General features: G+C 55.2%; 3 protein-coding genes across 8 annotated transcripts; 1 reads left to right on the top strand and 2 right to left on the bottom strand.

Annotated features, from left to right (window-relative positions):
* Positions 1-20,009: 20,009 nt before the first annotated feature.
* Positions 20,010-24,062, bottom strand: LOC105469117 (G protein-coupled receptor 142). The gene is made up of 3 exons (XM_024788905.2): positions 23,095-24,062; positions 22,047-22,205; positions 20,010-20,961 (listed from the first exon to the last, which is right to left on the bottom strand). The coding sequence occupies exons 1-3, from the start codon at positions 23,186-23,188 to the stop codon at positions 20,090-20,092; spliced, it is 1,125 nt and encodes a 374-aa protein (XP_024644673.2). The 5' UTR covers positions 23,189-24,062; the 3' UTR covers positions 20,010-20,089.
* Positions 20,802-37,173, top strand: LOC105469118 (BTB domain containing 17). Of its 4 annotated transcripts, none has more exons than XM_071083538.1 (5): positions 20,802-21,198; positions 30,243-30,393; positions 30,830-31,013; positions 32,869-33,145; positions 35,361-37,173. In XM_071083538.1, the coding sequence occupies exons 3-5, from the start codon at positions 30,926-30,928 to the stop codon at positions 36,433-36,435; spliced, it is 1,440 nt and encodes a 479-aa protein (XP_070939639.1). In that variant the 5' UTR covers positions 20,802-21,198; positions 30,243-30,393; positions 30,830-30,925; the 3' UTR covers positions 36,436-37,173. The 4 variants fall into 4 exon arrangements, with proteins under 4 accessions (XP_070939639.1, XP_070939640.1, XP_024644672.2 ...); XM_071083539.1 differs by lacking the exon at positions 20,802-21,198 and adding an exon at positions 29,870-30,113; XM_024788904.2 differs by lacking the exons at positions 20,802-21,198; positions 30,243-30,393 and having other exon boundaries at positions 30,679-31,013.
* A 162-nt stretch (positions 37,174-37,335) lies between these two features.
* LOC105469116 (kinesin family member 19) lies at positions 37,336-67,509 on the bottom strand. Of its 3 annotated transcripts, XM_011719713.2 has the most exons (20): positions 67,125-67,509; positions 65,040-65,120; positions 51,262-51,372; positions 50,530-50,617; positions 50,086-50,222; positions 48,908-49,033; positions 48,309-48,503; positions 46,742-46,888; positions 45,363-45,485; positions 43,894-44,059; positions 42,628-42,802; positions 42,298-42,496; positions 41,055-41,325; positions 40,852-40,973; positions 40,238-40,371; positions 39,890-39,995; positions 39,611-39,698; positions 38,601-38,998; positions 38,217-38,376; positions 37,336-37,976 (listed from the first exon to the last, which is right to left on the bottom strand). In XM_011719713.2, exons 1-20 carry the CDS (start codon positions 67,161-67,163, stop codon positions 37,846-37,848), a joined length of 2,997 nt encoding a protein of 998 aa, XP_011718015.2. In that variant the 5' UTR covers positions 67,164-67,509; the 3' UTR covers positions 37,336-37,845. The 3 variants fall into 3 exon arrangements, with proteins under 3 accessions (XP_011718015.2, XP_070939637.1, XP_070939638.1); XM_071083536.1 differs by lacking the exon at positions 67,125-67,509 and having other exon boundaries at positions 37,348-37,976; positions 64,976-65,084; XM_071083537.1 differs by lacking the exons at positions 65,040-65,120; positions 67,125-67,509 and adding an exon at positions 64,814-64,928 and having other exon boundaries at positions 37,348-37,976.
* Between the last annotated feature and the right edge of the window lie 608 nt (positions 67,510-68,117).

Here is a 68,117-nt window from a genome sequence, read left to right as displayed (position 1 = left end):
GTCAGGAAGCCAAAATCAAGGTGTTGGTCAGCCTGGGCTCTCATCCAGAGGCTCTAGGGAGGAATCGACTTCCAGGTTCACTTAAGTTGTTGACAGAACCTACTTCCTTGTGGTTGCAGGACTGAGGTTCCTGTTTTCTTGCTGGCTGTTGGCTGGGGGTACCTCTGAGCTCCTAGGGACTTTCACAAGTCCTTTCCATGTAATGCTTCCTGCATCTTTAAAACCAGTAAACGTGCATCCAATTCTTCTTGTGCTTAGAATCTCTCTGACTTCCCTTCTGCTATTGGAGAAACTCTCTGCTTTTAATAAGCTCGTGGGATTAGATCCAGCCCACTCAGATAACTGACCTACTTGGAGATCAACTGATTGGTAATGTTAATTACACTGCAGATCCCTTATGCCATATAATATATCATCAAGGGAGTAACACACCCAGGGACAGAGATCATGAAGCCGTCTAAGAATTCTGATTCCCATAGTGCCTGAAGCTATGGGTCTGGGACCCAGAATGGCCTACATTGAAGCTAAAAAGACTTTTGCTTTCTGGCCAAAGAGTTGCCCCACTTGGTTGCACCCAACTGTGGTGGGGTGATCGCTGGGCGTGGTCCCAGCTCTTCCCATACACACAGGAGATCTAGAGACAGAGAGGAAATGGCCCCTCCCCCTGCAGGCTCCTTTCTCTTGTCAAAAGACAAAATTACAAAAATTTAAAGATCTTAATTGGCTGTTACTTGGATTCTAGAATTGGGCAACACCTCACCTTATACAATAGAATGAGTGTTTGGATTGAGCTGAGCAGTAGAGGTTGGCTTTGAAAGCAGAAACAGAACAAACATCAGATTTCAAAGTTATTTTCCTTGTAAGATTAAAGCAGAGGGGACTTCCTTACCATGCCAGCTAAAACTGGCCTGTTTGGGGATCTGGTTATTATCCCTCGCTCTCCTGATCACTTGGAATGTCAGATAAACAACGTAGTGTCAACTGGGCGACGCGGAACTTCAGCATGAGTGACTCCATTTCGGTTTGGTCTGCTGGGCCTCGTGTAGGAGCTCAGCCCAAGCCAGTGGCTTCCTGTACATTTCACTGAACACCCTCAGAGCCTCACGGAGACCGCACATCCTGACGAGAGGCTCAAGACTGTGCGGAGCACTCTGAACCCAAAAGAAATACAGCCTGGTGGCCAGTGCGGCGGCTCATGCCTGGAATCCCAGCACTTTGGGAGCCCAGGAGTTCGAGGCCAGCCTGGGCAACATAGTGAGACCCGCAGTTGCTACCAAAATTTAAAAACTAGCCAGGTGTGGTGGCGTGTACCTGGAGTCCCAGCTATTCAGGAGGCTGAGGTGGGAGGTTGAGGCTGCAGTGAGCTGCGGTTGTGTCACTGCACTCCATCCAGCCTGGGTGACAGAGTGAGACCCTAGCTCAAAAAATAAAAATAAAAATAAAAACAAGAAAGAAAGGAAGAGAAAGAAAGGAAGGAAGAAAGGAAGGAAGGAAGGAAGGAAGGAAGGAAGGAAGGAAGGAAGGAAGGAAGGAAGAAAGGAAGGAAGGAAGAAAGGGAAGGAAGAAAGGGAAGGAAAGAAGAAAAGAAGGAGGGAAGAGAGAGAGAAAGGAAGGAAGGAAGGAGAGAAAGAAAAAGAAAGAAAGAGTAAGGAAGGAAGAGAGAAGGAAAAAAAGAGAAAAATAGAAAGAAAGAGAGAAAGAAAGAAAGGGAGAAGGAAAGAAGGAGAAAAAAGAAAGAGAGAAAGAAAGGAAGAGAGAAGAAAGAAAGAAAAGGAAAAAAGAAAGGGAAGAAGAAAAAGAAAAAGAAGGGAAGGAAGGAAAGAAAGAAGGAAGGAAGAAAGAGAGACAGAAAGGGAGGAAGGAGGTAAGGAAGGGGGAGGGAGAGAGAAAGAGAAAGGAAGGAAGGAAGGAAGGAGGGAGGGAGGGAGGGAAGGAAGGAAGGAGGGAGGGAGGGAAGGAAGGAAGGAAGGAAGGAAGGAAGGAAGGAAGGAAGGAAGGAAGGAAGGAAGGAAGGGAGGAGGACAGCCTGCTTCGTCCCACTACCAGGGATCTCACCCACTAATGGCCCCAACCTGCCTCCCTGATACTCCCCCACTCTCAAACTCTGGTCTCATGCCCTGAAGAGAACCTCAGTTTTCCAATCTCCCGCCTGCTTGCCTCCCCACTCCCTCTACACCCCCTTTTAGGGAACGGCAGGCCTGGGCACAGTGACTTCAGGACTTGGCTCTTCCTGGACATTCCCTGGCCCACCTCCTGGCCACCCAGATGGTGTTCAACCCAGAGAGGCAGCTCCTGGCCTGTGCCCTGCAGATAGCCTGATATTGGGCAGGGTAGGGCAGGGGAAAGAGGAGGGGGAGGACCCTGCTCACGGAGCATCCCACAACCATTTCTCAACCCGGCCGCTTGCCTGGCTGTGGGCACCCAGATTCCTTGAGAGTCTGCCCTTAACGCACTTCCAGGGCTTTGCTTAACGTGCTTCTAGCTCCCTTCAATGCTATTATTAGCAAGGCCATGTGGGAGCCTCCTCTCCCCTCACCCAGGCCCCTCTCCCCTACAGTTACACAAGAATGTAGGCACCTGCAGCGAAAACCACCAAAAGCGTTTTCTTAGGTGCAGGACCTCGTGCTGGGGCCCCACTGAGCAGAACAACCCTTTGAGCAGCTACCTTATTCCAGCTCATGAGCTGATGTCTGAGACTCAACCTTGGCCTTCCCCTTCCTTGTCAAGTTTCAGGTCCTGGAAGATTTGAAAAGGGGCCTCCTCTCTGCAGTTAAACAATTCGAAACTTAATTGTTTACTTAATTGTTAACTTAAAAGTTAACTTAATTCGAAACTCCCATGCACAGTCATCTGCCTGGTCTTGTGGCCTTTCCTTCCCTCTGGGATAGCAAGAGGCATGGCAGGATTGTCTGCAGAACAAGTGGTGTGGTTGGTCAGAGAGCGCGGGGAGCCAAGATTCCGTGGGGCCCAGAAACTGCAGTGGCAGCTGGACAGGATTTAGCACAGCAAGGGCAGTGAGACTGGTGTGGCTGGATGTGTCTGCCCTTTCGAGACCAAAAGGAAGGTATCCGATTGACCAGAGGAGATAAGCCTGGAGGAGAGAGGCTGGGAACTGCTGCTGGAACCTCAGAGAGGCAACAGAGGGTTCTGAACCAGGCTCCCTCTCCTCCCAGTAAGGACCATAAGCCACTGTAGATTCTAGGATGAAACCAAGAGTGCCTTTTGCCAAATTTGAGTTGTTACCAACCAAGCAGCTCTGTCAGGGAAGCATTTTGTCTTGCAACTCCTTTGTTTTTGCATTTTTTCATCCTGTCTCCTCTAAACCTCTGGTTTCTAAACCACTAAGGCTCTCCTTTCTCCCAGGGACTCCATCTTCACATCTTCAAACTTCTACTGTTGACAGGGTGCGGTGGCTCACCCCTGTAATCCCAGCACTTTGGGAGGCCGAGGCGGGTGGATCACGAGGTCAGGTGTTTGAAACCAGCCTGGTCAACATAGTGAAACCCCATCTCTACTAAAAATACAAAAAAATTAGCCAGGGGTGGTGGCGGGTGCCTGTAATTCCAGCTACTTGGGAGGCTGAGGCAGTAGAATCGCTTGAACCTGGGAAGAGGAGGTTGCAGTGAGCCGAGATCGCGCCATTGCACTCCAGCCCGGCTGACAATTCAAGATTCAGTTTCAAAAACAAAACAAAACAAAACAGAAAAACCCTACTGTTTTCCTCTCTCCTTCTGCTCCTGCCCAGCCCCTGTTGCATTCCCTTCTCTTTAGCTTTCAGGGTCCAAGCCTTCTGCTAGACCACTTTCTGGAGAAAAGAAGGATGAGAGGAGGCTGAGGACATGAAGCTGAGACGCTTGCAGGCTGTATGCGGAGACCCTTGTGTTACCATCTCCCGCAGCAGCAGCATAGTCGGAAGGGCCACCTACTGAGGTGGGGGCAGTGAGGGGCCACCTCCCCTCCCTGACTCATGCTCCTCCTGTGTAATATTTTGTGGTTGGTGGGATGGTCCCGGGCTTATTGGGTTGTGACCACACCCCTTGTGGATGGCCTGGGGATTTTCAGCCCGAAACTGCCAAGCCCTTGGAAAAATCAACAGCCACACCTGTTTCTCACAGATAGTCTTTTTTTCCTTGTAGGTGTGGCTTTTCCATCTTGAGGTCACAGAGGAACTGAGGCACAGGGAGAGGGACCCGGATGCCGCAGGGATCACCCAGCCAGCCCGCTCATATGGCGGCCACTTTTCAGAAGTGATTTCTTTGGCTTTTTTCCTTCCATAGGCCCAAGAAACCACTCACACTGACCTGACCAGCAGGAACCCAGGGGAGCTGGCCTTAATCCTGGCTTCCCTGGGGCTCAAAAGAATCTGAATCACAATAGGTAGGGTTCGATTACTTGGGCCAGCGCCTCACTTCACAGATGTAGAAACTGGGGCTTAGGGAGGGGCCTAGGGCCATGAGGCCAGTCCAGGACATGGTGGCACAGGCAGCCTGGACACCTGGCCCCCCAGGTCCACAGGACCTCCCAGTCACTGCTGTTTCCTTGGGGTACCGTTTTTCTTTTCTTTTCTTTTTTTTTTTTTTTGAGATGGAGTCTCGCTCTGTCACCCAGGCTGGAGTGCAGTGGCCGGATCTCAGCTCACTGCGAGCTCCGCCTCCCGGGTTTACGCCATTCTCCGGCCTCAGCCTCCCGAGTAGCTGGGACTACAGGCGCCCGCCACCACACCCGGCTAGTTTTTATTTTGTATTTTAGTAGAGATGGGGTTTCACCATGTTAGCCAGGATGGTCTCGATCTCCTGACCTCGTGATCCACCCGTCTCGGCCTCCCAAAGTGCTGGGATTACAGGCGTGAGCCACCGCCCCCGGCCAGGGTACCGTTTTTCTTCCACCACAAATCCCTTTCACTGTGTAGCCCTACAATATGATCAAGGGAGTAACTCTGGGGACAGGATGGAGTCCATGGGGCTGGCTTAGAATTCTGCCTTTCGTAGTGCCTGAGGCTCCTAACCCTCCCCACTTGGTTGGATCCCCAGGCAGCTCCTGGGAGGAAGTGCCCTCCCCCACCATTGACTGCCCCTCCTCTCAGTGAGACCTGACAGCTGTCCCCAATATATTAATTACAACAATGTAACACCGTGGGGCGCACACTCTCTTGACTCTCACCCTTCCGAACTCCAGGTCCCTCCTGGCCAAGCTGACCCAGACCCTGACCCTGGCCTCTGAACTCCAGCCTGGGTGAGAATGGGACCCCCAAAAAAAAAAAGGAGAAGAAAGAAAAAAGAAAGAGAGAGGGAAGGAAGGAAGGAAGGAAGGAAGGAAGGAAGGAAGGAAGGAGGGAAGGAGGGAAGGAGGGAAGGAGGGAAGGAGGGAAGGAGGGAAGGAGGGAAGGAGGGAAGGAGGGAAGGAGGGAAGGAGGAAAGGAGAGGAAGGAGAGGCTAGGGGAGGGGAGGGGAGGGGAGAGGAGGGGGAAAGGAAAGGGAAGCTTCAGGTTTGCCTTGATGGAAGCTGTGGGCCTAGGAAACTGGAAGCAGCTCACTAGAAGAGGACAGGGCATCCTATGGGATTGGTTAGAGGGGCATATTTGGTTTTACTTTTTTTGTGTGTGTGAGACAGTGTCTCACTCTGTTGCTCAGGCTGGAGTACAGTGGTGCCATCTGGGCTCACTGCAGCCTCGACTTCATGGGCTTAAGCAATTCTCCCACCTCAGCCTCCCAGGTAGCTGGGACTACAGGTGTGTATCATCACGCCTGAATAATTTTTATATTTTTTGTAGAGATGGGGTCTCACTGTGTTGCCCAGGCTGGTCTCAAATTCCTGGGCTCAAGAGATCTACCCACATTAGCCTCCCAAAGTGCTGGGATCATAGGTGTGAGCCCCTGCATCCAGCCTATATTTGACTTTTTCTTGGAAATGGGGACAAATTGGAAGTGGGAATGAGAATTTGGGAAACTGTCAATTACAAATCAAGTCCTGGCCAAGTGGAGTCAATTGGAGTTCAAGGATCACAGCTCACTGCATCCTTGAACTCCTGGCTCAGGTGATCCTCCCACCTCAAGCCTCCCAAGTAGGTAGGACTACAGGTCCATGCCACCACACTCGGCTAATATTTTGTATTTTTTGTAGGGATGGGGTTTTGCCATGTTGCCCAGGCTAGTCTTGAACTCTTAGGCTCAAGTGAGCCCCCTGCCTCGGCCTCCCAAAGTGCTGGGATAACAGGTGGGAGCCCCCATGCCTGGCTGAGTTACACAAAAACAAACAAAAAAAACCTACCTTCCTTTTGTTCCCAAACAGACAGCTGTCATTTCACATGTTTACTTTATCTTATGTAAAACACAGATTTATTAAACACACCTCTTTTCATGTGTAAAATGTGGATTCACTGAGTACTAATCAAAGCCTCACAAGAATGTAACCACTTCCCTCATTGCCTGCTCGTCCTCCCTTTTCCTTTCTTCCTTCCCCTCCTGCCTGCTCGCCCTCCTTTTTTCCTTTCTTCCTTCCCCTCTGGCCTGCTCTTCCCTCTTTAAATTTATTTATTTATTTTATTTACTTATTATTTTTTTTTGAGACAGAGTCTTGCTCTTGTCGCCGAGGCTGGAGTGCAGTAGCATGATCTCAGCTCACTGCAACCTCTGCCTACTGGGTTCAGGCGATTCTCCTGCCTCAGCCTTCCAGGTAGCTGGAATTACAGGTACCCGCCACCACACCCAGCTAGTTTTTGTATTTTTAGTAGAGATGGGGTTTCACCATGTTGGCCAGGCTGGTCTCCGACTTCAGGTGATCCTCCCGCTTCAGCCTCCCAAAGTGCTGGGATTGTAGGTGTGAGCCATCACGCCCGGTCCCCTCTTTAAATGTTGAAGTCCTCAAAACTCTTTGGAAAAAGCACAGGCCACAGATCCTACTGCAACTTGTGTTTCTCTTTCTCTGCTGCGTCCTCAACCTTGGCAAATAATCCTCTAAATCAATCGAGTTCTGTCACGGACACTTTTTGGCTTATGCCACCCAAAAGCTTCCCTACCCCGCCCGCCTTTGAGTCCCTCTCAAACACAGGTGGCGGTGGCTGCCCCCTTGTTATACAGCAAGCCCTGAATCACGGCCTTTGCACCTTCTCATTCATGTTCTCTGCTTATTTCTATGTCGGAGTAGAGGAGTGAGGGAGTGTGGAAGAGCTGGTGAGTCTAGAACTCCAGAAATGTGAGGTGGGAGGCCCGTGGGCAGCAGAGCAGCTGGAGCCTCCACATCAACGTGGGAGCTTCCTCCAGGCCACTGACCTGAGCTCTGGCGTGGACACTGGTTTGGGGCAGCCTCCTCACATGCAGCCATGCGAGCCCTGTAAGGACAGGCCCCTGCGCCCCTTGGCATCAGAAGTGGGGCAAACGGAGTCTAGGCGCAGTGGCTCATGCTTATAATTCTAGCACTTTGAGAGGCTGAGATGGATCACTTGAGGTCAGGAGTTCGAGACCAGTCTGGCCAACATGGCAAAACCCTGTCTGTACTAAAAATAGAAAAAATTAGCCAGGCGTGGTGGTGGGCACCTGTAGTTCCAGCTACACAGGAGGTTGAGGCAGGAGAATCACTTGAACCCAGGAGATGGAGTTTGCAGGGAGGCGAGATTGCGCCACAGCACTCCAGCTTGTGCCATAGAGTGAGACTCAGTCTCAAATAAATAATAAATAAATAAATAGGCCGGGTGCAGTGGCTCATGCCTGTAATCCCAGCACTTTGGGAGGCCAAGGTGTGAGGATCACGAGAGGTCAGGAGTTCGAGATGAGCCTGGCCACCATGGTGAAACCCTGTCTCTACTAAAAATACAAAAATTAGTTGGGCGTGGTGGTGGGCACTTGTAGTCCCAGCTACACAGGAGGCTGAGGCAGGAGAATCGTTTGAACCCAGGAAGCAGAGGCTGTAATGAGATGAGATTGTGCCACTGCACTCCAGCCTGAGAGACAGAACAAGACTCTGTCAAAAAAAAAAAAAAGAAAGGAAGGAAGGAAGGAAAGAAAGGGAGAGAAAGAAAGAAAGAAAGAAAGAAAGAAAGAAAGAAAGAAAGAAAGAAAGAAAGAAAGAAAGAAAGAAAGAGAGAGAAAGAGAGAAAGAGAAAGAGAAAGAAAGAAAGGGAAAGAAAGAAGTGGGGCAAAGGGGGCCAAGCAAGAAGAGCCTGAGAGGTGGGGCCAGGCCACCAGGCCGGCCAGGGCGGTGCCTCTCCATCCATCTCAACCACCCTTCCCTTCAGACCACCTCTGGGTACATGTCCAGAGCCCAGAGGGATACCTCTGAAAGCCTGGACCCAGGGCTAAGCCCCCATGGGCACAGGATGCTCATGGGGAGGGGGAGCTGAAGCCCCTATTCTCAAATCTCCTAGGGGATTACGTCATGACCGAGTGGAACGCTGCTGCTTCTCTCTCCAAGCCTCTTGCACCATTCTCCTTCTCCCTAGAAGTGCTCCCGGGACCACAGAGGGTGTGAGTATTCCCTCCCTTTGCCCCCAGGTCTCCTCCAAACCCAGTGTACCCTGCAGAGTCATCTGGCGCCCCTCCAGCTCCTCCCTGGCTTCCCTGTCTCTTTCCTGGGCTATCCCTCTGGCCTCCTAAGGGGTCTCTGGCCTCCTGACACATCAGTTCATCCTCCCTAATACCACCAGCAGGATCTTTCTAGAACATGCCCCTAAGAACCATCAGGAGCTCAGTGTGCTGTATGAAGACCTTCAGTGTCAGCACCAGCCCACCACTCCAACGTTATCTTCCATCACCCCCTTTCTACCCACTGGGTCCCGGCCACACCAAACTACTCACCGTTTTATCTAACTCCCGGCATTAGAGTTAAGGGGTATGTGCTCCTGTGTGCTCAGACGCACAAAAGACTGACTGACTTCACCTTGAAGCTGCCTTCTAGATCCAGGCTCTGCTAACACTAGCATCTCCCTGTGCCTTGCACACAATGGCTAGACGTACAGAAGCCAGAGAGCAACAGGCCGATTCAAATCCTGCTTCCCCGACTAACTAGTGTTCTTTGGGCGTATTGCTTAAACTCTCTGGCCCTCAGTATGTCCACATATAAAATGGACATGACAAGAATTCCTGCCTCGTAGGGTTACTGTGCGAATGGAATGAGACAGTGCATATAAGAAACTAGGCCTGGCGGCCGGGCGCGGTGGCTCACGCCTGTAATCCCAGCACTTTGGGAGGCCAAGACGGGCGGATCATGAGGTCAGGAGATCGAGACCATCCTGGCTAACACGGTGAAACCCCGTCTCTACTAAAAAATACAAAAAACTAGCCGGGCGAGGTGGCAGGCGCCTATAGTCCCAGCTACTCGGGAGGCTGAGGCAGGAGAATGGCGTGAACCTGGGGGGCGGAGCTTGCAGTGAGCTGAGATCCGGCCACTGCACTCCAGCCTGGGCGACAGAGCGAGACTCCGTCTCAAAAAAAAAAAAAAAAAAAAAAAAAAAGAAACTAGGCCTGGCAGGGCGCACTGGCTCGTGGCTGTAATCCCAGCACTTTGGGAGGCCAAGGTGGGCAGATCACCTGAGATCAGGAGTTCGAGACCAGCCTGGCCAACGTGGTGAAACCTCGTCTCTACTAAAAATACAAATATTAGCTGGTTGTGGTGGCGGGCACCCGTAATTCCAGCTACTTGAGAGGCTGAGGCAGGAGAATCACATGAACCCGGGAGGCGGAGGTTGCAGTGAGCCCAGATGGTGCCATTGCCCTCCAGCTTGGGTGACAAGAGTGAAACTCCATCTCAAAAAACAAAAAGAAAGAAAGAAACTGAGCCCGGGGGGTGGGTGTGGTGGCCTATGCCTATAATCTCGGCACTTTTGGGGGCAGAAGCCGAAGGATTGCTTGAGGCCAGGAGTTCAAGACTAGCCTGGGCAATATAGCGAGACCCTGCCTCTAAATAAAGAAAAACAGACAAAAAACACAGAACCCAGTGCCTGGCACATGGAGATGCTCACAGGCTGTCTGTATTCTGCTAGGTGCCTCCAACGGCGAACTCTTGTTTCTCCTACTTCTACTCTGAACTAAGGCTTAGGTGCTTCACGGAGAATTGAAGTTTGGCAACATTTAACTAATTAATTAAATTATTTCTTAAAGACAGAGTCTCCCTCTGTCACCCAGACTGCAGTGCAGTGGCAAGATCTGGGCTCACTGCAACCTCTGCCTCACAGGTTCAAGCGATTCTCCCATCTCAGCACCACACACCCGGTTCCCCGACCAGCATCTGGGATTACAGGCACCCGCCACCACGCCCAGCTAATTTTTGTATTTTTAGTAGAGATGGCGTTTCACCATGTTGACCTGGCTGGTCTTGAACTGCTCACCTCCCAAAGTGCTGGGATTACTGGCCTAGGCCTCCCAAAGTGCTGGGATTACAGGCATGAACCACCGTGCCTTCATGAAGTTGGGTAATAAAAGTGGCCACAGATTTCATCTAGCTCAACTTGCATTTTGCAAGTCAGATAACTGAGACTCTGAGATTAGAAAGGACTCTCTCAAGATCACATGGTGAGTGGGTGTGGCGGAAGGGCCTGGAATCCTGGGCTTTTGTACGTGCTTTGCTTCAAATCACAGAGCAGCTTACGTGCCTTTATTAACTTACTTTTATTTTCCTCTGGAAATAATATCAAGTCAAATAGTGTCCTTATAATTTGCAGGTACTAGGAGAGGGCCCTTTGGGAAAGGGTTGCATTAGCTGCCTCCCTGAGGGTTCATGACCCAGAAAGTTCTAGAAAAGTGATGCCCCCTGGTTAGGGGATCAGCTGGCATGGCTGGGTGGCAAGCGGACCCTGGGTTGCTTCCCGAGTGGGCTGCTGCTGACTGTGGCAAATGAAGTCTTTCTCTGCCGGCTGGAGGAGCTGCTACTCTGTTGTGCAGGTACCCAAGGCCTTAGCAGGTGTGGCTGGAATGCCACTGGGTCGGGAAAATGAGGTCTAGGACAAGTAGGAGGCTCTCTTGGGTCTAACTGAGCTGATCCATTCACCTGGGAAGAAGAAGAAAGGAGGGGCCGTGGAGATAAGCCAATAGGGCCAAGCCCTTTGTCCTGGCCCCTGGGGACAATCCTGGGGCTGGAAAGTCAAGATCTGCAGAGTTATCCTTCGGTCCTAGGCAAGGGTACAGGCACTCCTGTTGAAAAAACAAGCAAGCAAACCAAACATCTTCCCTGTGAACTGAACCTCCAGAGGTCCCAGGTACTTGGAGGAACTGGAATAAGGTGATTCACAGGTTTCCCTACTTAAAGTCAAAATACAGCCCTTAGCAACCAGTCCCGCCTAGTGGTTTTCTACTGAATACATTGCTCTCCCCGAGGGCAGAGTCCTTGAAAATACTCTCCAAGGAGGATGTAGAAAACCTGTCTGCCCCTGTCTCCACTGGCCACACCAGAGCCGCTGTCCCAGAATGAAAGCGCAGCTCTGAGAGGGTGGTCGCCTGGACTGGCCAGGGCTGTGCTCCTACGGTGCCCCCTGGTCAGGGGTCCAGCCATTTCAATAGGTGGTAGGAGCTCTTCCAGCCGGCCCTGCCCCATCACCTTCCCCGTTAAGCTGTTTCCAGCCCTTTTTCACAATCCTTCTACCTCCCTAGGAGACAGAGTCATTGGGCCCTTCTTTCATGGATACAGAGCAACCTCCTCCCCCAACCCCACACGCAGGGCCTCAAAGTCCTCTCTGAGACCACAGCCTTCCCTAGGCTGTGGTTAAAGCCACTTAAAGCCAACTCACATACCTGCCCCTTCCCTCCATTTAGATAGGTCCCCTCCTCCATCCTACCCGGCTCCCGTGGCACTGCCTGCGCACCCCTCCCTCTGAAGAGCAGTGTGGTAAGGCAGGGGCTGCGGTGCCAGGGTATTTTGGCATGCCCTTCCCGCCCTACCCCGCCCCGCCTGCTAAATATATATCTTGGAGGAGTCCAGGAAGGAGCCACCACAGATGTGATTAACTCTTTCACCTCCAGCACCGTGGAGAGAGGGCAGGCTGGAAGGAGCAGTGGGAAGTGGGGGTACCCAAGTCCAGACTAGAGGAGCCCCCGTCCAGGATCAGCTGGGGGATGTCGAGAACTCGGCCCCTCACACCAGGCTGGGAGGAAGGGGTCCTGGGATTCTGGGAGGGGGCTGGTCTGTGAGAAAGAGACCCCGAGTGCCCTTACTGTCCCCACCCACCCAGGCCACCTCCACTGTTCAGAAGGAGGAAACTGAGTCAGGAAAGCTCAAATCTCATGGCAATCATCTGGCAAAGTCAGGCCCTGACCCACTTTCTCTAGAAAGAACTGAAAGAAGACCTCAATGCTCTTTTCAAGAGAAGGTGAGGGAGGCCAGGCAGGGAACGCACCTTCCCCCAGGTGGGCCTCTTCCCAGGCCCCTGAAGTGAGGTGTGCAGGCCTCAGATGGAGAAGGTGGGTGACTCAAGGCAGGGCTCTGGGTTACCCCTCACCTTGCCCTCTTTCCCGAGTGGCAGCACCCAGCATGGCCCCTCACTGAGAGCTGCCTGTGCGCCCCCTGAAAGGCACCCCAGGGGTTCACCAGGCCCTACTGTCTAGGTTTGGGGGGTGGCGGACTGGAGAGGGCTGGGGTGGGGGGAAGCAGGGAGGGGAAAAGACTCTCCCGCTTCTGCCTGGTGACAGGGAGGGTGTCAGCTCTAGGCCATCTCCAGGAACAGCCCCCCAGGGTTCCCTGTCCGCCACTGCTCATGACCCACCCCGGGCTTTGGCCATCTCCCTCTCCTCACCTTCCTGACCCTTTCCCTACCCTGTTGGGTGGGACTCCTGCCAAGGCCCAAACACTCTTGGAGGGCAGGATGCCTAAAGCTGCCGTGCACAGGAACCACTGACCTGGGTGGATCCAGGTGGAACTACTGGGTGGTGGGGCCAGCCAGACCCCAGAAACTCTGACTGAAGCCCTGGGGCTCTGCAGCCTGGCAGGCCAAGCTCCCCAGAGTGGGGAGGGCAGGGGAGCAGAACCTGAGGCCAGCAGGAGGGGCTGGCGGGACCCTGCCGAGGAGAGTGGAGAGAGGAGGAGGATGAATGATGAGAGAGGCCCTTCACACCACTGTGCACAGGAAACCACCAAAGTCATCTGAGAAAATTGCAGGGCCCTGTAGCCCCGGGGCTGGCCAACCCCAGCTTGGCAGACGTGGCTTTAGGGTGGAGGAGACTGACAGAGGGGACAAAGCCTTCTCACCCAACTAGTTGGTGCTGGCTGCTGGCCCAGGGCAGGCTGTTTCTTTGCAGTAACTCGGATCTTCCTTTGAACCTGGCTTCAAGGCCTGCCCTCCCACTCCATGGCCTGATCGTCCAGCCAGTCCTGCAGCACCCCCTGCTGTCTGAGCTGACAGGGACATGCAAAAAGGGAAGATGGGCAGAAAACCAGCCAGGGAGCTCAGGCCACCCTCACCGACAAGAAGGCCAGGGAGGAACGATTTCCAAGACACCCCCATGCCAAAGGCTGTCCCTTGGTCCCTGCCAGCCAGCACCTCTGTCATCTGGCCAACCAAAGGGCTCAATGTTTTCTTCTTTTTTTGAGACGGTCTGGCTCTGTCGTTCAGGCTGGAGTGCAGTGGTGTGATCTCAGCTTGCTGCAGCCTCAGACTCCTGGGCTCAAGTGATCCTCCGACCTCAGCCTCCCGAGCAGCTGGGATTACAGGTGCCCACCACCATGCCTGGCTAATTTTTGTTTTCTTTTTTGTATTTTTGGTGGAGACAGGGTTTCACCACGTTGCCCAGGCTGGTCTCAAACACCTGGTCTCAAGTCATTCTCCTGCCTTGCCTCCAAAGTGCTAGGGTTATAGGCCTGAACCACTGTGCCCAGCTGGCTAAATGCTTAATTTGGAAAATATGATCTTGCTCTCTGGGCCAGGGTGCTGAACGGATTCTGCATGATCCCTCTGGAAGCTTGTCTCCCTGTCCCCATCATGTCACCCACCCCACCACTGGTAAGCCATCTCCTAGGCCCGGGCATGGCGAGAGGAAGGGAGCCTTGTCGCCTTGTCAGAATCAAGGGACACTCATGTCTGTGGACTTGAGCTCCTATGAAAGATCCCAGAGCAGAAGCGACAGATGTGGCTCCCTTTTATCCAGCCAGCATGCCTCCTCTTTCAGACTGAAAAAAAGAGGGGAAGGGGTAGAGGAGCAGAGCACTCATCAGGGAGGACTAAAGTGAGCATGGGAGTCAGAGAGATGGGCGGAGGCTGTGCGTGCAGTGGGGCCTGAGACCATGCCCTGGAAGCAACCTGGGTGTGTTGATATCCATTCCAGAGACAAAAAGAAACATGCTGCTAAGGCCAGGCATGGTGGCTCACGCCTATAATCCCAGCACTTTGGGAGGCCGAGGTGGGCAGATCACCTGAGGTGGGCAGATCACCTGAGGTCGGGAGTTCGATACCAGCCTGGCCAACATGGTGAAATCCCATCTCTACTAAAAATACAAAAATTTGTGTGTGTGAGTGAGTGTGCTGGCACACACCTATAATCCCAGCTACTTGGGAGGCTGAGGCAGGACAATAGCTTGAACCCAGGAGGCGGAGGTTGCAGTGAGCCAAGATCGAGATCACGCCACTGCACTCCAGCCTTGGCGACTGAGCAAGACTCCATCTCATTAAAAAAAAAAGAAGAAGAAAAAAAAAGAAAGAAACATGCTGCTAAGGGGGAGTGTGCAGTGATAGCATTGCAAACCGGAGCAACTGGGAAACCCAACAGAGGGAAACAGCTGCTTGAGGTCTGAGCAATGAGGAACACAGAAAAGGTGCCAGCAGCAGCAGGACACCCCACCAGAGATCCTGCTGGTGGCCGAGGGAAAAGGGGGCCCGAAACCCAATTGTGACTGAGAAAATCAAGAAGGCCAGTGCCGTGGCTCATGCCTGTAATCCCAGCACTTTGGGAGGCTGATGCAGGAGGATTGCTTGAGCTGACGAGTTGGAGACCAGCATGGATAACATAGGGAGACCTCGTCTCTACAAAAAAAAAAAAAAAAAAAAAAAAAATTAGCCAGGCATGGTGGGTGATGCATGCCTGTGGTCCCAGCTACTTGGGAGGCTGAGGCCAGAGAATTGCTTGAGCCTGGGAGGTTGAGTCTGCAGGGAGCTGTGGTCGTGCCACTGCACTCTAGCCTGGGTGGCAGAGGAGACCCTGTCTCAAAAAAGGAAAAGAGGCCTGTAATTTCAGCACTTTGGGAGGCAGAGGCAGACACATCACTTGAGCCCAGGAGTTCAGGAGCAGCCTGGGCAACATGGTGCAACCCCCATTCAGAAAGAAAGAGAGAGAGAGAGAGAGAGAGAGAGAGAGAGAGAGAGAGAGAGAAAGGAAGGGAGGGAGAGCGGGAGGGAGGGAGGGAGGAAGGAAGAGAACGAGAAAAGAAAGAAAAGAACCTTTTCTGAATGAAAAGATACTCTCCGTGTGGAAATTAACAGACCCGCCTCCAGGTACCTGTTCAACAAGGTTGAATCTTCAAAAACTTCAAGATCTTCCAGGAAGAAAGGAGAGATCATGTTTAAAGATACGAGACTGGCTTTGAGTCCTGTTACGCCAGCCAAGGAGAAGAGAAAGGTGGGGACAGTTCGTATACAGCCAAGAGAAAAGTGACTTTTATTAAAGCCTGGTTCCACAGCCAAGGAACATTTGTCTTTAAAATACCCATAGTTTCCCCCAAACCAAATTCATATGTTGAAGACCTAATCCCCAGTACCTCAAAATGGGACTGCATTTGGAGATAGGGCCTTGAAAGGTGATGAAGTTCAAATGAGGCTGTTAGAGTGTGCTCTCATCCAACCTGACTGGCGTCTTTATAGGAAAAGATTAGGACATACAGGAACACTGGAGGTGTGCATGGAGGGAAGGCCATGTGGGGACACAGGGAGAAGAAGGTGGCCTTCTGCAGGGCAAGGAGAGAGGCCTCAGAAGCAACCCAAGCTGCTAACACCTTCTTCTTTTTCTTTTTAGACAAGGTCACCCTTTACTCTGTCGCCCAGGTTGGGTGCAGTGGCGTGGTCTTGGCTCACTGCAGCCTCGACCTCCTAGGCTCAGGTGATCCTCCACTACATCCAGCTATTTTTGTATTTGTTGTAGAGACAGGGTCTTGCTATGCTGTTTAGCCTGGTATTGAACTCCTGGGCTCCAGTGATCCCCCTGCCTCAGCCTTCAAAATTGCTGAGATGATAGGTGTGAGTCACATTTGGTCGATACATTGTTTTGAACTTCCAGCCTCCAGAATTGTAAGAAAACACATTTCTCGCCAGGCATGGTGGCTCACGCCTGTAATCCCAGCACTTTGGGAGGCTGAGGCAGGTGGATCACTTGAGGTCAGGAGTTCGAGACCAGCCTGGCCAACATGTGAAAGTCTTGTCTCTACTAAACATACAAAAATTAACCGGGCGTGGTAATGTGCGCCTGTAGTCCTCGCTACTTGGGAAACTGAGGCAGCAGGATCACTTGAACAAAGGAGGTGGAGGTTGCAGTGAGCCGAGATTGTGCCACTGCACTCCAGCCTGGGCGACAGAGCGAGACTCCATCCCCAAAACAAACAAACAAACGAACAAAAACTTGGGTGTTGTTTAAGCCACCCAGTCTGTGGTATTTTGTTATGGCAACGCTTGAAAACTAATAGAGTCCAGGAAACAATTTGTCAACCAACTTCCAAACAGCAAAAATCATACATAGGCTTAGGAAGAAATGAAAGACACGTGAGCAATAACTATCCTCAGATATTAACAAAGGATGATTGATAGACAGTAAGATCAACCAGCACATCAAACGTGTGGAGGGAATTGTTAGGAAAGAAACTCAGAATCTCAAAAAGGATTTTCTTTAGCTAAGATATTTCAGCAGATGGGGGGGTAGGGTATGGAGGGAGAAGGGAAGAACAATAAACTGAAACCATTTAAGTCTTTCTCTCCTCTAGAAGCCAGTTGAGAGAGTGGCAGATTTAATAATACTTTTCATTTACATTTCAGTGACATGCTTACCAAGGCGATTATCACTTCATTTTATTAAAGGTTACACAAATGCTAAAAAGAAACTGTTACCGTGTGTGTGTGTGTGTGTGTGTGTGTGTGTGTGTTTTGAGTTGAAGTTTCACTCTTGTTGCCCAGATTGGAGTTCCATGGTGCTTCCATGGTGCAATCTTGGCTCACTGCAACCTCCGTCTCCTGGATTCAAGTGATTCTCCTGCCTCAGCCTCCGAGTACTTGGAATTACAGGTACCCACCACCACGCCCAGTTAGTTTTTGGACTTTTTAGTAGAGATGGGGTTTCACTATGTTGGCCAGGCTAGTCTCGAATTCCTGACCTCGAGTGATCCTCCCACCTCTGCCTCCCAAAGTGCTGAGATTACAGGCGTGAGCCACTGTGCCTGATCACCTAATGCATTTTATTAGGAAAATGTGATACTGATTCTCAACTCTGATAAGCCCAGCACTAGAAAGTTCTAAGCAATGCAAAAGATCCCCGAGAGTGATTTGCCTCTTTGCCTCTAATCTTCTACATCTGAGAGCACCTGCAAGGTGTGGGGTGGAACAGACAATGGACCAGGAACCAGCAGACTTGGGTTTGAGTCTCAGCGTTGCTCTTGAGCAGCTCTGGGCTAGGGGCATACCGTTTAATCTCTCTCTGTCTCAATTTCCTAAGTTTGTAAAACAGTTCCAATACTCCGGATGCAGGGGTGTTTGAAAACACGGATATTGCCCTAGCCTGTTGGTATAAGTGAAGTTATAGGAATATTAACACCAGGGTTATGGTGGCTCAATGCAAAATTGTCTCAACCAGCCTGGCCAACGTGGTGGAACCCCGTCTCTACTAAAAATACAAAAATTAGCTGGATGTGGTGGTGGGCGCCTGTAGTCCCAGCTACTCGGGAGGCTGAGGCAGGAGAATCACTTGAACCCGGGAGGCGGAGGTTGCAGTGAGCTGAGATCACGCCACTGCACTCCAGCCTGAGCGACTGGGTGACAGAGTGAGACTTCATGTCAACAAAACAAAACAAAACTGTGTCTTGAAAGAGCCTCCCCAACAGTTTCTGGAAGTTCCTGGTTTCACTGGTGCTCAGAGACAGGTGAGCCAATCTTACAGGTGGCCTCCTGGAAGACAGCCCCCCAAGACAGCTGAGGAAGGCATCCTGTCTCTGGCCTAGACCCAGCTGCTGTTGCCACCCATGGAGACACAGATGCTCTTCCCTGATACTGGGTTCTCTCCTGCAGGGTCCCTGCAGGTTGTTCTATTTAGTTCTTCATCCATGGAACTTTGTGCTTTCTTCTCGTGTCCGCTTCTGTAGGGCAGGCTCAGGCTGGGCTGGGGCCGACATTGTCCCCTGCCTGGGGACACATCTGTGTGTGCACATGGAGGTGCGGTCAGCGGGGTTTCCTCAATCCTCAACAACTGCTCAGGGTCAGTGTAGACCATCCTGGAGCAGAAATGTTGGGTTTACAGGTCCTCAATCCTTTCTCTGAACTCGGCACCACATGTGTCTTGGAATTCAGAATATGTCAGAGCAGAGGAAGGTGCTGTGTGGATCTAGTGGTGTGTGTTCGATCACAATCTGTGGGGTGTGGACAGCCGTGCATGATCACTCCACTAGCAGTCCCGGGTGCGGCTGGCAGGATTCACAATCACAGGACAACATCAGGACCAAAAATCACCTCACATCAGTTCAGGTCACATTGTGCCACTAAATGTGTTTGTGGCAAAGTTTGGAAACATGTTTTGGTTTTCAGAGCTTTTTGGAGTTGAGAATCATGGCTAACACATTGGAGACCCACATTATCCTCTTTCTGGGTTAGCTGAACCTCCCCATCTGGACATCCCTGCTCTGGGGAGAAGCAGAGAGGCAAAGTGGAAAGCCAAGCATTGATTCTGCATTGACTGTGTGCTGGGAGCATTGATTCTGCATTGACTGTGTGCTGGGAGCACAAACAGCTCTTTCACTGATGTCATCCCACTAAAAGGGTGGGGGCAGGTCTGAACCTCCCATTCAGGACAAAGGTCAGCTCAGCCTGACCAGGAAGCAGAAAGTGGTACTGGCTGAGCGCTAATGTGTTTACCCACAGCCTGAGCAGGTGGGAGTTCCATCTGCTAATGCCTCCCAGCTGTCTCTCTGGGATGGTGGTGCTGAGATGAGAGAGGGGCCCTGGAGAGGTTCCCTGGAGAGGCTGGAGGTGCTGAGCAGAGCTCCTCATGGCCCTGATCGGCTCTGCCAACTCCCGCTTCCCATTGGTGGAGGAAAAGACCTTTCCCCAAGGGGTGTGGACTCGGGTCGCTCAGCAGAATCTCAGGGTCATCTCCAGCTAGGTCCTCCTTTCCTGTTCTCCTAGGACCCTGGGTTAAGAGACCATTTTCTTTCTCCTCATTGGCAACAACAAAAACTACAGCCCCAGTGCTGGTTCTGGGCCCATGAACCTGTTCTGGCTTAGGGCAGGGAGTAATGTGGAATCGAACCAGCGTGTTTGAGACCTATGGGGCTGTGTCTCCTGTGGCTGGACAGACATGGGCCTGGGCTCCTCACATCTGATTTAAGATCACCCCTTTCTGGCTGGCCCTGGGGGCTTTTGTCCCCCAAGCAGTCCCCTCCCATTGCTCAGCTCAACCTCTTTGATTCCCCCAGCCTAAGAAATGCTTTAAGTCCTGAAGATATCTTCCTTTTCAAACTCTTGGCATTGCCACTGGGAGCTGGAGAGGTGATCCATTCAGGGAATGAGAGACAGGCACCAGGAAAGGGGGGTGGGCTGGAGACAATTCACATCCATCCATCCATCCATCCATCCATCCATCCATCCATCCATCCTTCTGTCCATTTTTCCATCCGTTCAACCAACATGTATCTGCATTCATGATGAGCCAGGCAAAATGCCCCCCTCAAAGGAATGCCCACAGCACTGATGTTATTAGCCTGTTCCTGGCAGTGCCCTTTCATCTTCCCAGGAAATAGGGATTGCTGGTGAAGCAAATGTGAGCGTTGGTTAAGTTGTCCTCCTCTCTACCTGGGAGCCACACCCAAACGAGTAGCCTCACCCCCACCCAAGGAAAGCAAGGTGTTGATAAATGTTTTTTGAGCACAACCTCAAAGGCCCCAGTACATGTGGCCATGAGCCACCCTGAGCTCCCCAGCTGGGCCCCTTTCTCTACACTTCTGCCCCTCTGGGGAGTCCCGGAGGCTCTATCACAGGCTTTGCCACCATGCCCTCTGGCTGTGATGCCAAAGTGCAGGGCAGGTAGGCATCGTGGATGACCTGTCGGACAGTGGCCCGGAAAGTCTTGCTGACAAAGCAGTAGAGGCCAAAGTTGACTGCCGTGTTGAGCATGGCCATCATGTTGGCCACATCCAAGGCCAGGTGGACCCTCCAGTCCCGGTGGACAGGGGCCACATACATGTGGTAGAGCATGACAAAGACCCGGGGTGCCCACAGGAGGGTGAACAGTGTGGTGATGCCCAAGAGGATGGCTGTGCTCTTGCCCACCCGGGGCTGCAGCCCACTCTGGCCCCTCCTCCGTAGACGGTGGATGATGGCCGAGTTGGTGACCAGGAACACACCACAAGGGATGAAATAGACAGTGAGACAGTGAGCCCACTTGAGGACCTCGTCCAGAGTGCTGGGTGAGTCGGCGTCTCTCCACACGTCCAGCCACCAGTAGAAGGGGATGCCGGTCAACAGGGCAGCACTCAGGACAGCAGCAATGGCCCGGCAGGTCCGGCCTGGGGACGAGGCGGCCCGATGGTGCAGGGGGTGGCACAGGGCAGTGTAGCGGTCAACTGTGAGCAGGATGGCGATCCAGACTGAGGCGTGGTTGGCAGCAAACTCCAGGATATTGGCCATGCGCACCACAACCTGGGGCACCTGGCGGGCCAGCAAGGCTCCCTGCAGGAGGAAGCCCGCGAACACGATGACTACCTGGATGATGATATCCGAGGCCGTGAGTGCCAGAAGGTAGTAGTAGGAGGGCTTCCTGGTCCTGGTGGCAAGGCGGCCCAGGGCCACTGCGGTCAGGAGGCTGACTGGTGGCAGCCAAGGTCAGGGAGGGGAGAGGCAGAGGCATCAGAAGAGAGTTCAGACTCTGCTTTCCAAGGTGTCGCCATCGCCCCTCCCCATCTGCGTGTGCAGAGGCTGTGCTGGCTTCTGTTTTTTCTCCTTCCAGATCCTTCTGAAACCCCACTTTGCCCAGAAGGCAACCCAGGCCACCTCTGCCCTGTCCATCCACTGCAAGCCACTGGCTGTACCCCAGTTATACACAGGTAAGTGTACATGGCAGGGTGTCCTCAGAAGCCACCTGTCCTGGCTGGGCGTGCTGGCTCACGCCTGTAATCCCAGCACTTTGGGAGGCCAAGGTGAGCAGATCACCTGAGGTCAGGAGTTCCAGACCAGCCTGACCAACATGGAGAAACCCCATCTCTATTAAAAATTAGCCAGGCATGGTGGTGCATGCCTATGATCCCAGCTACTTGGGAGGCTGAGGCAGGAGAATCACTTGAACCTGGGAAGCGGAGGCTGCAGTGAGCTGAGATCACACCACTGCACTCCAGCCTGGGTGACAGAGCGAGACTCCATCTCAAATAAATAAATAAATAAATAAATAAATAAATAAATAAATAAATAAAAGAGAAGCCACCTGTCCTATGGCATTATCCTTCAAGTCCTTTTTAGGTTTTCTGTATCCTCCAGAGTGGAGGCGTCCCTGGACACAGACATGGGTTTAGCTATCAGACTTGGAGAAAGCCCCAGGGCCGAGACAACCACCCATTCTTCCCATATCCGTGCACCTACCTCTGCCCCCAGCTCTGCTCTCTGAAGGCATGGGCAGCACAGGGAGCTTGGTACTGAGCTCAGCCAGTTCCTATGTGAATTTTGCTATCCTAAGAGGGTGCTCACTGCTGGGGAAAACTTGGGTTTAGCCGTGAGCACCCCCAATCCTAGCCCCTTACTTTTACTCCCCAGTGACCCAGAACACCCTGACAATGGCAAGGAAAGACCAGGGGTCTATGATCCAGGGCCTCAGGGGTCAACACAGAGGACTGGCACCCATTGAAGAAGGATCCCCATTTCTGGCCAAGCCCAAGTCCCCAGACCCCAGCTCTCCACTCACCAGGCAGCCCCAGGCCCAGCAGGACACTGTAGTAGATGACAGGGATGACGCCAGCTACACACGGGGACCTCTCTGGGATCTCTGGCCAGTGGCTTTCAAACTCCTGGCTCAGCCCGCTGCCGTTGGGTGTGGGCAGCAGGGTCACTCGTGGCTGGCCAGCTAGAAGGGGAGGGCGGGCAGAGTCAGAGCCTCTGGTCTATTTCTAACCTGGCTGGGCAGCAGCCCCGCCCTGACCTGGGGTCTTTCTAGTCACCCTGCTCTGTGCAGACCCTCTAGTCAGACCCAGCTGAGTGCACTGTCTGTTGCTGTGAGAATTCTTGCCAAGACCACCCTCACCCCCACCCCACCTCACCCCACTCCCTCAGTGGCCCGGCTCCCTCACTGATGTGAAGTCCATGGCAGCACGGTCTGCTGCCATAGAGACCACTGCTCCCCATGGGTCCTCACCCTGCCTAGCAGGGGCTCTGAAACAGGATCACGGGGGCACTTGTGGAGATGCAGGCTCCTGGGCCTCCTCTGGGCGGGCTGGGCCAGAGGGTCTGAAGCGGGGTCACAGCAGCTGTGCTTGTCATCAGCATCTGGGCAATTCTGACCCAGGTGACACCGGCCACACACAGGAACCTCTCTGGGAGGCCCACAGTGGAGGCCCCAGGGCTGCACAGCTCCACTCAACAGCTGTCCCCCTCTAAGGAGAGGCTGTTGCTAGGACCCCCTCTTTTCTAAGCTAAAGAGACCCTCTTCAGAGGTGAGCACCACTAAAGCTGGAATGGCCCAGGTCCACAGATGGGGAAACTGAGTCCACAGGGGTAAGGTGGCTGGTCTAGGATGAGCACCTTCCACTCTGGCCCCTGTTCCCCTGAAACCACACTGCACGTCTCTTTCAGGTAGAACTCCAGTTTTTCGTTTCCTGCTGCAGCCCGGGGGCTCACTGCTCACTCACTCTCAGCTTCGGCCCCTACTCCACCCTCTAGGTCCCTAACCTGCCTCCTGTTCCCTTCTGCCTTCCCACCTGATTGCCCCCAGCACACCGTACTTCAAGATGCCTTACCTGTCTCTCGTCCCTCAAGTCCCATGCTCTGAGGCCCTGAGTCCTGGGTCACCTGTGGCTTTTCCTGAGGGTCCCCGCAGCTCTCTGTCAGCATCGCCAGCTGCACCTCTCACCCCTTGGCTCTCCAAGTGGTTATTTGCCCCAGGATCCTTCCCGAGACACTGAGCCTATTAGTGCAGGGGGGTGGGGCGGGGGAAGGAGGAGGAAGGAATCGGTGGGCGGAGGCACCGGGGAAAGAGCGAGGGTAGATGCTGGTGGAGCAAACCAGGGTCCTCTAAGGCGTGCAGGCAGGAGAAGGGGTCGGGCTGGGCAGGGGCTTCAGCTTCAGGAGAGACGAGCTGAGGGTGGCGTGAGGTTCACAGGTCTGTCTACGCCTGGGGGAGCAGGAAGTGAGGAGAAGAGGCAGGATGGCAGGATGGGGGTTCTGGGGGGCTGCCTCCTGCCCCGGGGCACTCTGTGAGCTGGCCTGGGCTCAGCTGGGGTCACATCCTGAGGCTGAGGACTTTGGGGACAGGCAGAAGGACTCGGGGTGCTGACTCTGAGCATCCAGACTGGGAGGGAAGAGAGAAGAGCACCTCTGCGAGGAGTTGGGGGAGTCGTGCCAGGTAGGAGGGTTGAGGCTGCCACAGACAGGGCTATGATCCCAAGAGGCCCAGGGGACCAGGTGTACAGGGTCAGTCCTGCAGTGACCATGGTGGGGGAGGTGGAGGCTGCCCCCAGGGGCAGGATGGCAGGCAGTCGTGCACAGGGTGGGGCATGCCCTGGGAGCAGCCAGACCAGGCTGCCTGCAGCCGGTGCTGGGAAACCACAGTCCTGCAAGCTGTTGTTTTCCTGGCCCTAGTGAAATGGATCATCCCTCAAGAATATCAATCCCTGGCAAATAAACACCAGCCGGTGCCGGTGAACACTCAGAGGCCAGAATCTGCAGCTCTGGCTCCCCTGCCCTAGAGGAAGAGTGACTGGAGCAGCCCACAAGCAGGCACCCGGTACATACACACCCCATAGATGGCCTTGGGAGGAGAGCTCAGGTCCCCCTGGAATCACCTCCCACGGCCTGTCCTCTGGGAATGCAGCAGAAAATATGGCAGGAAATATAGGGAGCTTCCCAGCTCTGGGAGTTAGATCTCACATCGGAGCCTGGAATCCCCCGCCCCAACACTCCCTCAGATACTCACAGCAGAGGCTCTGCTACCCCCTGGTGGCCACATCCTGATCCTGCAAGCCTGAAAGTCGCATGGTTTGGCCAGGCACCCTGGGCGGCGCAGTGAGACTGGAGAGGGAGCTGCCTGCTCAGGAAAGGTCCTCTGGTGGAGTGCTGGGACCCCAGCCCCAGAAAGTGCAAGGAGCACAGATGACGCCCCAGACCACCACCTCCTTGCAGCGGGAGGCTAGGGGTGAGAGAAGGCAGGACCTCTCTTCAAGGAGCTGCCATGGGTGAGGGGCAAGGAGGGTCCCTACCCTGTCCCTACACCTTGTTTTTTAAATTTTATTTTATGTATAGATATATAGAGAGTTTGGGGTCTCGCTGTGTTGCCGAGGCTGGTCTGGAACTCCAGGCTTCAAGTGGTCCTTCTGCCTTGGCCTCTCAAAGAGCTGGGATTACAGGTGTGAGTCACCATGCCAAGCCCACTTTGTTTTTTTGAGGGATGTACACTTGATTGGAAACTTTAAATATTCTTCAGACAGAACACAATGGTTTCAACCAAGGCTGTCACAAAACGAGAGCTCCCTGGATTCAGAGAGAGGAGAGGGAGAGATGGAGGAGGGGGACTAAGTTTGCTAAAATTATGCCCCATGCATGTCCTTCCAGCAACTTAGAATCCCACCCCATAGAAGGTCTGTTCTGGGAGACGGCTGGGTTCACCTGGCAGAAACTGCTGGAGTCCTTGGATGGTCTTTTTTTTTTTTTTTTTTTTTGAGACAGAGTCTCGCTCTGTTGCCCAGGCTGGAGTGCAGTGGCGTGATCTCGGCTCACTGCAAGCTCCACCTCCCAGGTTCACACCATTCTCCTGCCTCAGCCTCCGAGTAGCTGGGACTACAGGCGCCCGCCACCATGCCCAGCTAATTTTTTGTATTTTCAGTACAGATGGGGTTTCACTGTGTTAGCCAGGATGGTCTCGATCTCCTGACCTCGTGATCTGCCAGCCTCGGCCTCCCAAAATGCCGGGATTACAGGCGTGAGTCACCACGCCCAGCCCCTTGGATGGTCTTATTCGGAGGTCCCAGTTTCCCCATGTGACCTGTGGAGACCTCAGCCACCTGGAATGGCTGAGCCAAGAATGCTGGCTTTTCTGTGCATGGGACACTATTGATTTGTTTTCCTCAGTATATGCTTCCGTACCCAGGACAGCAGTGATGTCCTGCAGGGAAGTGGGGTCCCACTGGATCTTGTGCATCCACGGGCAACATCATAGTACTCATTGCTGACAATGCTGGGATCCATGGTTCAAGAGGTGGAGCCTGGAGATGTCCGGTTCAGTGCCAGCAGCAGACAGGACAGGGCAGCCAAGTCATCAGCCAGCACACAGCCTGTACAGATATCAGAGGCCCCTTCTTGGTGGTGGCGATTCTTTCCTACATGGTGTGGTGTCAGTGGCCAGGGTAGGCTGCTAGCCCACGGTGGAAGGGATTCTATCCACCAAGGCAGACAGCTCTGAGTCAGCCTGGGCAAGGTGAAAGATGTTATGAAGACCCAGCCATACACTTTAACTTTTTTTTCTTTTTTTTTTTGAGACGGAGTCTCGCTCTGTCACCCAGGCTGGAGTGCAATGGCGTGATCTTGGCTCACTGCAACCTCTGCCTCCTGGGTTCCAGCGATTCTCCCGCCTCAGCCTCCCAAGTAGCTGGGATTACAGGTGCCCGCCATTATGCCCGGCTAATTTTTTGTATTTTTAGTAGAGATGGGGTTTCACCATGTTAGCCAGGCTGGTCTCGAGCTCCTGACCTCAGGAGATATGCCCACCTGGGCCTCCCAAAGCGCTGGGATCACAGGCATGAGCCACCACGCCCGGCCACACCTTGACATTTTTGGTCTCTGAAGTCTTCAGCTCTGATCAGTCCAGCCAGAGCTACCAGGCATGAGCACAAGGGTCTCTCTCTTTCTCTCTCTTTTTTCCTTCTGCCTCCCCACACCTCAAGACAGGGTCTCACTCTGTCACCCAGGCTGTGGTACAGTGGTGTGATCATAGCTCACTGCAGTCTCGAACTCCTAGGCTCAAGCGATCCTCCTTTCTCAGCCTCCTGAGTAGCTGGGATTATAGGCATGCGCCACCACACCCAGCTAATTTTTGTATTTTTTGTAGAGACAGTGTTTCACCATGTTGCCCAGGCTGGTCTCGAGCTCCTGGGCTCATGCAATCCACCTGCTTCGGCCTCCCAAAGTGCTGGGATTACAGATGTGAGCCACTGCACCTGGCCAAGGATTCCTTCTTATTTAAGGTTTTTTGTTTGTTTATTTGTTTGAGACAGAGTCTCGCTCTGTTGCCCAGGCTAGAGTGCAGGGGTGCAATCTCAGCTCACTGCAACCTCTGCTTCCAGTGTTCAAACGATTTTCCTGCCTCAGCCTCCCAAGTAGCTGGGATTACAGTCACCAGCCACCACACCCGGCTGATAATTTGTATTTTTAGTAGAGACAGGGTTTCACCATGTTGCCCAGGCTGGGCTTGAACTCCTGACCTCAAGTGATCCGCCTGCCTCAGCCTCCCAAAGTGCTGGGATTAAAGATGTGAGCCACCGTGCCTGGCCTCATATTTATCTTTATGTGCTCCCCTGAGTACACGGGTCCTAGAACTTAAACCCATGATTTCCTGTCCCCAATCCAAGCGGCCCAGTGACTCAGGGAACCCTAAGTCAGGACAGGAAGCACTACAGATGCAAAGGAGGATGCCAGGTAGGGCCAGGCTGCATCTGGAGCCCACCCCTCTGAGGTGTTATCACAGCCCAGTGTCTGATCACCCCCTTTGCAGATTCAGAAACTCTTCATCTGATCCCAAGCTTGCAAGAGTTTTCCATTGCTTTTATAATACTAGAGATTCCTTGTCCAAAGGGATCACTTATCACAACGGGAAAAACTTCCCCCAAAAGACAGCATGGGCCAGGCGCGGTGGCTCATGACTATAATCCCAGCACTTCGGGAGGCCGAGGCGGGTAGATCATGAGGTCAGGAGATCGAGATCATACTGGTCAACATGATGAAACCCTGTCTCTACTAAAAATACAACAATTAGCTGGGCGTGGTAGTGGGTACCTGTAGTCCCAGCTACTCGGGAGGCAAAGGCAGGAGAATCGCTTGAACCCTGGAGGCAGAGGTTGCAGTGAGCCGAGACTGCACCACTGTATTCCAGCCTGGCGACAGAGCGAGACTCCATCTCAAAAAAAAAAAAAAAAAAAAAGACAATATGGGGTTGTGCAAAGAAAAATCAAGTAGCCAGGTGCAGTGGTTCACACTGTGGTCCCAGCTACTTGGAAGGCTGAGGCTGGAGGATTGCTTCAGCCCAGGAATTTGAGGCTGTGGTGAGCTATGAAAGTGCCATCACACTCCAGCCTGGGTGAAAGAGTGAGACCCCATCTCTAACAACAACAACAAAATCAGAAAAAAGAAAAGTCAAGCAGAACTCAGAACTCGAAAAATAAATCCTGCCTCTGAGGTTCCTGGTCATAAGACCTCAGACACATGGCTTGGGCTATAAACACTCCCGTCTGGGGCGGGAAGTAACACTCCTCTCTGGGATGGTGCTGGCTTGTGAACTCATCAGACTTGCCTTCAAGGAATTATGGAGCTCCCAGATCCACAGAGCCAATATATGTGTGTGTATATATATATGTGTGTGTGTGTATGTGTATATATATGTGTGTATACATGTGTGTGTATGTGTATATATATGTGTGTATGTGTGTGTATATATATGCATGTGTGTATGTGTGTATATGTGTGTGTATATATATGTGTGCATATGTATGTGTATATACGTATATACATGTGTGTATATATGTGTATGTGTATATATGTGTGTATATATATGTGTATACGTGTGTATGTGTGTGTATGTGTATATATATGTGTGTATGTGTGTGTGTATATGTGTATGTGTATATATGTGTATATGTGTGTGTATATATGTGTGTATGTGTATATATGTATATATGTGTGTATGTGTATATATATATGTGTGTGTATATGTGTGTATATATATAAATATGTGTATATACATGTGTATATATATCTATATACATATATGTATATACATATATATGCAGTGCTGCAGATCCTTCCTCTCAAAGACTTGGCCAAGCACTGTGGCCCATGCCTGAAATCCCAGCACTTTGGGAGGCCAAGGCAGGAGGATCACCTGAGGCCAGGAGTTCGAGACCAGTCTGGCCAACATGGTGAAACCTTGTCTCTACTAAAAATAAAAAAATTAGCTGGGCATAGTAGTGCACACCCATAATCCCAGCTACACAGGAGGCTGAGGCAGGAGAATTGCTTGAACCCAAAAGGTGGCAGTTGCAGTGAGTTGAGATGGCGCCACTGCACTCCAGCCTGGGTGACAGGGTGAGGCTCCATCTCAAAAGAAAAATAAAAAAGAATGCTCAGGGCAAACACCTGGCTTCCTCTCTCCCGCCCCAGGACACTCTCCCATACATAAACATGCAACTACACACACCACACACACATATCCACAAATATGCATGCACACACAACACACACACACATATATAAATATGCACATGCAAACACACTGCATACACACGTGTGCATATGCATAACACACACAGCACACACAACACGCACACACACAAATATGGACATGCACACACACTGCATACACGTGTGCATATGCATAACACACACACACACACACAGACACTCCAGCAGTGCTCAGTTAAGAAAATGAGAACAGAGCATGCCTCTATGTGGAAAGCTAGTTTCTAAATCATTCGATTTAGGGCCAGGGATAAGGGAGGTTAGAAATAATGGGAGGTGGGGCCTGCCAGAGATGGGGAGTCAGAGGTGACTCTCCCGGGTCTTCTTGATGATCCAGGGCCTCCCAGCTTCCTTCACACTTGAAATGCCACCAATGTAACTCTAGTAGGTAGAGCTTGTCTTGGGGTGTGTGTATCAATTGTCTGGGAGTACTTAGAAGATACAGACAGCCAGACCCTGCCCCTGAAAATTCCGGTTCCAAGGTGGAGCATGGGAGATTCTAATGCAGGTGGCTACCCTTCAAGAATGACTGATACAAAATTAGCTGGGCATGGTGGCACTGCCTGTGTCCCAGCTACTTGGGAGGCTGAGGCAGGAGGATCGCTTGGGCCTAGGAGTTTGAGGCTGCAGTGAGCTATGATTGCGTCACTGCACTCCAGCCTTGGTGACTGAGAGATTCTGCCTCTAGAAAAGCAAAACAAAACAAAGAATGACTGATGCAGAGGCTGAAGGAGGCTGGAGTTGAGAGGCACAAATATCAAACGACAGTTTTCTGAGTAGCGGGTTCTCTTATCATCAATAACATTCCTATTGAAAGCACTGTGCTTGGAAGCTGGGATGCCCTCAGGGACAAGGGCTGCCCTGCTGCATGGAGACTCGGACTTGCTGGGTTGAGCCAGGGCATGGTACAGCCCATGGGAAGGGCAGGCGGGCAGCCAGTGGGCAAGGGATAGTGGATTTGGACGAGGGGAGCCAGGCATGAAAGTCAGGGCAGCCGGAGGGGTTTCCGCTGGGCTGGAGATCTCCAACTCTGCCAACCCGGACGAGGCAGGTGCCAGACCCAGTTCTTGCTCTCTCTGTGGCTCCAGAGAGGGGGTGGAGCTGTTGGGTCTCTGTGCCAGCCAGAGGCAGAAATCAATGCATCGAGCTGGCCCCTGGGATCCAGAGAGCCAGGGAGAGGAAGATTCAATTCATCCCCAACCCAGAACCCTGCCTCCGAGTCAGATCCCTTGGGAGCCACCCACTTCAGTTAGCCAAGCTCAAAAGAGTCCCTCCCACGAAGAGCTGGGGCAGACCCTGCTGGCTCCCTGCAAAGGTGAGGACTCACAGCATGCCACCACACACACACACACACACACACACACACACACACACACACACACACACACACGCTTCCGCTGAGCTCCAGACTTCACCTTCCTCTCTCTGTTGCCTTTGTTTTTAGAAGAGCACTCCTCTGCACTAACCCAACTGAGACTGCAACCCAGCTCCCTGCCTCAGTCTCCCGACAGTGGGAGTGAGACACCAGGCCTGCAGCATGCCTCCTCGGAACTCTGGAAAAGGAAAAATTACAGTTGGAAAGAAGACAGAAGCTGGTAAAAGAAGCCTTCCAAGGAGGTGAACTCAGAGACCTGAGGCCACTTGGAGAAGGAGAATTCAAGCCAGGAAACAGCAGGGCAGACAGTACCCAGCCTTGGGCTGGCTGGAGCGCAGAGCTGGAAGGTGGCCAGCTCCGCTCTGGGCAGGGGTCGCCCATGCAGTGGTACACGGGGCAGGGGGCATCTGCTCTATGCCCAGCCCTGCCACCTGGCTCAGCTTGCCCCTGGGGGAGGTGACAGTCACAGTCCCTTCAGAACTTTCCTGCCAGCCCATCACCCTCCCCACAGCACTCCGGGAACCTTCTCCATGATACCAGTTATCCATGGGCCCCTATTCGAGAGATGCCTGAGCTTTTCTCTGAGGAGCTGACCCACCCCAAATGGGAGTGGGGGAGGGGTGGGAGCCTCAGCCGCCTCTCCTCTCCTCTTCCAGGCCCTTCCTTTGCAGCCGGCTCACCATGGCGCTCCAGCCACGACGTTGCCAAGTGCGCTCCGTGCCAGGGCTGAGGCCTGGGGTTGGGGGAGGCCAATGGCTGCCAGTGGTCCTGGAGCCCCTCGCCTATTCTCCAGAGAGCCTGAAACTTTCCAGGGAGAGGCACGGCTAGCCCTGCTGGGTGGTAAGGAGATTGGGGGAGGAGGGTTCCGGATCTGTTCCCCTTGGGGGCCCACAGGCAGCACAATAGCCCCCGGGGCTGCCGCTCTCTGGCTTAAGTGGTTGCCTGGGCAACAGCTGGGGCCAGTTTCCACCAATCCATGGAGGAGGCTGAGTGGGGGAGGGAGGCCAGGCAGGAAGGGGGGTGCCGTCCCCTTGTGCTGGATCCTATATAAGGAAGAGGGATGTGAGCAGAGTGGTCTGGGCTTCACCGTCCCTCCAGTGGACTTGGGGGCTGAGCACAAAGATGCCTAGGAGAGGCTACTCCAAGCCTGGGTCCTGGGGCAGCTTCTGGGCCATGCTGACCTTGGTGGGCCTGGTCACACGTGCAGGTGAGTGGGCAGTGAACCAGGTGCGGGGCAGGGTGGAGCAGCAGGACATCCCAGCCCTGGCTGCACGTAGCCGGCCGGGAGGGGGCGGTGTCCAGCTGCTGGGGAGAGCACGGGGTGGACTGGACAGCTCCACGGACTCATCTCTCTGAAGGAAGGAGGGGCCAGGTGGGCAGGCGGGCAGGGGTCTTAAGGACAAGAGGACCCTCCATTGCCCATTGTCCTGGGCAGAGGCTGAATGGGGACGCCATCAGCATTCAGGTCCTTCAAAGTGACAGCTGGGGGAGGCAGGGCTGGGAAATGCACTACCCGCTTCTCTCTCACCCTCCCTTTCTCCCTTGGCCTCCCTCTCTCATGCACAGATGCTCTGCTCCTGTGTGAGCCTTCTCTCCTGTGTGCACCACGGGCCTGCATGTGCTGTGCGTGCGCGCGCATGTGGCCGGGGCCCATCTGCTGCTATCAGGCCCCTGCCCGCCTCCCTCAGCAAGGCTCCCCTTGCTGTTCTCGGCTTGGGAGAGCTGCTGACAGTTTCTGTAACTGAGTGCACATCCCCATCTGACTGTCATTCTCATCCCTGGAGCATGAGAAAAGGGCCGGCCTAGCCGGCCTCGATGCTCAGTTACCCAGAAGTTCTGTTCCAGCACCAGCTGGCCCTTCGCACTTTCTCCTGTCCCCTGCTGGCCACCCACAGAAAGTGGGCTTCTGTCTCAGCGATCAGGACCCAAGAGGGAAGAGCTGGGCCTGGAAAACAGCTTCCCTTCCACACCTGCAGCCTCGTCGCACACCCTCTCTCCTGCCACTGCTCTGGCCTCCCTAACACTCTCTCTGCTCCCAGTACCCCAGGCCCATTCCCTTCAAGGGCCTTTGCAGGGCTGGATCGCGCCTTGGCACTGGTTCCCTGGCTGGCTCCTTACAAACTGGAGTGCTTATTTGTGTGCGTCTTACCTGTCTGATATGTCTGTTTGTGCTTTTATGAGCGTAAGAACTTGGCTTGCTTTGTCCACTGCCATATCCCAAGCTCTTAGGAGAATGTTTAGCATATAGTAAGTGCTCAGTAAATATTTGTTAGTGAGGGCACCACTTCTGACTACTGCTCCAAGGGGTTAGATGGACAATTCTTTAGGAGGTGAGAAGGGTGGGACCACGAGTTTCCTCAACCCTTGCCTGGGAGCTGGCATCATGGAGGTGAGTTCTGGGCATGTTGTCCCAAACTTGAGCACGACCTCTCCCTGCCTGAATGTGCCCACGTCCAAGAGCATCCTCTTGGGGTTTGCACTGGCATGACCTTCCCACCCAGGATGTGTTTGTGTGTCACAGATGCATCCATGCGCCTCGTGGGCACAAACAGGTGTGCACACACAGTCTGCCTAGGCCCATCTTGCTCTCTGCTCACACCCATGCATATGTCTCCAACTGGTCGCTCTCCACCCCCGACTGAGGTCCTGGGCCCGGACGCCCTCTCAGGCTGTGCTGTGCTCCTTCCTGCTGCAGCCCAGAGAGCCGATGTTGGTGGGGAGGCAGCTGGCACCTCCATCAACCACTCCCAGGCGGTGCTCCAGCGCTTGCAGGAGCTGCTGCGACAGGGCAACGCCAGTGACGTGGTTCTGCGGGTGCAGGCTGTGGGCACCGACGAGGTCCGGGTCTTCCACGCCCACCGCCTGCTGCTGGGACTGCACAGCGAGCTGTTCCGGGAGCTGCTGAGTAACCAGAGCGAGGCGGTGCTGCAGGAGCCACGGGACTGCGCCGCGGTCTTCGACAAGTTCATCAGGTGGGACGGGGAAGACGAGGGGGAGGCTTCATCCCTTCCTCAGTCCCTGGCTCCTCCACCTACAGGGTCAGGGAAGCCCAGGCCCTTAGAGGTTGTTATGTCCGTTTCCCCAGACATCACTGGGATGACAGTGACCCCTGCATCCCTTCTTCCACTGTACAGCTCCCTGTCTTTGCCTGTGTCATCTGCACAGTTTGATGTCACTTTCAGTTCCTGGTAACCCCCTCAGAGCTGTTTCCAAACCTGGCCATGGGACAGCTTTTAAAAACTACAGTTTTGGGGCTGGGCATGGTGGCTCATGCCTGTAATCCCAGCAATCTGGGAGGCCGAAGCAGGCAGATCACCTGAGGTCAGGAGTTCGAGACCAGCCTGCCCAACATGGTGAAACCCCGTCTCTACTAAAAATATAGAAAATTAGCTGGGTGTGGTGGCGTGCAACTGTAATCCCAGCTATTCGGGAGGCTAAGGCAGGAGAATCGCTTGAACCTGGGAGGTGGAGTTTGGGTTTGCAGTGAGCTGAGATTGTGCCACTAGACTCCAGCCTGGGCAACAGAGCAGGATTGTCTCAAAAAAAACAACCAACGAACCAACCAAACAAACAAAAAAACCACAGTTTCATGGGTCCCAACCTGGATCATCAGTTTCAGGTCTAGGGTTAGGGCCAGCAATCATTTTTTATTTTATTTTATTTATTTACTTTTTATTTTCCTAAATATTCCATTATAGAGGAATATTTTTTATTTTAAAGCATCTCTGTGGTTTTGGTGTTTGGCCAGGTTTGGAACCACAGGGCTAGGGAGTTGAAAAAGTTAGACGGCTCTCTCCTGCCTCCTGCCATGGTGCTGCACAGGGAGTGCCATTCACACTAGTGTCTAAGAAAGTAACTCTGTTCTAACGGCTCAGATGAGATGTCTGCAGAATTCCATACATTGCTTCCAAGTTCCAGGCAACAGGAAGGGGGATAAGACAGAAGGGCAAAAAGGGTCTTCCTGTTATCCTGAATCAGTTGCATTTAACCAGCCTTCCTGCAAATCCCAAACTGTGCCCATTGACCAGCAGTTAGTCACATGGCCATGCCCACTATCAGGGAGCCTGGGAAATGTGGTCTTTTATTCCCAGAGGCAATCACGCAGGGGAAAAGGGAGAAATGGATGTTGGGGAAGATGGCTGGCAGTGGCTGCCGCACTCCTATGGGGCAAGGGCGGTGCCGTGTGCCAGTGGGGACTGGCAGGGAGGGTGAGCAGCGGGACAGCAGCAGATGAAGTGAGAGGGAGAGATACTCAGCACAAGTGATCATCAACAGCAGGAGAAGAAAAACAAAAGGCGAGGTTGCAAAAAAGAAATGGGGGCTCACACCTGCATTCCCAGCACTTTGGGAGGCCAAGGTGGGAGGACTGCTCAAGTCCGGGAGTTTGAGACCAACCTGGGCAACACGGAAAGACCCCATCTCAAAACAAAACAAAACAAAACAAAGCTGGAGTGTAGTGGCATGATCGTAGCTCACGGCAGCCTTGAACTCCTGGGCTGAAGCTATGTTCCTGACTCAGACTCCCAAGCAGCTGACACTACAAGTGTGCACCACCAAGCATGACTAATGTTTTAACTTTTTTTTTTTTTTGGTAGAGATAGGGTCTCGCTATGTTGCCCAAGCTGGTCCTGAACTCCTGGCCTCAAGCAGTCCTCCCATCTTGGCCTTCCAAAGTGCTGAGATTCCAGGTGTGAGCCACTGGCACCCACCTGGCCTGGAGCAAGATTCTTTATTCTTCTCTGGTTGTCACAATAACCCTGAGGGGTGTGTGCCACTCCCCCTTTCCCAGATGATTGATTAACCTAAGGTTCATTGAAATTAAGTGACTTGCCCAGACTCATGGCAAGGAGGAGGCAGGCCATGGATCCCAACCAGACTGTAAACCCCAACGGCAGGAGCCACGTCTGTTTTGTTCCGGCCTAGAGCTGCAGGCCTAGTACAGGCACAGTCAAGGCACGCAATTTCTACATCACCACGGAAACGGAAAGAAGAGCCTGTGAAGTAAGAATGGCCTGGAAGGGTCCTTGAAAGGAAAACATGGGAAGCCTCAGGGTGGGGCTTCCACTGTATTTGCACCTGAACCGTGAAGCTCCAACTCCAGGCCGGGTCCCCTGTGGACTCAGAAAAATCTATGCTGGGAGGTGGGTACTGCCCTGACCCCACCCCACCTCTTGGTCTCTCCCGCAGGTACCTGTACTGCGGGGAGCTGACTGTGCTGCTGACCCAGGCCATCCCCCTGCACAGGTTGGCCACCAAGTACGGCGTGGCCTCCCTGCAGCGCGGCGTGGCCGACTACATGCGCGCGCACCTGGCGGGAGGCGCGGGCCCGGCGGTGGGCTGGTACCACTACGCGGTGGGCACCGGGGACGAGGCCCTGCGTGAGAGCTGCCTGCAGTTCCTTGCCTGGAACCTGTCGGCCGTGGTGGCCAGCGCCGAATGGGGCGCCGTGAGCCCCGAGCTGCTGTGGCAGCTCCTGCAACGCTCGGACCTGGTGCTGCAGGACGAACTGGAGCTGTTCCAAGCGCTGGAGGCCTGGCTGGGTCGCGCGCGGCCGCCCCCTGCCGTGGCCGAGCGGGCGCTGCGCGCCATCCGCTACCCCATGATCCCACCGGCACAACTGTTCCAACTGCAGGCGCGCTCGGCTGCCCTGGCGCGCCACGGCCCCGCGGTGGCCGACCTCCTGCTGCAGGCCTACCAGTTCCACGCCGCGTCGCCGCTGCACTACGCCAAGTTCTTCGACGTCAACGGCAGCGCCTTCCTGCCCCGCAACTACCTCGCGCCAGCCTGGGGCGCCCCGTGGGTCATCAACAACCCGGCCCGCGACGACCGCAGCACCAGCTTCCAGACGCAGCTGGGCCCGAGTGGCCACGACGCGGGCCGCCGGGTCACCTGGAACGTGCTCTTCTCGCCGCGCTGGCTGCCCGTCAGTCTGCGGCCCGTTTACGCGGACGCCGCGGGCACAGCGCTGCCCGCCGCGCGCCCCGAGGACGGCCGACCGCGGCTGGTGGTGACGCCGGCCAGCAGCGGCGGCGACGCGGCGGGCGTGAGCTTCCAGAAGACCGTGCTGGTGGGGGCGCGCCAGCAGGGCCGCCTGTTGGTCCGCCACGCCTACAGCTTCCACCAGAGCAGCGAGGAGGCCGGCGACTTCCTGGCGCACGCCGACCTGCAGCGGCGCAACTCAGAGTACCTGGTGGAGAACGCCCTGCACCTGCACCTCATCGTCAAGCCCGTATACCACACCCTTATCCGGACCCCCAAGTAGCCTCGGGGTCGGGGAGTAAAGGCCTGGCCTAGGTGCTCCTTGTGGGTCTGGGAAGGGCAAGGCGAGTGTGGAGGTGGCAACAAGCCTGGTACCCTGGATGGCCAGGTGCCGGCCACCCTAGGGCTGGGGTGGAGTCCAGGTGAGGCGTGGTAGACAAGATGTCTGGTTTCAAGAGCTGATTTCACAGCTGACTTGAAGGAACATTCTTGGTCCTGAATAAACCGATGCTCAGAGTGGTAAGGGGATGATTGAACCACTCAGTTTCCGGGTAAAAACAACCTGGGGAGGATCCCACAAGCCAGGGGGTTTAGGGGTTTCACTCCCCTTTGTTGAGCTTTCCCCCCACCCAGACACAGAACTAGGCTAGGTAAAAGCACCCACGTGGTCACAGCAACCCACCTGCCTGGGAGACAGGAAGTACCCCAGTCCCCTTGCAGGGGAGTCAGGGAGCACCCCATTCCCCTTGCTGGGGAGTCAGGGAACGCCCCATTCCCCTTGCGAGGGAGTCAGGGAATGCCCCATTCCCCTTGCAGGAGTTTCCTCACTTTGAGGCTGAGGGGCTTAGCTGGGCAGTTTCTGAGCCCTGACCTTGAGGCGCAACCGCCTCATCTGGGTTGTGAGACTTTCTGGCATCTGGGCCGCTCCAAGTCCCTGATCTCTCCTGGGAGGGTGCCTGGGCAGGTGTGAAGACCAGTGGGATAGGGACATAATGGATCTTGCCAGCCCTACCCTGGGGAGAGGCCTCAGGATCTACAACAAAACCCCTCTCCCGCAGGTATTTGTAGGTTGGTGTTATACAGTGAGCCAGGGGTAGATGGGGACCGGGGGGAGGGGGAGTTGGTGGAATCTTAGTCATGGCCACCCCACATTCCAGACAAGGTAAAATTTCCAACACAACCATCAAGACCCAAATGAGATTTTATTGTTAAAAAGGAAAGGGGAGAAAAGGCCACTGCCAAGTAACAAAACCAGATTCCCTCCCTCACCCACATCCCCAATTGTAATAAGTGAAGTGCCTGTCGGTGCCTCCCCAACCATCCAGGATGCCCATGCCCCACACGTGGGCCAGGAGCCCCATCTCACTGCCAGCTGCTCTCCTCCATTTCCAAGGCCAAGGCTGGCCTCATGGCTGTGCAGGGTTTTGGCAACAGCATTCTGTCCAGGGCTGGGAGGCCAGGGAGCCCAGCCATCCCGGCCATGTCCCCTGGCCTCACCTCTTTTCCCCGGTGGCACTGAAAGCATGGGAGGGTTGGGCAGACACCCCAGTTCCTGGGTCTCAGGAGCCCCGGCCTGCTGAGATCCTGAGCTCCTACTTCCTGGTCATCTCCACTGCCCAGCCTCCACCTCCCATGCCCTGTTAGGCCCCATTCAGTCTTGGGGGGCAAGAGAGCCAGTTCCAGGCAGGGCCCCTCAGTTATGCCAGGAGCATCCATCTTTGCCATGGGTGCTTGTACCGTGGGGCAGGCGGGGCCCATGGGTAGCCCGTCGAGAACCACCAGCTGGGTTGGGGGGAACAGCCAGGGGTGAGGAGTCCCCGGGGCCTGCAACAGGGAAAGGGGCAGGATCAGCGGTTTCGGAATGCCTCCCCAACTCCTCTCCCATCACCCTGTGGCCTTGAACTCTCTATGGGCACAATGCCAAGATGCCAGTCTCATGAATATTCTGCTAGAACCATGCTTCCAGCAAGGGGCAGCCAGAGGCGCAGGAAATGCAATGTGTCTTCTCTGCTGCCCGGCCTGGGGGAGACCTCCCTTCCCCATCCCCTCCTTGCCCATACTGACCCGTGTTCTGGCTTGGAGGGAGTCTGACTTTGGCCAAAGGTAGTGTGACCTTTCCCAGATGCCGGATACCAGGGGCTGGGTGCCTGCACACTGGCATCCTGTGGTCTGAGATGCGCTCCGCCTGATGGGACCCCAGGAGGTGTGTCTTGGGGTGGGAGAGCTGTGATGGTTGAACAGTGGGGTGAGGATGAGAGCGGCACAGGGATCTGCTACCAGGATCTGTCCCAGCTACTATACCAGGCTGGGGACAGAGACTTTGTGGAGGGTGGTGTCTCCAGGTGTGGGGTAGGCTAGAGGTGCCCTGGAGCCTTTGGAGAAATCCAGCCCTCAGGCCCCCAGCTGCTATGGGAGTGCCTAGACACCCCACCCTGCGCCTTGCCTCACCCCTTGCCCGGCGACCTCGAAGGATCGGGACCTCCGCTTCCTTCTCTTTGCCTCCAGCGACTCCTCCCTTTTCTTGCCCAGGTTTTTCTTCTGGCCACGCAGCCAGGGCCCAGGACCGTCCCCATGATGCCCGACTGCCCGAGACGGGGCCTCGCCCGTGCTGCTGGACAGGTTGTCCTCACTGGCAGCATGCTGCAGCATGGGGCTGGGTGGCCGCTTGCAGGCCAGCGGGCCTGGTGACCGCGCATCGTCGCCCTCGCTCAGCGAGTGCAGGGACAGGCTGCTGTGCTCTGTCGCAGGTGCCAGCAGGTGTCGCCTCTCGGTGCCCAGGGCCTGCGAGCGCCGCCGGGCGGCCTTCACCGAGATGCACTTGGTGCCAGTCATGATCTCCTTCCTCTCTGCAGCGGGACACAGGGAACCCCCAACCCGAGATCAAGGCCACCTCTTAACAGCCTCCTCTGACATGGCAGAAGTAGGTAGGAGCCAGACTGCCTGGGTTTCAACCCCAGCACTTTCCAGGGGTTTGCTATGCAAGAAACTTGGGCCCATTTCTGAGCCTCACTTTCATCTGCAAATGGGGGATGGCAAAACTAATGCCATCGGGTTATTTCCAGGATTAATTGAGAAAATGGGCTCAACCTACATTTTCCAGGGGGTAGACATTGAATTGATATTTGCTATTAGAGTGATGACTGAGTGGAGGCGGCGGCGGCGGGGTGGGGGTCACCATCCTCCATGCCACATGTCTCTTTTCTAATTTCCAGTTTTGCCCCGGTCTCTCTAAAAAAGAGACCTTTTTGCCTCAAGGTCTCTCCTTGATGTAGAGAGGACCCTTAAGTGTCCTTGACTGACTAATCCTCAGGGGCAATGTTGCCTCTTCAGAATGTGTAGGACCCAATGCATGCTTGCACTTGGCAGTGAAGAGGGCAGGAAAGGGCTTTGGACTGGGTGATCTGAACAGTTTAGACAAGGCCAGGCGAGGTGGCCAGGGCAGCAGAGGGCACACATACCTTTGTGGGACAAGGGGATCTCCAACAGGATCTCACTGCTGTCGGGGGAAGAGCTGATCCAGCTGCCCAGGCTGTCCTGAGCCAGGGCCTATGAGGTGGAGTGTTAGGAGGAGGAAACCCTTAAACACAGCAGGGACCCCATGCCCCACTCAGCAGAGATAGCGGGGCCTCAGGCTGGTGCCGTTTGGGAAAGGCTCCATCCCAACTGCTGCTGTCCACCCCCGTGTCCCGCACCCACTGCAGCGGAGCTCATGGGGCCATCAGGTACTGAGAGCTCACCTCCTGCATCACCAGGCTGCCGAGCTGGATGGGAGGTGGGGTGGGCACAGAGGAGCTTTTGGCCTGCCAGGCCCCAGTACCAGCCTTGAACACGTGGTGGCCTTCACTGAAGTTGGCAGAGGAAGATGAGTGGCTGTAGACCAGGCTGTCTCACCGAGGTCCCACCCCCACCCCCGGGGAGAAGCTGTCAGTGTGAAAGGAGAGAGAACCCAGGAGTCCTGGCTCCAGACCTGGGCCACCTGCTCCCTCTCATTGCTGCTCCATGTTCACCATTTAGCCTTAGTCTGGGTTGGCCTCTCTGGGACAGGGCACAGGGTGGGGGCTGGGGCAGGTGGCCCCCCTTCTCACCTCTCTGTGCTGAGGGGAGGGAGAGCACTGTTCTGCAGGCGCTGGGCATCAGAGCTAAGTGTCTTCACACTCTCCGGGTCAGAATCTGGGGTCAGCGAGGTTCCTGCTGGAGTAATTTTGGGCAAGGAGCTGTCCTGGGGAGGAGGGAGCCAGGATGGACAGTTAGAAGATTTGGTCCTGGACCAAATCAGCACAGAGTCACAAAGGCTCACAGGGTGACAAGGGTTGTAAGATGGCCTGGGAGCCCCAGAAGGGCAGTGGGCTGGTGTTTGGGTCCTCGGGGATAAGTTGTGGTCTGCTAGGCATCCCCAGTGGCACTGCCTGATGCTTGGTCTCCTGCAAGGGCACCTGGGGCCATTTGTGATATCTCAGATGGCCAGCCCTGACCCTCAGACCCTGGGTGGGAACAAGCGATGCCCAGGAGTGCTCAGGGATGAGGGTCTTACTCAGGCTCGACAAGGCTTTGGGTAGGGTAAGAAGGAAAGGGAGTCAATTCCCTGGGGTGCCAGCCAGCCTGGTCCTGTCCCCTCCAGCTGCCTGCAGGCATTGCCTTGGTCATCAGCCCCTCCCTGGGCACATGTGCCCATGTTCAGGCCACCCAGGCGCCCACCCACCTGCAGGGCCCTGGAGGCCACTTGGTCCATGATGGTGGCCCGCTCCAGGCTGCCCTCCTCCAGTTCCCGCAGGTACACTTCGTAGAGCTCTTCCAGGCGCTGCGGCACAGCCAGGTTGTAGTCTGCCGGGGAAGGGGCAGGGCTCAGCGAGTGCCAGCGGGCCCCCCGCGGGTGGCTCAGATGCGCGGGGGCGTGGGCCCTACCGTCGATGATCTGCCGCTGGCCCTGGATAATCTCGTCGCAGAGACTGCGGTGCTGCTCCAGGCGGCGCACGGCCTCGTGGCGGTGGCGGAGCGCACCGTCGCGGAGCAGCGCGTGCGACTGCATCTCGGTGTTCTCCACCTCGAGCTCGTGCACGCGGCACAGCAGGCTGAGCACCTCGCGCTGCTCTTCGGAGCCGATGCGCCGGGGCAGCGTCTCCTCCAGGCGTCGGCCCCGCACGCGCAGCTCCCGGCAGCGCTGCTCCAGCGCCAGCTGCAGGAGGCGCAGGTCAGCATCTGGCAGCGGGGAGAGGGGTCCGATCCGCCTGCCCAGCCCGTCCTCGCCCCTCCAGCGCCTGGACTCCAGGCATCTGTCTGGAGCTCCAGGCTGAGGCCAACTCTGAAAGCTAAATCTTGGGCTTTACAATCAGGGACTGCTCCAAGGTGGCCCCTCAGTGTCCACTTTCTTGCCATCCTGACCTCAACCCGCCCCTGGAACCAGCTTGGGGGATAGCTACTTAACCGCAGCCCATGTGACCCCCTCAGGGCTCATGACACCCTAAAGCCCCCCGGTCTGGGTATGCCCCAGAACAGAAGGCAAAGATCTGTTATTGGGAAAACCCTAATTATTATTATTTTTTTTCTTTTTGAGACAGGGTCTTGCTCTGTCACCCAGGCTGGAGTGCAGTGGCGCTATCCCAGCTCCCTGCAACCTCTGCCTCCCAGGTTCAAGTGATTCTTATTCCTCTGCCATCCGAGTAGCTGGGATTACAGGCATGAGCCACCACACCAGGCTTTTTTTTTTTTTTTTTTTTTTTTTTTGTATTTTTAGTAGAGACGGGATTTCCCCATGTTGGCCAGGCTAGTCTCGAACTCCTGGCCTCTCAAGTGATCTGCCTACCTCAGCCTCCCAAAGTGCTGGGATTACAGGTGTGAGCCATGGCGCCCGGCCTGGAAAACCCTCATTATAACATTAGTTACCATTTTTTGAGTCCTTGGTATGTGCCAGGCATTTATGTAATCTTCCCAGCAACCCCATGAAGGCTGCACCATGGAATGCTCCCATTTTACAGGTGGGGAATGTGACACACAGAGAAGTTAAAGAACTTAGCAAAGTCACACAGGATTTGTGGCCTGAGTTCCCAGGTCTCATGGCTACCCCCACCCCAGCCCCTCCGCCTTGCCTCTCAAACCTGCTCACCCTGTCCCCTAAACCCGCTCTCCCTGCCCCCCAAACCCTGGACACCTTCTGCTTGCACAGCTGCTTCTGCTCGCCCACCAGGGCTGCGATGCTCTCCCGGGCTGCAACCACCTCGGGTGGCTCCAGGATGTCCGGCTGGTCATCGCCTGTGTCTGAGTCCTTCTCACTGTCGTCCTTAGCGTAGCACTCCTTCCGCTGTTCCTCCCGCCATTTGAGGGCCCTGCGGGACTTCTCATGCTTCCAGCTGCCACAGCCCCACCCAGAGAGACAGGGCATTCAGGCCATAGGGGCAGAGCACAGTGCACAGCCACAGCTTATGCTCCTGTGTCCCAGGCACAGGGGTGGGGCCTGGAGGGTCCCGGGCCGGGGGCTTACCCGGCGATGGTGAGCAGGTGTCGGGAGGTGTCAATCTGGACCTCCATGGCACGGTTCTCCAGTTCCAGCAGGCGCCTCCGCACATCCATCTGCTCCTGGAAGGCGCTGACGAGCTGCTCCCGAAGCTGTCCCATGCCAGCCTGCTCACCCTGCCCGCTGTGCAGCTGGACCTCAGCTGCCGGTGAGGGTGGTTAAGGTAGAGGAGGAGGCAAGTTCAGCTAGGAAAGCCTGGGCCCACCTGGGGCCCTCCCCTCCCTTTCTTCCCAACTCAGTGCTCCCACTTCCTGTCCAACTATTTCCTCCAGGAAGACCCCCTAGATTACTACCTCCTCCCACATCCCACTCCCACATTGAATCTTCAAGCTGTTGCCCAAAAGCGATTTCCAGCTCCTTGGTATGAACTGGGCTCCTGCTAACCTTTACAGCACCTCTGTGCCAACAATAAAAAGGGGTGCCCTTAGAAACTTTACTGTCTGTGGCCAGGTGCAGTGGCTCACACCTGTAATCCCAGCGCTTTGGGAGGAGGCCCAGGCGGGCAGATCACCTGAGGTCGGGAGTTTGAGACCAGCCTGGCCAATATGGCGAAACCCTGTCTCTACTAAAAATACAAAAATTACCCAGGCGTGGTGGCGGGCACCTGTAATCTGAGCTACTTGGGGGGCTGAGGTAGGAGAATCGCTTGAACCCGGGATTCAGAGGTTGCAGTGAGCCTACAGCATGCCACTGCACTCCAGCCTAGGCAACAGAGCGAGACTCCGTCTCAAAAAAAAAAAAAAAAACAACACACACACACACACACACACACACAAAACTTCACTGTCTGCCCCTCTCTTTATATTAGTAATTATTTTTTAAAAAAGAAGCCTTACTGTCTGTTGGAAAACCATCACAGCAAATATGCAGGTCTATAAGGAAACAGAGCCCATTCCGGTGGTGCAGGCATGACCTCGCAGTCCTACGCCAGAGGCCTTGGTGTGTGCCCTGCACAACTAACTCATTGCTCACATGCCTCTCCCTTGTGGGATCCCACCTACTCTTCCAAGGGGGGTTGTAAAATGGGGTTGTGATCTCTGGCAACTGTCTGAAGCAGAGATCACAACCCCATTTAACAGTCGAATGCTAGGAGGCTCAGAGCTGGTGAGTGCCTAGCCCAACCACCCAGCCAGAAAGAGCCCGATTCTGGATTTGAACACAACATGGCCTGATCCCAGAGCAACGTGAGGCCGCCTGGAGGGGGCTGCCACTCACATAGACCCACAGGCGCACCTTGGATGTGGCGGATGTCACCCCGATCCTGCCGGCCCCGGGCCTGTCCCCGCCCAGTCTGCTCATCAATCTTGCACTTGAGTCGCTGGATCTCGCCCCGCAGGTCAGCGATGATGCTGGTGTACTGGGCGATGTGGTAGGAGACGTTCAGCAGGTTCTGCTTCACCTGCAGGGAACATGTAGGGAGCGGAGGGGATGCAGTCACCCCGGGTGCCAGGCCCTGCCTCCGTGCACTCACCAAGGCCTACCTGCAGGGGCTGCCTTTCTTCCCCCTGCCTCTCCCAGTCTTTCTAGCTGATAGTAATGGCCTCCTTTCCTCCACTTCCGCAACCTCTTGTCACAGTCACTGCTAGAACTCATCAACCTTCAGTAGCTTCCTGAAGGAATGAGGGAACGTCCTCATTCCTCCACCCATTGTTGAAGGGCCACCCCCATCTCTGTTTTTCTCTGGGCTCACCGTTCCTGCATGAACGTCTCACTCCAGTCGAAGACCTGTCCTGCTCTCCCCATGCCCGCCACAGATGCTATCCCCTTCCTGCCTGTGGAACCTGTGCCCTCCCTGCTCCTACCCTTCTGGAATGTTTTCTCAGCCTTCAGGGTCCCACTTACAGTCTCCAGAGAGTTCCACTGGACCCCAACAGCCCACCCCCACCTCCTGTTCCTGTCTTGCCCCAGCACCTACCATTGGCATCATTTACCTGCTATTAGTAATATTCTGAACCATCACTGAGCTGTTTCAAGAATGTGTCTCCCATCCCCCATTGAGGGGTTGGAATAAAACTTAAAGCCCTCAGGACAGCAGCTGGCAAGTGTTAGGTGTTGGGAGAATTTCCCTGCATGCTATCATACATGTATCCATTCCCACTCCTCTGCACACGAACAGGCAGAAATGGATTTCTAAGTGGATGGCAAGGGTTCCGACATGCTTACAGACAGGTAAGGACACGGACTTGGAAACTGGGCAGATCTAGTTTCCATCCTCAGCGCCATCACTGACCAGCTGGGAAGTCACTTAACTTCCTTAAACCTTGCTGTCCTAATCTGTACATGGGAACAGCAGTAACACTGCTGCTTTTTGAGGATCAAAGGAGGTAGCATGTGAAAGGGCTGAGAGCAAGGGCTCAGTGAAGCTTGCCTCCTGTGATGACCGTCATGAAGAGGTGCTTTGGAAATGCAAAGGTCTAAATGAGCATCTGAAGACGAGGAAGGTAAGAGAAGAGGGGGTGAGGCAGGGGGAGCACAGTCCTGGGACTGGAGGAAGCGGGGACCCTTGGGAGCTCTCGGCTTCCAGGCAGAGGAGCAGGGTTTGGAGGTGCAGGGAAAGTGTACAGATGACAATCAACTAAGGAATGAGGCCAGTGCAGCAGTGGCTGGTTCCAGAGAGTGGGGTGGGGTGGCAGGGATCAGCCCAGGGGCTTGAATCTCAGTCCAGGAAGCTGTGTCCTGGTGGAGAGTCCAGGGGCCCTCACCCTAGTCTTGATGTTCTTGGCCCGGCTGGCATAGGTCAGGGTGTTCCGGGACTCCTCGAAGGCACTACTCGCAGGACTGATGTGAGCAATCATCACTGTGCGGCTATTTCCTCCCAGAGAGTCCTGGATGGGAGGTGGCTGTCGTCAGTGGGAACTGCCTCCCCAGGCCTTCCTCCTGCCAGGCTGTTCACAATGCCCTCCCTGGCAAGTGTAATCTCTCTCTCTCTTTACACTCAAGGGACCCGGCTGCTGAGCGTCATATGGTGTGAGGCTTGGGAGGAGGAAAGCCCTGCTCCAGCAATTACCAGCTGTGCAAACTTAAAAAAGCTCCTTCACCTCTTTAGTTCATTTTTTTTTTTTTTTTTTTGAGACAGGGTCTCGATCTGTCGCCCAGGCTGGAGTACAGTGGTGCTATCTCGGCTCACTGCAACCTCCACCTCCCAGTTCCAAGCAATTCTTGTGCCTCAGCCTCCCGAGTAGCTGGGACTATAGGCGCCTGCCACCACGCCTGGCTAATTTTTGTATTTTTAGTAGAGATGGGGTTTCACCATGGTGGCCAGGCTGGTCTTGAACTCCTGACTTCAGGTGATCCACCTGCCTTGGCCTCCCAAAGTGCTGGGATTCCAGGTGTGAGCCACCACGCTGGGTCTTCCTTGCTTTTTAAGGGTACAGTCCTTTTGCAGTTGTCCCCACCTCCCCGGCTTCTAGGTGCAGTCATGACGGCAGCTGATGGCAATGTTAAGTAAGCGGTGACTCTGATATTAGACCAGGGAGGCCTCTGACTGGATCCTACTTCCAGCACTTACTAGTGTGAGCCCTTAGGAACGTTACCTAACTGCATTGTGCCTCAGTTTGCTCATCTGCAAATGTAATCCCTCACACTCATAGCGTTGTTGACAAGATCGAAGGAGCTAACAGAGTGAAGTACTGAATTCAAGAGTCCAGACAGGAGTGGACGCTCAGTGATGCTGCTATAATTTAAGGCCAAGGACACCCCTGCACAAAGGAGGCCACCCCCAAACAGCAGACCTGTGGGGCCATGAGGCTGACTGCCCACCTGCACCCCCAAATCTAGACGGTTCTGACCCACAGCCCTGGGTGGGGGTATCACGTGCTCCTCTCCCTTCCCGTTGCCCAGCCTTTGGTTAGGGTTGCCAGATAAAATATGGGATACCCAGTTCAATTTGAATTTCAGATACACAACTAATTTATTTTAGTATAAGAATATCCCAAATATTGCATGGGACATATTTACACTAAAATAAATTTTGCTGTGTATCCTGAAGTTGGAATTTAGCTGGGTGCCCTGTATTTTCATTTGTTCAATCTGGCAGCCTCACCCTTGGTGCCCAGTGCCCAGGCCCAGCTGTGGCTGGTACCTTCAGGAGTCGGGTGAGCTTGCTGTCGCGATAGTTGATGTACTTGTTGGTACCCTTGTCGCTCAGGGCATTGATGCAGTTGCCCAGTGCCAGCAGTGAGCGGTTGATGTGGGCCCCCTCCTTCATGCGCTGCCCACGATTCTGTGTCTAGGGGGCGAGCAAAGGGCACAAGTATGGCCTGATGAGGCCGGGGACTGGGTTTCTCCCCAGCCACCCCATCGATGACCTGGTGATCCTGGGTAATAAACCCCCAAGGACCTTGTGGCCATCCTCCCGCCAAGGCCATTGAGGGCATCGGAGAAGGTTAAGAGACCCGGAGGCCTCTGAACAAGAGTGATGGGCTGACAGCTTCTGAGGAGGGCTGAGATGGCCGGCTCTCCCCAGGGCAGGTGCCGTGGCACAGCCTGACACACAGTGCCATGGATGAGATGGGAGCGAGGTTGCTTTCCAGGCAGTCAGTTGGGAGCCAGCAGAACCACAGGCACTCCAGAGGGTGCTCCAGGGAGCAAGGAGGGAAGTACATGCACACGCATGCAGAATGTGCATGGTGGCGGAGGGCAGGTTCCTCTCCTTTTCTTGGGCCTGCAGGAGCATGTCAAAGCCGAGGAGGCCCTTCCTGCAGCTCCCCGTAGGAGGTGGCTCTGCCCAGCCTGGCGAAGCCAGGACCAGCTGGCTCCAGTGGCTGAAGGGCACTCTCCTCCCAGGCCTCTCCTCTGTATGCCTTCCAGGAAGCCCCCTAGGCTTTACTGGATGGGAGGGGTGAGTTTCTTGAAACTGCCCCATTCAGATCCGACCCCACATATTCAAACACGAAAGACTGTTCATTCTTTCTGGTGCTGTCATTCCCCTTGCATTTGTTCCAGTGCCAGCAATGGTGACATCACCCAGCCTCATTGCTCAGGTGACCCTAAAACCCCCAAGATTGCCTGCTCGAGGGAGCCCAGACCTACACCAGCGGGGTGGTGCTGCCACCAAGGCTGCAGAGCCCAGCAAGCAGGGCTTCATGGGAGGGGACAAGGATGCTGCCACGAAGCCAAGCTTCATGAGAGGGGACAAAGATGCTGCCAGAAATGGGTGACGGGGACCTTCTCTTCGTGATGTGACTGGCTGGGTCGTCTCCCAGGATGTCCCAAGTCCCCCCCAGTCAGGGGATACTTGTCTCTCCCTGCCTCCAACTACTCCTTTGGGCCCATTCATTGTCTTCCCGGATCTCTCTCCTAGGGCAGCCGGTCTCCTTCCCTGGAGAAACCCCCATCCTCCTTCCCCTTCCCACAGGAGCCCCTTGGCTCTTCCTGGGATGCCCTACCCCATCCCCCCCAACCCTGCTCCTCTGGGACGTTCCTCACTTCCTTAACCCAGGGGTCTCCACTCATCCCCGCCACCTCACTGTGACATCCTCCCCGCTCCAACTCCTAGGAAGCTGAGATGCCGGTGTCCCTGTCCCCACCTCCCAAACTTTCTCCCCTGTTCCTGTGGTGCTGGCCTCGCATGGAAGTCACCGTCCCTCCCCTCCGCTCCTCCCTGGGTCAGCCCTCCCTCCTCCGCCCAGCCCAGGTTCCAGCCTCACCTGGGAGGCGCGCTCCGAGCCAGCCAGGTCGACCATGAACAGGCGGCCCTGCCGCACCTCCTGCAAGATGTTCTTGACCCGGCTGCGCTGGCGCACGGCCACCTGCAGCACCGCGTGGGAGCGGGAGGACGTCTGGTTGGCGGCCGTGGGCTCCTGGGTCCTCTGCCGGTTCCCCTTCATCAGCAGCTGCATGATCTGGGTGGGAGGGAGGAGAGGCAGCTCTTAGCGACTGCTGGAGATGCTCCAGCAGAGGAGCCCGAGGGGGCTGGCAGGGAGGGTCCTACTTCTGAGCAGTTGGGAAAGGGCAGGCTGGAATGGGCTGGGCTCCGTGCGCCAAGAGGCCTGGGGTGAGCTCGGCTCTCTGGAGGACAGGGTCTCTGGGTAAATGGAGAGGCAGTGTTGCCTGGTTACCCTCCCAGGGTCAGCGTGGTGGGGGCATTGGGGCAGGTGTGAGTCCCCTCCTTGCTGCCACTCAGGGTTCTGTCTGTCCCAGCCTCAGCTGAGGGGGCAGCAGCTCCCTGGCTTCAGTCCCCGCCCCTTCTGCCCCTCAGGCGGTAAGCTTCCTCTCAGTGGCTCCTGGCTGGCCATACAAAACTCGCCTCCTTGGCATTGATGGTGGAGACTTCGGTGATGCCGGCCACCTGGATCACCCCCTTGGAGTCCTCCCGCAGCTCCAGGTAGCCCAGGGAGGGGTTCAGCAGGTCCCGGATCATCTCATTGTAGATCTGATGGGACAGGTGGGGGAGGGATGGGGGAAGGGAGTCTAAGGCAGGAGATCAAGGTCAAGGCCGAGTCCCCTTTCCTTTTGTGCAAGAAAGGGACAAAAGTTCACACTTCCTGAGCCCAGGCTCCTCTCAGAAGAGCCCTGACTAGGAGGAAAGGCCCTTTCTTTCCTATGGGGTCAAGGGCTTCAGCATCCACAGGAAACATCGGGCTGCTGGAGCCATGGTTACAGGAGGCTTCAAAACCAAGGATCACTCCTTTCCAGACAGGGTGGGCACCGGGAAGTGCCCTGAGTTTGAATCCCCACCCCCTCACTTACTGTGTGACATTGACCTACTTGCATGCGGACCTGACCAATGACCAGAACCCCCTTCCCCCACCCGGTGAGGAGCCCTGTTCATTGCTAGGCAACCCCTATGCTCTTTCTGGGGGCACCCCCACCCCATAAAGTGAGTCTTGCTGGCTGAATCAACACCTTGTTGGCCAGCAGCTGCTGGTGCTCTGCCTCACTGCCTCCTTAAGATGTCACCCAGGAGATTATCAGCTCCCGGAGGAGCCAGACGAAGTCCAGCTTCCCACCTCTTCTGGACTCTGTGTGTTTCCCCAGCCCCTGATATCCCATCACTGTCTGGTGATAGTACTCCCACGGGGTGGGCACCAGGAGGCTGTGGCTGGGTGGCAAAGGCCCATAGGTTCCAGCCTGTATGTGTATGTTCAGTTTTCACTGTACCCACACACAGAGTCACTGGAGGCAGCCTGGCAGGGCAGACAGGGTCTGCTCTAAGGAATGGGCCCGTGAGGATGGTGAGGTGAGGTGGTGAGCCTGGCACAGGGCAGAAGCTGCAGTGTCCGGAGTTTGAATCTCCACCCCCTCGCTTACTGTGTAACATTGGTCTAGTTGCCTAACCTCTCTGATGAGCCTGCAATGTTTATAAAGTGGAGCTCACAATAGGCATGTGGGAGGGCAGCAGTAATGAGCGCCCTGAGAAGCTGCCCAGTGACCAGCCCCAGGGAGGTGGGCCAGCCCCATATGAGCCTAGGCCGGGGGACTCACCTCCAGGTAGGACATGGAGACCTCATACTCCATGTCGTTGCTGGTCTCCTCGATGGCACGGAAGAGGTCATTGAGGGTCCGAACGTAAATGCCGGGCTCCTGGTCTGTGCCCAGCATGGTGTAGGTTTTCCCACAGCCTGGGGCAGAACAAGGTGGAGGGTGACCAGGGTGGAGTCGGGAGGGAGGCCTTGCTGGGCAGGCACTCCTGGAAGCCAGGGTTTGTCCTCAAGGCTGGGCCCTCTCAGATGGCCAGGGAGGTGGTGGGGAGCAGGGCGGATGATGCCCCTGGCTCGGGATGGGGCTTCTGGGGCTGGAGGGCCCTGGGTGAGATTTGGAGCAACCACATCCTTGATTCCTGTCCCAGCTGGGGTCGGACTAGTTGGAGGGTGACGGGGATTACAGGAGCATTGCAGTCCTCGCCCACAGTCTGGACGTTCCCCTCACCTGTGGGGCCATAGGCAAAGACAGTGGCATTGTAGCCTGAGATGACGCCTTCGATGAGGCTCTTGGTGGTGGCCTGATACACCATCTCCTGTGAGGAAGGAAGCCTGTCAGGGGCTGGGACACAGGCGGGGCACAGCACAGGCACCCACTAGCTCGTCCTGACCTCTGATAGGAGAGGCTTCTGTCCCTGGAGCCCCAGCCCCAAGGTGAGTGGGGGTGGGGAGTGGGGTGGGGGAGGGAATGTCTCTGTTTACACTCACGGTGGGGGACACCAGACTGAAAGAGAGCCCAGGACACCTGAGACGCCTCCCTGCACAGCTGCCTCCTGGCCCCCAGCCCTGAGGATGCATCACATCTGTTCCTGGAAGCATCCCACAGATGGGCAAGATGGGGGTCCCCGAGGAGGGTGTCAGCTTCGCCAAACCCACCCTCTGTCCCTGTCCTCGCACCAGATGGCCTTCAAGCTCCTTTTCCAGCTCGGTAGGAGCCAAGCGAGGTGTACTGTGTAGGGTGGTGTCTGAGTGCCAATGCCAGTGCATCCGTGCAAGAGGCCGGGTGTGTGGGCCTTGTGTGCATGAGAACCTTCCTGAATGGGGAGGGCTCAAGGAACAGAGGGTGAGCAGGTGGAGTGGAGGCTGAGGTTCAAAGGCAGGGACCCTGGAGGGCCCCTCCTGAGTGGGGCTAAGGGTGGGGAGGGGCTCCTGCATGTCTCCAGCCCAGGCCCTCCCTCACCTGGGTGGCAGTGAAGTCAAAGGCCACGTCGAACAGGTAGGACTTCTCCCGGGAGCGATGTGCTCGCAGGATGTCGTCGGGATCCTCCATTGGGTCCATGAGAACCACCATCTGCAAAGGTCCCCGGAGGGAGGCCCACGGTCACCTGGGATCCCCGGGTCCCCATGAGGTCAACCCTCAGGGATTAACAAAGTTAACCCCTTTGTTGATCAGAGTTAACAAAGCCCGTCTGGGCTCTGACCCTAGCCCAGGACGCGGGCAAGGGATGGGAGGGGCCAGAGGCCAAAGTCCAGGTCCCAGGTCCCACTAGAGGTAGGTCTCAGAGCCACCACCCATTCCTGTCCTCTTCAGCTTTCCCGTGTCGGGTCAGGCTCGCCATCACCTGGCCTTGGATGCCCAAAGGGGACACCTTCCTGACAACAAGCAATTACCCCTGCAAGGCCGGTGCAGCCCTAGGGGAGCAGAGCACACACAGGTGATGCCCAGGTTACCACGAGCCCAGACCCTGGGGGCCTGCCCCTCACTGCAACACCACACCCCATGCTGCCTCTGCCAAAGAGGAGCAACAGCAGAATGGAGAGCATCTGTCAGGGTTCATTTTGTGTCAGGACCTGTTGCAAGCACCCACACATACAGTGTCTTTTATTTATTTATTTTTAAGACGGAGTCTTGCTCGTTGTCTAGGCTGGAGTGCAGTGGCGTGATCTCGGCTTACTGCAACCTCCACCTCCTGGGTTCAGCGATTCTCCTGCCACAGCCTCCCGAGTACCTGGGACTACAGGCGCATGCCACCTGTATTTTTAGTAGAGATGGGGTTTCTCCATGTTGGCCAGGCTGGTCTCAAACTCCTGACCTCAAGATCCACCCGCCTTGGCCTTCCAAAGTGCTGGGATTATAGGCATGAGCCACCATGCCTGGCCTCACACAGTCTCTTTTAACCCCAGCCACGACCCCAGGCTAAGGCCAGCTATGACTCCCAATCAGGGTCCAAAGGAGTCACACCCCCCAGGTCGTCACACATCAGCAAGGGGAGACCCAGGGTGCCAACCAGGCTCTGAGTTCAAAGTCCACTGACTCCTATCCTCCTCCTACAGCCCTGCCTGCCCTGCCTCACCCCTTCAGAGCAGACCCTGGGGTAGGGCAAAGAGTTGCAGGCAGCTGGGTGAGGGGCGAGGTCAGCACGCTGGGCTTGGGGAGCTCCACTTGCGACTGAGAGGGGTGAGGGAACTGCACCAGTGGCCCTTTGCAGCTTTGAGCCTGAGCTGGGAGTGGAAGGGAAGCAGAGGGGCTTGGGCTGGCAGCCAGGACAGGGCATGGGTGGGCCAATCCCAGCTGGGGCTCCCCTCCCTGCAGGGTAGGAGTGGCAGCACTGTGTGTGTGTGTGTGCGCGTGTGCACACCTCCTGGCATGTGTGTTGGGACACAGAAGGGTCCTGGGCGGGTTCTTCCCCTCCTCCAAAGGTGACTGACTTTCCACTCTGACCCCGCCTCTGCCCCTGTGCCCTTGGTGTGTGCTGAGCCTCGTCCCGAGCTCTGTGCAGAGATGCAGAGGAAGGAGGCTGCATCCTTGCTGGGGGCCCTAGTCTAGGGTAGGCGTGGGGACAGAGTCGTGGAAATAACAGGAGACATTCAAAGATGCGTGGGAGGCTGGGCGCGGTGGCTCAAGCCTGTAATCCCAGCACTTTGGGAGGCCGAGACGGGCGGATCACGAGGTCAGGAGATCGAGACCATCCTGGCTAACACGGTGAAACCCTGTCTCTACTAAAAAAAAAATACAAAAAACTAGCCGGGCGAGGTGGCGGGCGCCTGTAGTCCCAGCTACTCGGGAGGCTGAGGCAGGAGAATGGTGGGAACCCGGGAGGCGGAGCTTGCAGTGAGCTGAGATCTGGCCACAGCACTCCAGCCTGGGCGACAGAGCGAGACTCCGTCTCAAAAAAAAAACAAAAAACAAAAAACAAAAAACAAAAAACAAAGATGCGTGGGAGGGCTTGAGTTTGGAGGATTTAGGATGAGGGGAGCAGGGGCAGCAGAGGATAATCAGGGCAGGCGCTGAGGCCCTTGTGACCTCTTATTGGCAGTTGGGCCTGGGTATAACCTGCCTGAGCCTCCGTCTCCTCCTCTGTCAGATGGGACAGCAGCGTGATCCACCTGCAGGGCTGGGAAGACCCTGGAACAACGTGTAACGTGCTTGGGCACAGGGCCGGGCATGTGCCGAGAGCTCAACAGTCTTTGTTCAAGGGGCTGTTAAGAGGGCAGGGGTGGAGACTGAGAGTGGCCACCTCCTTCCCACACCAATGACTCTGCCATCAAGTCGAGGCCCACAACCCCACCCTCACCGTGGAGAAGGTCACTGGGATTCCATGGGCCCTGCACCTGCCTGAGGTCCCTTTGGACCATAGTCCCTGTCCTTCTCATGCACCACCCCCAACCACTGCACCATGGAGGTGCCCCCTGAGAAGCAGCTGGCGCCTCTAAATGCTGCTCTTTGCCTGGGGATGCCTGGGCTCCCTGGGGTCCTGGCTCGTGCCAGCCAGGGGAAAACGAGCCACCACTGTGCTCTTCATGAGAAGGGAGGACGCTCCCTGGGGCCATGGGTGCTGAACGGAGTGCATGACGGCAGCCTCAGCCAGCATGGGCGTCTCATGGGTCCCCTCTTTCAGTGGGAGGGAAGGGGGCGAGGGAGGTAGGGCATGGGCAGCCTTCATTCCCAGCCCCCTCCTCCCAGCACAGAATCACCGTGATCATCGTGACTGAACCCTTCGACTTGAGTCATCACGATGATTATTCTCAGATGGGGAAGTTGAGGCACAAAGTCATGTTGCTAGGAAATGGCAGAGCCAGGACTGGGGCCTGGCAGTCTGGGTCCTGGCTGGCACTCTGCCTACCCTCCTAAACCACCTCTTATGCACACACTTCCACCCCTACTCCCACGGGGGGCCTTGTGGGGTGGGGTAGGTAGGGGAGTTCCCACCCTATTCCTCAGTAGTTCCTGTAATTCCAGGAAGTCCCAACACCCACAGTGCACATTAGCCTGACCTAATTCATAACCGGGGATAAGATACTGTCCAAGGAGCTAAACTGAGTCCTAACAGCGGGCAGGACACTGAGGAGGGTGGGCTGTTATGGGGTGCCCCATGGAAGCAGAGACAGGGGCTATGCTCCCTTCCTGGGTCAGCAGGGGAGCCAGGGCTGGTGATAGTCCCAAAAAGGGCTTGGGAACAGACAAGGCATGAGGGGTGGCCGCTCGGGGTGAGGAGGCAGCAGGCAGCAGGCAGCAGAGCTGTGAGCACAGCTGGGCCCCGTGGATCCAGGAGGTCCTCGTAGGTCCCTCTGAGTCCACCCAGATCGAGCTCGCGGATTTAGGACGCCCAGTCCCAGGAGGATGACAGCCCTGGGGCTCCCACCAGACTCCCGCAGCATTCTACGTGTGCCCTGGGTCAAACCCCCTTCCTGCACCACCTGGACTCCAGGCTCATACCTGTGCTCACTGCATCGAAACTAACCTATCACCGTCAGGTATCCGGCAAGGCCCCTTCTGGGATTCTCAGTGGAGGAGGGAAGAGGGAGGCGGCTTTCCAGGAGGCCTGACCCTGGCAGCCTCATGTGGAACTCTTTCCCAATCAGATGGGATTCCAGGTCAGCCAGCTACAGGAGAGGGCTCTAGATAGGATGGACCAGGGGGCTTTGTGTGGGGAAAAGAATGAGGCCACTCACTCAGGCTCCTTGCCAGCTGGCCAAAAGCTAGGTGGTCGCAGTGAGCCTCTTCCAGGATCTGGACCCTGTCCCAGGCCCCAAAGCTAGCAGCATGAGCCCTGCTCTAGTGTCAGACCCGATTGAAGGTAAAACCTGGCTCCGAGTTCCCCAGTACAGGTTCCTATGGGACGCAACCAGAACCCAGCCAGCTGCTCACACTCTTATCTCAATGCCAGCGGTCCTGTGGACACAGGCAGGACCAGTGGCCTGAGGAGCACCCCCTGGGAGAGGGGCCTTCAGTGAGCAGCATGCACCAATGCCCATCCCACCCGTGACCTTCAGACAACCTCCAGACACTGCCAAGTTCACGGCGTCCTGGGCATTTGGTTCCTTTAGCTAACCAGGCTCCCGTAGTACAGTCAGCACAGCTGCCACGATCCCCGCTTAAAGAGGGCTTTGTCTGGGTTCCATCTGTCTGCGCTCCAACCCCCGCCCCACCCTCGAGAGCATCACCCTATTCCTGTCCCCTCTAGCACACAATGGAGCCCTTGTGCCCCTCCACCAGGTGAGCTGGAGCTGAGCTGGGGAGGGGTGGGGACAGGTGCTCTGAGCTGCCAGGGAGACCAGCACGGGGTGTTCAAGCCAGGTCAACACACTTGCTGAGCAAGGTTTCAGGGAGAGAGTGCAAAGGGAGCCCAGGTTTCCTGCCTTCCGACACTCAAGGATCATTTCAATAACCAGGAGAGTGCGGGAGTACAGGGAGGCACCTAATCCCACCCCTAGAGGAAGACTTCCTGGAAGAGGTGGCACTAACATTGAGTCCGAAAGAATGAGAGACGTGGAACGGAGAGAGAATTTTGGACAATTACATGAGCAAGGCAAAGAAGCGATGGGCAGGCTGTGGCACTGGTTCTCAGCTCAGATCACTGGGGTTTCTTGTGAGAAACACAGGGTCGGGAAGAGAGGGCTGGAGCTTCACCTTCCATCCTCCACGCCAGGGATCTGCACTGCACAGACCCAAGAACTGATGTGTGCATCCACAGAGGCCAGCACATGGGTACCTCACCCACCCAGGCACCCCCCATCCCCATGAGCACACGCAGTCCCTCCTCGGGGAGGCTCCTCTACATCCTCTGAGCCTCCCTCTAAAGGCTCCCCTGGTTGGCACACAGCAGATGTCCAAGGGACGTGTGCTGAATAAAGCTGCCATTTATGGGGAGTGGTGATTGTGCCAGGCATGGTGCCAATGGCTTGGCGTGTGTTTTCCCTGACAGCTTAAGAGTGGGCACTCTTGGCAGATGTGGTGGCTCATGCCTGTAATCCCAGAACTTTGGGAGGCTGAAGTGGGTGTATCACTTAAGGTCAGGAGTTCGAGACCAGCCTGGCCAACATGGCAAAACCCCATCTCTACTAAAAATACAAAAATTAGCTGGGCATGGTGGCACGCTCCTGTAGTCCCAGCTACTTGGGAGGCTGAGACAGGAGAATCACTTAAACCTGAGATGCAGAGGTTGCAGTGAGCCAAGATTGCGCCACCGCACTCCAGCCTGGGTGACAGAGCGAGACTCTGTCTCAAAAAAACAAAAACAAACAAATAAAAACAGAGAGGACACTCTTATTATCGCTTGCCTGGAGATGAGGAATCGGTTGGGTTAAGTAAATTACCTAAAGCCGTACTGCCAAGTGCAGAGCTGGGCAGATTCAGAGCTGTGGGTCTCAGAACCCAGGCTGCCCACCACGCCTCTCCAAGTGCACCAGTGGACAAACAGCTGCCTGGCTGGGGGGAACACCTGCTTGTCACAGGTGGAACTGTGCCCCCCCCCCAGATTTCATGTTGTGAAGTCCTAATGCCCAGTGCCTTAGAATGTGACCTTATTTGGAAATGGGGTTGTTGCAGGTGTAATCAGTTGAGGAAGGATGAGGTCATATTGGAGTAAGGTGGGCCCTTTATCCACTATGACGAGCGTCATTATAAAAAGGGGAAATTTGGGCACAGATCTGCGTAGAGGGAAGCCGCTAGGAAGAGACACAAGGAGAAGATGCTCATCTAAAGCCAAAGGGAGCCAGGCACGGTGGCTTACACCTGTAATCCCAGAACTTTGGGAGGCCGAGGTGGGTGGATCACCTGAGGTCAGGAGTTCAAGAGCAGCCTGGCCAACATGACAAAATCCCATCTCTACTAAAAGTACAAGAATTGGCTGGGCGTGGTGGTGGGCGCCTGTAGTCCCAGCTACTTGGGAGGCTGAGGCATGAGAATCACTTGAACCCAGGAGGCAGAGGTTGCAGTGAGCTGAGATTATGCCACTGCACTCCAGCCTGGGCCAGGGAGTGAGACTGTGTCCATAAATAAATAAATAAATAACTATAAAGCCAAGGAGGCCTGGAGCAAATCCTTCCCTGCTGCCATATGGGCTGTGGACTTCCGCCTCCAGAACTGTGAGACAGTAGGTGGCTGTGGTTGAAGCCACCCAGTGCGTGGCACTTTGCTACAGCAGCTTGCAAACTAATATGACATCCAAGGCAGGCCCACCTGCCGTAGGGAGCTGAGTGTTGCCACACCCCAGGTGGGGCTTCAGCCAGCCCCTCCCCTAGCCTTAAGCAGGTGGGCTGAGCGTGGGCATTCTCTCTCACGGCCTCCCGGGGAATGCATTCTCATGCTCGCCGCACACGGGGCACCTGTCTCTGGGAGGTTTCAATGGGAACTTTGCTCACATGGGAGGCGGGCAGCTTCATGCCAGAGTTCTGCCCCTTCAAGCCCATCTGCCGCTGCAGCTCCAGGCTTCCAACTCAGCAGAGGCTCTGGCTTGAGACTCCACCTCCATGGCCTCCTCTCCCAGCCCTGCTCTTAGTTCAATGCAGATTTTGACCTTTCAAGAGTTCCAGATGGAGTCGGAGTCTTTGAGTCTAGAAACTCAAGATCCTGTAGGGAAGTGGGGGCCTCAGGCCAGGGAGAGGAGGTCTCATCCATAAGCTGCGTCCCCATCAGGGGACCAGGCTCATTCCAAGCATCTCCTAGGTGAGAAATACTTTGCACATAGCATGTCACACTACTAAGCTGCAGCTGCATTTATCAGCTTTGCAGTTTTAACAGGATTCTTTCTGGCCCTCAAATGGCTGAGCACGGACCAGGCTTTCTCAGGCTTGGCACTGTTGACATTTTGGGCTGGATCATTCCTTGCTGTGGGGGCAGTTCTGTGCATTGTAGAATGTTGAGCAGCATCCCTGGCCGCTACCCACTAGATGCCAGTAGCACCCTTCCCCCTGGCTGTGACACTGCCAAATGTTCCTGGGGGCAAAATCGCCCTGGTTCAGAACCACTGACTTAGATCATTCCTCCCGCAGCCTCCAAGGCTAACGGCAAAAATCTCCGAGGGAGGGGGTGCCACCAATGAGGCTCAGTTTGACATTGCTGTGTGACTTTTAGGAAGCTCCAACACTTCTCTGGGCCTCAAGTTTTTCCCGGTTAGAAGTCAGGAGGACCAACAGGGCTGTAGCCTTGAGAAAAGAAATCATATTATATCAACATCCCCATCCTACTCAGGAAGCCTCAGCAGAGAATCTGGCTCTGGCTTTATCTGCAGCCCAGAGGGCCAGGCCACAGCCCCTTCATTCTTACAAGTAAAAACAAACCATAACAAAACCTGATTCTAGGTGGACAGCACCCTTGTAAGGCTGTTCTGTTTTTGTTTTTTGTTTTGTTTTTGTTGTTTTTAAAGGAGAATTTGTTGCTGGTCATGTTTCTAGTTGTAAACATACCATCCTGGGAGTCCTCAATAAAGGCAACGCTGATCCCAGGAAGGGTGTCCCTGGGGCCTGTCAGCCTTTAGGCTGGATGGAGAAGGCCAAAGTTGACCCTGCTGAGCTCATAAAGCTTAGCTTCATGCCCAGCTGGCTGCTTAGGACACAGCCACACCTGGCTGATGTCCTGGTCAGATCCCCACCTTGTTACAGGATTCTGAGACCTGGAGGCTTAGGATGGGGAGCATGTATAATCGAGAATATACTAGGGCTGTGTCTCTCAAGGGGTCTGCAGATACCTTCCCCAGAGTCACCCAGGGAGCTTATAAAATGCAGATTCTCAGGCACTTCCCACACGCACAGATTCAGAATCTGGGGGGAAATGGGCCCATAAATCTGCATGTTAACAAGCACCCTTCCTTGTATCCATCCAGACGCTGAATGTAAGGATCCTTGCAACCTAGAGGATTATGCACAACAGCCAAAAAGTGAGAACAACCCACGTGCCTATCGATGAAAAGATGAACAAAACACAGTGAATCCACACCTCGGACATTATTCAGCAAAAGGAGTGAAGTTCAGGTGACTGGATACAGTGGCTCACACCTGCAATCCCAGCACTTTGGGAGGCCAAGGCAGGAGAATTGCTTGAGCCCAGGGGTTTGAGACCAGCCTGGGCAAGATGGCCAGATCCCATCTCTACTAAAAATTAAAAATCGACTGGGCATTGTGGCATGTGCCTATAGTCCCAGCTACTCTGGAGGCTGAGGTGGGAGGATTCTTTGAGCCCAGGAATTCAAGGTGGCAGTGACAAAGTGAGACCCCCATCTCTGAAAAAAAAAAAAAAAAAGGAATGATGTTCTAGCAGGAGCTATAATGTGAATGAACTCGAACTTCAAAAACATTAGGACCAGTCGGGCACAGTGGCTCATGCCTGTAATCCCAGCACTTTGGGAGGCCAAGGCGGGGGTATTACTTGAAGTCAGGAGTTTGAGACCAGCCTGGCCAACATGATGAAACCCATCTCTACTAAAAATACAAAATTAGCCAGACATGGTGGCGCACACCTGTAATCCCAGCTACTCGGGAGGCTGAGACAGAAGACTCACTAGAACCCGGGAGGCAGAGGTTGCAGTGAGCCGAGATAGCGCCACTGCACTCCAGCCTGGGTGACAGAGCCAGACTGTGTATCAAAAAAAAAAAAATTAGGCCGGGCGCGGTGGCTCACGCCTGTAATCCCTGCACTTTGGGAGGCCGAGGCGGGCGGATCACGAGGTCAGTAGATCGAGACCATCCTGGCTAACACGGTGAAACCCCATCTCTACTAAAATACAAAAAATTAGCCGGGCGCGGTGGCGGGCGCCTGTAGTCCCAGCTACTCCGGAGGCTGAGGCAGGAGAATGGCGCGAACCCGGGAGGCGGAGCTTGCAGTGAGCCGAGATGGTGCCACTGCACTCCAGCCTGGGCGACAGAGTGAAGACTCCGCCTCAAAAAAAAAAAAAAAAAAAAAAAAATTAGGCCCACATACTACATGATTCCATTCACATTAAATGCCCAGAATGGGCAATATGGAGATGGATAGTACTTTAGTGGCTGCCTGGGGCTGGGAGGGGCTGGGGACACAGCGGGATGGCTAATTGGGGAGAGGTAAAGAATCCCAACCCCCTCCACCAGCCACTCTCCACCAGCTCAGCTCTTCAGGGCAACAGGGCCAAGAAGCGTCCAGATGGTTGGTGTGCAGGGAGTTTCCCCCCTTGCTGCCCCCAGGCAGGCAGGTGGGCTAAAGACAGCTGCTCCCACAGCACTCCCAGGCTCGGGCTGACATCTGTCACCTTATACTTTATTTATCTTTCCCAACAGCCTCCCAGTTGCGTGGCTGCAGCACCCCCCTTATATTATCTCCTTTAATCCTCTCGACAGTTCTCAGGGTGGGTGGGGCAGGTTTCCTGTTCTCCTGTCTTCTGATGAGGAAGCAGAGGCCCAGGGAGAGTTTCAACCTGCCCACCAGTATGCGGCCAGGATGACATGGCAGGCTGAGAAAGCCTGGGTGCTCTGGTTCGCGGGTCCCGGGCTGTGTAGCCCCTGTTCTCGGGAGCCCAGGGCTCCCCTTGCCTACATTTCTCCTTTCCATCCCAGGAGTCGCACTGTCCGGCCCGATGTTCCCCGGTGGCTCTTCTGCCTTCACTCCTCTTTCCCTTCCCACTCTCACCCTGCCCCCCTGGCCGAGGCCCCACAGTTGGGCCTAGTGGGAGCCCTTACCTGGCTCCACAGCACCCCGGGGAGCAGAGGGGGATGGCAGTTGGACTTCCAGCAGATAAAATGCTAATGATGGGATTATACACATGGTCCGTTGACTTAAATCCTGCAGACAAACACAGCCTGGGAGAGCTGGGAGGAGGGCCCATGGGCTGCAGGCTTTGGGAGGGATGGGGGACGGAGGAGCTGGCTGTTTGGTCTGTAGTTTTTTCCCCCACCCGGAATGCTGGGGCCCCACTAGCCTCTCAGACTGTCCCTGGCTCCTCTCGGGCCCCAGAGGTAAATTAAACCAGGCCCACCTGGTGCTTCCCCACTTCCTGTGTTTACGCATTAGGGTCTGATCTCACCCCAGGAGCTACTAAGACATGGAGCTCCTACCATACTTCCAGGAACACACACACACACACACACACACACACACTCTGAGGTGTCCACACACACACACACACACACACACACACACACACACACACACACTGAGGTGTCCATTTGGGAACTGTCCTGAGCGCTCTGACACAGGAAGAGGGAGCAGGAAGGCTCAAAGCCCAGGTTTTGTTTACCTCTGGGACCCGAAACTATCCTATATTTCAGCCCTTGAGATACATTCACATTCATTAACCCTTATGTAGACACGTGCCGGGCACTGTGTTATGCACTGTGCCTACGTTAACCACAGGGACCCTCTAAAGAAGGCATTGTGACGACTAATGGAATTGAATGGGGCCCTGGAATCACAGGCCTTCCAAGGCACCTGGACTATCCCCATTAAAAATCCAAACCAGCTGGGCGAGGTGGTGCACGCCTATAATCCTAATAGTTTAGGAGGCCAGGGCGGGTAGATCACTTGAGGTCAGGAGTTCGAGACCAGCCTGGTCACCATAGCGACACCCCGTCTCTACTAAAATTAGAAAAAATAGCTGGGCATGGTGGCACGCGCCTGTAATCCCAGCTACATGGGAGGCTGAGGCAGGAGAATCGCTTGAACCCGGGAGGCAGAGGTTGCAGTGAGCCAAGATCGTACCACTGCACTCCAGCCTGGGTGAAAGAGCAAGACTCCATCTCAAGAAAAAAGAAAAAAGAAAAAAACATCCAAATCTGAACTCCAGCTTCCCCAGAATCCAAGCACTCTGGGCTTCTATCCCAGAGGACCCTCCATCTGTGGGAATGTCCCCTTCTGCCAAGCCTCGTTGCCACAATCTCCCTCATTTGAAGTGTCCCCAGGAGAACAATGCCTAGACTAAAGAAGGCTGTCCTAGGACCCCTCATGGTGGCCCAGCCCTGTGGGTTACTGCATCCCCAGTCTACCTCTCCCCACTCAGGATGCACATGTCCTGGCTCAGCTCCCAAATACACCCACTTGCCCATGGGGCCTCCAGGCCTTAGGAGGAATGACAGAGCTTCCACTGGCCAGCTGGCCCCATCAGAGAAGCTGATGAGGACTGGATCCCTGAGCCTCCCTGTGGGCCAGGGCTGTGGGCGAGCTACAAAGCCACTGGAGTCGGGTAAAGGTTGGGAGGTGGGGGGACTGGCCAGGTCGGGGTCAAGGGTAAGGGGGGTCCATGTCCATTTGTTATTAGGAGGGTCCCAGCCTGGTAGTTATGACTGCTCCTAAACTGCAGTCCTCCATTAGAAGGGCTGGGCTGGGTCCCTGGTGCAAGCCAATCTTTGAACCCACTGGGGACAGAAGGAGCTTAGGGCCAGAAGCCCACAGGAAGTTTGCATGGAGAGCCCTCCTCAGTATCAACCCAGACAAGACTCTCTGCACCTCCAGCTGACAAAGGAGCAGCCCTGTTAGAACCGCCCAGCTCGGAGGCCTTCTCGGAGGTGGAGGCGTAGCTTGGCTGGATTAGGCCAGACCCAGAGAGGGAGCCCCTCCCGCTCCACATGCAGGGATAGAAAGGAACCAGTGTTTGCCATGTGTGGGCACACAATGGACTGTCCCCTCGACAGGGAGCATTTCCATCAGCACCAGTTAATATTTATCAGCCCCCACGCAGGCTAGGAGCCAGGAGTAGCAGAAAGAGAGTCAGCATTGTCCCAACCCCAAGGACCTGATGTCTTCGGGACAAGTTGGACAAGCAGAGTGGCTTTGCCTGGAAGGAGGTTTCTCCTCCTGAACTCTGTGGCTCCTCTCCTGGGCCAATCCAGCAGCCCTGGGGAATTTCAGTCTCTAACAGACGTTGATAAATGACATCTATGAAACGTCCTACGTGCCAAGCACTGGGTAAGCAAGTGCATACATTAGCCTACAAAGACCCTCTAAAGAAAGCATCATGATGTCTGTCTCCACTTACACACGAGGCAACTGAAGCTCCTGGAAGCAACCCCGCCCCTCCTCCCCACCCCCCCGGCCCAAGTCTGCACAGCTGGCAAATGGCAGAAGTCCTGAAACCACTGTTTATGTGCATTCATTCTGCTCCAGCTGAGCCTGACCCATTTAGACAGGCTCTTCCCAGTCATCCCCTGCTTTCCGCAAGGTCTTTGAGGAAGCCCACCCTTTTCCAAGGAGGAATATGGGAAAAGAAATGAGGACGCGCTACCCATGGCTCTACTGTGCCCACAGTTCCACCATCACTGCTGAAGAAAGAGGCTCGAGTGGGCCCCTTGCCCTGGGGAGCCCAGAGGCAAGCAGGCATTGGAAGTGTGCCATCCGCCTCTGGTTTGCTTATCCTGGGCCCGGGACTTCATGAGTCCAGCCCGTGGGACCTGAGCCCAGGCGCCTCAGGTGCTCCCGTATGTCTTTCTCTGCATTGTGCCGTGCCACCCAACTTCTCTGAGCCATTAGCACAGCCTACCACCACAATGCTCCTACCTGGGCACCAAGCCTGCCCCTGTTGCCCCCACCACTGTGCCTGTGTGCATCCCAGCACGAGTCCTCAACTGCCTACCCAAACAGACATCCTGGCCATGGTCTACGGGGTATGTGGTTTGGCCCAGCCCATTTACACCTCTTGCCCCTTTCCCTCCTCCTTGAGCCACACTGGCCTTTTCTCAGCTACCCAATTGCATCCCAGTCCCTCTCACCACAGGCCCTTTGCACATGCAAGCCCCTCAGGTCAACATTCTCCGTTCATGCACACTACTAATGACCTCTTCTTCACCCTTTATGTTTTCAGCTCAAGCACAGTTTTTCTTTTTCTTTTTTTTTGAGACAGAGTCCCACTCTGTCGCCCAGGTTGGAGTACAATGAGGAGATCTCAGCTCACTGCAACGTCCACCTTCTAGGTTTTAGCGATTCTCCTGCCTCAGCTTCCCGAGTAGCTGGGACTACAGGCACGTGCCACCACGCCCAGCTAATTTTTTGTATTTGTAGTAGAGACTGGGTTTCACCATGTTGGTCAGGATGGTCTTGATCTCTTGACCTTGTGATCCAGCCTCCTCGGCCTCCCAAAGTGTCAAGCCCAGTTTCTTAAGGAAGGCCCCCCTGACCTCCAGGTTTACGTGTTATTCCCTCTTACCTACTCTCATGCCACTAAGCATTTCTGTGCAGCCCTTGTTAGCTGCAAACTCATGTTTGTTTGTGATGCAATTCTTTGATGAATGCCTCATCTCTCCACACTAGACTTAAGGTAATGGAGACAGAACAGGGTCTTTTCTGTTCACCACAGTTTCCCAGTTTCTAGCACGGTACCCAGCATGCTGCTGGTACTTGATAAACACTTACTGCCTTGTGTGCCCGCCTTCCTCATCCTGGTGACATGAGGACCAAGATTGCAAACAGAGAGCCAAGGATTTTGCCACATGTGAACACCCTAGAGGCGAGTTTTAGCACTCGACCATATACATATGTGCTCTGTGGGTAGTAGGCATATTAGGGTGGGAAAGTCAAGCAATGGGCATATGAATGGTAAAGGATCAGGACCCACCCAGGCAAGGGAAGCTCCCAGTTGTCCTTGGATCAATCTAGGAAGGCTTCCTGGAGGAAGGGCCCCCAGCTTCCTAGGTGGTGTCACCAACAGCACAGCCAAGAGTTCAGTGAGTAGAGGAAGGATGGTGCTGCAAGCCACAGGGGCCCTTTCTGCTCTCACCAGGTGAGTTGAGCCATCTGAGCAGACCTCTGTACTGTAGCTCCTGCTGCAGGGCCCTGCATACCTGCTCATCCACTTTATGGGCGATGAGGGTAGCTCCTTCCTCCAGCTCTGCCACGCTGATGGGCCGGACCCGAAGTGCCACCTGGGAGGGAAAACCAAGCCCCTGGGATTAGAGGGAGAGGACTATGCTGGCCTTAGAGAGACCCCAGGCAAGAGCCCCTGGCTTCTCTAGCATTCAGCCATCTCAGGCCTCTTTTGTCCTAAGGAAAACTCTGCCTAGGTCAGAGGACAGCAGGTCCACAGAGTGTTGGACTGTGTCTGAGTCAATGAGTCTCCCCAGGAGCCCTGGCCTCCGGGAGAGGCCCAGGGGAGAGAGCTGTCTGCTGCTCCAGCCTGTCTCAGCCTCATGCCCAAATAAAACACTCGCAGCTCCCCTGGGCTTGAACTTGGGGCCCCAGCACTGGAGCAGCCTGTGCTTCTGTGAATGATGTGCTGCAGGGGCAGGTGCAGGCACGGCTCTGGGATGAGGCCTGGTAGGTGCGATGGAGCAGGGAACATCCCCCATCATCCTAACAGCCTGTGACCACATTCCTACGCCGAGGAGAGTGTCACCTAGACCCCCCACCTCTGTCTATCCTCCAGCCAGTGCGAAATGGGTCTCATCCTATGCGTGAATCTCCCTAAAGAACAGGGTAGAGTGGGAACATGTGTTCTGCTGATCAAAGGGAAACAGCTGCTGGGTGTGGGGGTAGAATGAACGGCCCTCTGGCTGAGTGAAGACTCCTTCAGGCCTGGCGTGATGGCTCATGCCTGTAATCCCAGCACTTTGGGAGGCCGAGGCAGATGGATCCTGAGGTCAGGAGTTCAAGACCAGCCTGGCCAACATGGTGAAACCCTGTCTTTACTAAAAATACAAAAATTAGCTGAGCATGGTGGTGCACGCCTATTATCCCAGCTGCTCGGGAGGCTGAGGCAGGAGAATCACTTGAACCTGGAGGTTGCAGTGAGCTGAGATCGCACCACTTCACTCCGGCCTGGGTGAGAGAGTGAAACTCTGTCTCCAAAAAAAATAGTCACTCTCAGGGACCTACACTTCCTGACGGGGTCATCTTTATTGGCCTCTTCAGCCAAATCCCACTGGCAGGAGGGGAGAACCCTTCGTCCGTGCTCCCAGGGGCACACAACACACGCCAAGGCCAACCATTTTCAAAGAGACACATTCTAAACAGCCAGAGAGGATGTCCTAGAGCCCAGGGCTTGCTTGGGGGCTGGAGCTGAGGCTCCTCTTTGGAGAAGCAAGCCCACACTTGAGAGATAGGGGACTCTGGGGGCAACATTATCCTCCAATTACCTTACTGTGCACCTTCTGGTGATGAGGGCCCTTCTCCAGATCTCAAAAATTAGGGGATGAGGAAGGGGCTTGCTGAGAGAGACACCTACCCACCCACAGTCAGTGGTGGCCTCAAGGTCACTGAGTCATCCCCCTTGTTGCTCTGGCCTGGGCACCACTGATGATCAGGAATTCGACCTTCCCCTCCACAGCCCCCACTCTCACCTCCGCATCTGTCCCAGGCCCCCGGGCTCTGTGGGGCCATCGTAGCTGCATCTAGCACTTCTCTGAAAGATTTAGAGTCCGGACTTGGACAGCATCTGTGTTGCAGCCCAAGAACCAGGCACTCCGGGCCCCATCCTGATACCAGTGGCCCTTGTCTTCCTACTGGTGATCCCCTTTAAACTCCTGACCTCACCAGGGCTGGGGCAGCGTCTGCTTAACCGGGAACCCCCCACCTTCCTTCTGGGGGCAGTCAGGTCAAGCCCTCCCTGCCCCTGGCGTTTCTGAATGAGAGAGCAGAGATTCATCTGCACACGCTTTGGGGGCGGGATCCCCCAATGGGAGGGTGGAAAGGTGGGGGTGGGGTTGAAGTTGGGGTCATTTTCAGGTTCAGGAAAGTCTAAAAAGGCCATAATGCCTTCTTGACACCCATCCTGCAGGACTTGGGGAAAGTTGCTCTGAGGAGTCCCGTCCCTGGCCGTTGCCTGCCCTCTCAGTGGGGTGGCGGCGAGGGGACAGGACTCTCTGTCTGCTGGAGGCCGACTGAAGTAGACCACGGAGCGGGGTGGGGAGGAGGGTCTGAAAGGGTCTCACCATAAGTTGCTGGTCCTTGGAGTCCCCGCTGTCCTTCATGCTTGCAGCAGATGGAGGGGCTCAGGCCGCGCCAACGGGCATGGCCCAGCCTCACCCCCACCGCTGCCGGGTCGCGTCCGCCCGCTGCTTGCTGCCCGCAGCCTCGCCCGCTGCCTGACAACCCGAAACCAACAACGCGCCAGCGGCCAAGGACGCTGACCGCAGGCGGGGCGGGGGGAGGGCCCGGACGGCGCCGCCCCGCCCCCGGAGCCCGCCCCTCCCCGCGCTGAGGGCGAGAGTTGGCCGCCTCCGCCCGGGAGGCCCCCGAGCCTGCGCCGCTGCGCGACGATGTGTGCCCGGCTGTGCGGCCCTACGGCCCTCAGGGCGTCCGTGCGTCCGCATGGCGCCTCCGCGTCGGTTCGCTAACTCCTGCGCGCCCGCCAGCGCCCCTCGGCTCGCGGCGCGACCCCGTGCCACTGCCCTTTAGGGCGCGCCCCGCCTGCCACGCTGCCCCTTGGGGCACACGCATCTGCCGCCCGCCCGTCTGCCTGTCTCTGGGGTCTCCAGGGCGGCGGCTGGCAGCCTCGGGTTTCCATGCGCGCCGCGTGCATGGCCACAGGTGCCTCTGGTGTGGGTGTCTGCACCCACTGGGCATTGGCATGGGTGGTAAAAAGTTGTCCCTGTGCTCAGGCCACCGCCCAGTGGTATGGAGCGAGCACCTTTATTACCTGGGGCGTGCTACAGAAGAGCCTGACTCAGTGCACCCCACTAGCAAACAAGCCTCTACCCCTGAACCCAGAATCTAGGTCACGATGACTGGGTCCGTGTGCCCTGCTGGCTCCCCGCCTGCTGCTGGAAGAGCCACAATACTGTGCAAGAAAGTCTACGTCTGACGCTACCGCCTCCATTCTTGGCGACAATAACAACGGTTGCACTCCCAGGGAACACAGAGAAAAAGTTCCTGTACTCAGGAGGCCCTGGGAAAACAGGATTTGGGTCCCAGCTCTGCCTCCA

The sequence above is a fragment of the Macaca nemestrina genome, chromosome 17, assembly GCF_043159975.1.
Source record: "Macaca nemestrina isolate mMacNem1 chromosome 17, mMacNem.hap1, whole genome shotgun sequence".
Taxonomy (NCBI): Eukaryota; Metazoa; Chordata; class Mammalia; order Primates; family Cercopithecidae; genus Macaca; species Macaca nemestrina.
Note: the sequence above shows the minus strand (reverse complement) of the source record. Positions and strands in the feature narration are given on the sequence as shown.

What these genes read in the sequence shown, in the direction of transcription:
- LOC105469117 (XM_024788905.2), bottom strand. Translation starts at nt 23,188, where the DNA reads ATGCTGACAGAGAGCTGCGGGGACCCTCAGGAAAAGCCACAGGTGACC. An exon ending in ACTTGAGGGACGAGAGACAG is followed by an intron (nt 22,206 to 23,094) that starts GTAAGGCATCTT and finishes CTCCCCTTCTAG; the next exon opens with CTGGCCAGCCACGAGTGACC. An exon ending in GCTGGGCCTGGGGCTGCCTG is followed by an intron (nt 20,962 to 22,046) that starts GTGAGTGGAGAG and finishes GGCTGCCACCAG; the next exon opens with TCAGCCTCCTGACCGCAGTG.
- LOC105469118 (XM_071083538.1), top strand. Translation starts at nt 30,926, where the DNA reads ATGGCTGCCAGTGGTCCTGGAGCCCCTCGCCTATTCTCCAGAGAGCCT. An exon ending in ACGGCTAGCCCTGCTGGGTG is followed by an intron (nt 31,014 to 32,868) that starts GTAAGGAGATTG and finishes TTCCTGCTGCAG; the next exon opens with CCCAGAGAGCCGATGTTGGT. An exon ending in GTCTTCGACAAGTTCATCAG is followed by an intron (nt 33,146 to 35,360) that starts GTGGGACGGGGA and finishes TCTCTCCCGCAG; the next exon opens with GTACCTGTACTGCGGGGAGC.
- LOC105469116 (XM_011719713.2), bottom strand. Translation starts at nt 67,163, where the DNA reads ATGAAGGACAGCGGGGACTCCAAGGACCAGCAACTTATG. An exon ending in TTGACTTCACTGCCACCCAG is followed by an intron (nt 50,618 to 51,261) that starts GTGAGGGAGGGC and finishes CCTTCCTCACAG; the next exon opens with GAGATGGTGTATCAGGCCAC. An exon ending in CCTCCCCTCAGCACAGAGAG is followed by an intron (nt 39,996 to 40,237) that starts GTGAGAAGGGGG and finishes TGCCAACTTCAG; the next exon opens with TGAAGGCCACCACGTGTTCA.